Source organism: Haemaphysalis longicornis, unplaced genomic scaffold (assembly GCF_048455015.1).
Source record: "Haemaphysalis longicornis isolate Haplotype H1 unplaced genomic scaffold, Haemaphysalis longicornis Haplotype H1 scaffold_1, whole genome shotgun sequence".
Taxonomy (NCBI): Eukaryota; Metazoa; Arthropoda; class Arachnida; order Ixodida; family Ixodidae; genus Haemaphysalis; species Haemaphysalis longicornis.
The window spans coordinates 47,289,191-47,361,279 of NW_027526203.1; the positions used below are offsets into that span (position 1 = coordinate 47,289,191).

The 72,089-nt window shown below is 47.2% G+C and overlaps 1 pseudogene; it reads right to left on the reverse strand.

The window, feature by feature from the left end:
* Positions 1-25,739: 25,739 nt before the first annotated feature.
* On the reverse strand, positions 25,740-54,639 carry LOC144167569 (uncharacterized; annotated as a pseudogene).
* Positions 54,640-72,089: the final 17,450 nt, after the last annotated feature.

Below are 72,089 nucleotides of genomic sequence, written 5' to 3' on the forward strand. Positions count from 1 at the left end.
ACACTCGCGTGGCTTGATGAGATCGCCTTATTCGAAGTGCATGGGAGTACCCAGCACCTTCACTACAAACGTCACGAATAAAGGTAGAAAAGCAGTGTTTACTGGGCTTTGAATAGCTACAGACAGCGTCGAAGTTGACGCACAACCAGAGCTGCCGTGGTAGCACCATAGCGTTTTAAGTGCGAATGCACTTCTTAAGCGACCCTGAATCACGCGTCCACCGCCGTCCGTCCATCCGCACCACATACCCACTTAGGGCGATTGGCCAAGAAGAGTTTTTAAGTGCGAATGCACTTCTTAAACGACCCTGAATCACGCGTCCACCGCCGTCCGTCCGTCCGCACCACATACCCACTTAGGGCGATTGGCCAAGAAGAGTTCCTAATTTCTTTAGCACATACCCACTTAGGGCGATTGGCCAAGTAATCTGAATCACGCGTCCACCGCCGGCCGTCTGTCCGCACCACATACCCACTTAGGGCGATTGGCCAAGAAGAGTTCCTAATTTCTTTAGCACATACCCACTTAGGACGATTGGCCAAGAATCGGGCGTGAGAAGGGCTAATGCACCCGCTAAAAGGAGTACTGACACGAAATTTCAAAGCATAGATCCGCTCTAGCAATCAAGTACAACGACAACACAAATAGGTGTCTGTGAATAAATGCATCTTTCTTTCTTTGTAGTTGTGTGTGTGTGTGTGATCTCTCTTTCGCGAACATTACCGAACCGCGCAAATTCAACTCCTGCATTCGCACTTTCACATTCTTCCCCTCGGGGAAATGCGGGGAAATTTTTTCTTCATCCCACGCGAAAACGTTCCGAAAAAGGCACATACCCAAAGAGGGAGAATGTCCTAGGCGTGTGGCAATATTCCGCGGACGAGTTGTGCGGCAATATAAGCTGAAATATTTTATAAAGCGCTCCTTCTGCAATAAAAGCAGACGGCAGTACATGAATCAGCTGCCTGAGACGCCGACGAGTACGGAGCACTTAGTAGCGGAGAAGAAATAAAAAAAAACCGATTCATAGGTGCATTGGCGTATCTGCACGCTCCTTGGCGTCAGACCGGAGCGAAAAAATGCGGTGTATCCAATTAAACGGAACGAGTGCCTATTTTTGTAGCTCCTAAAATAGCCTCTGGTGTCAGTGTAACTGTGAACGCATCAGAAAACACATGGAGCATCCCACAGATATGCATTCCTGCATTGTAGGTAGTCATATCAATAAAATATAAAGAAAGATTTAAAGGAAAACATTAGGTACGTAAATGTTTACGCAACACAGCGATACAACCATAAACAGATGGACACACGGCAGCAAGAATTCGAAGGCTCGCATCTACAATTTTATTGAACTGACTCTCCGATATCGCAAACATATGTTTCCTGCACAACTTTTAGTTGGCGTTAATACCACAGTAGGTGAAAGGAAACGAGTTAAAGTGGAGTTTGTTGCGCAATATATTTTTTCTGACAAAGATAACATGCACGCACACAACTATTGACGCTGGCATGACTATTCACGCTAGCATGCCTGGGACAACTATTCACACGTACATACATCACGTACAACTCGATCAGCTTTGAAACAATTTCCATTATTCCATATTGTCTTTTTTTTCATCGGCACTCCGAATGCGAGAGGAGCATTTGTGCCAATTATAGCTCCTGTTGTGCGCTCTACCATAACTGTGCCCGTGTCTATGTCGAGCGATAAAGAACAAGGTAAATAAACATTTAGAGGCTTTCACGAAAGCTTCCTCACGCGCATCTACGTCCAAAAGTATTCGAATATTAAGTACCTGTTTATTAACGTATGAAAGCACTTAAAAAGCAGCGCGATATTTTTGTGAGCCCATCCAATTACCTCATCGTAGCTTCAGCAGTTTGAGGTAGAGTTTAGCCTGACAGTTGCATTTTAAAATACGCGCCTCTCGGAACCTGAATCTTCCGGCTCTTGAAACCGCATTTCCGCGGTGTCGCAATATACGCTCGAACCTTCAGTCGTGGTTTCACACACACAACAGACATCAAAAATCACTTCCTGACACGTACAAGGCACAGTGGAGTTTACACGGGAAAAATTCGCTTCTGCAAGCCCCGTGAAAGTCGCGTCGCCGGTCTTGTCTTCACTAAGCTGTCCACCAAATGGAGCCAGTTACGCCAGTTATGCCCTGACAACGACCTAACCAAGGTTTAAGTCCAACAAACCAAAGGCTAAAGGCTAACGCAAACAAACCAAATCGTTACCGGCGCCGCTGAAACATTGCGCCATAATTCAATACTCTTGTGGGGAAGAGGGGCTCCACAGAAAGGAGCATAAGAGTGCCTCCATTGGTGGAGCGATCGCGGCTTCTCTCTCACACACATTACCGCTTCCATGAGGCGATGTACAGACGCACCCACACTCGCACACCCCTGCAATAATCTTTCTTTTCGTAAGTTGGTTGGCGGGTTTTCGCCTTTTTATTTTTATATTTCATTTGGGCGACGCCAGTGGAGTTCAGTTGAAGCAGTTGTGAAATGACAGCGTGTTCACACGGCACGCAAACAGACCCGCGCTTGCAAACGACCATTTTTGTTTTGATGAATCGCTTTCCTGTCGCCCTTGCGAAACCTATTTTCTGTGTTAAAGTACCGTTTGGCTGTTTGTATCGCATTGCGAAAGAATAGCAGCCGTCTTTCTTGCGTGTGCTGATATTTGTACACTTCCGAACGAGACGCTACGGTACGTCGCCTCCTCGCGGAATTCAGAAGTTATGTCTCCGTTCTCTGCAAGGTGGCCTGGAACACAGCAAAGCAGTAACGCAACCATGCCAGCGCACGAGGCCTCCATTTTGACTACCGGTTCAGTGCACTTCAGGTGCTTCCAGGTAACTTGCACCCCGCTCTCATTGTAAATTCCTTGCAGCAGCTGTATAAAGTCCCGGCCTAATCGCTCACGCTCAAGAAGCCTCCATAGAAGTTCTCTATCTACATTGTCATAGGCTCCCTCTATATCCGGAAATGCTATCTACATTGGCCACTTTTGAGCCACTTACACAAGTATGCATTGCGCTAGGAAAACTAGGTTGTCCTCTAAGCGCCCGCCTTATCTAAGTCCATTTTTTAGTTGTGCCAGAATGCCATTCTCCTCTATCCACGCTTGAGGTTCCGCTTGTTTTACCCGCCTGCATGCGACTGAGGTAACTGTAATGGGTTTGTACGAGTTGGCATGAACCCTGTCTCCTTTATCTTATAGATCAGCTTCATCCTGCTCTTCCGCCAATAGTGCGGTACTTGCTTATTTTTATCACTTTTTGACGCGATTACCTCCAACAAGGAAACTACGATGCAGCAGCGAGAAGTGCGCCCGCTTGAAGTTCGAATCAGGCGCGGCGACAACTGAAGTGTGAAAAATAGGAGGCGTGTCGGCAACCTTGCCGTTATGACACCACGGCTGGGACTTAAGAAAGGATACGTGAACCGACTCACAACAAGCCTACCGGAATCACCAGTCGGGGTTGATGTCCTGAACTGTACTGGGTGTGTTAAAAAAACTCAACAGGTTCTATCGCTAGAAGAGTTTCATGGAGGTTCCATGGACATATTTTTGATAAGGAAGCTGAAACTAAACGTAAGAGCAGGAATTGATGACATGAAGCCATTCCAGGTAAACTCAATTGCACCGTTTATCTTCGAAATTCTGGCATACTTAATGAATCTTACCTTAAGCACTGGTGTCTTCCCAAAAAAGTTTAAGTTTGCAAAAGCCACTCCTATATTTAAAGGTGGTGATACAGAAAACCCATTAAATGACCGCCCAATCTCTGTGTTAACAACACTATCTAAAATTTTTGATGGTGTTATTTTAGACATACTTGTTCCTTTCTTTGATATACACCATGAATAACAGACAGCCAATACGGCTTTCCAAAAGGGCGTTCGACTGAGCAGACGTTGCTTCTTCTTAGGCGATTAATATTACCTAACAAGAAAATTTGAAAATACCCCTTTGGGCTGTTTTTAGACATTAAGAAAGCCTTTGACTCCATACAATATGACCTGCTGCCTAAGAAGTTGTCCAGTTATGGTGTACGTGAAATTGCCCTTGAACTTATTAAGTCCTATTTGCACCACCGTTACCAAGTGTGTCCCACAGGACTCAATTTTAGGACCTTTCCTCTTCCTTACATATACAAACGATATTGCTTTGATACCTCATTCTCCACAACTCATGAAGTATGCAGATGACACTAATATTTTTTTCACGTCCAATAATCTTACGTCACTTTAAGCATCGTTAACGATTACATGCGATGCCTGTCAAATTGGCTGAGACATAACAGGTTATAATTGAATGCCAAAAAACCACGTACATCATATTTCGCCCAGGAAATAAACAGACAAACTCCACTTTCACACTTACGTTTAATAACAAGCTTCGTAAAAGTGTTAGAGCGCAAACGTTCCTTCGGTGTAGTTTCAGGAGCAATTGTCATGGAATGCACATGTTGAACACTTATGGATAGAATGGGCTCGAACAGTTGGCACTATGTACAGGTTAACGACCTTAGTTCCGCTTTGGCTAAAAAAACTACTTTACCGGCCTTTGTTCTATTCGAAGCTATATTATATATTACTGGTCTTGGGAACGTCAGGCAATTTTAATAAAAAAAATTTTACCGCATTTCCCCGAGGGGAAGAATGTGAAAGTGCGAATGCAGGAGTTGAATTTGCGTGGTTCAGTAATGTTCGCGAAAGAGAGATCACACACACACACACAACTACAAAGAAAGAAAGATGCATTTATTCACAGACACCTATTTGTGTTGTCGTTGTACTTGATTGCTAGTGCGGATCTCAGCTTTGAAATTTCGTGTCAGTACTCCTTTAAGCGGGTGCATTAGCCCTTCTCACGCCCGATTCCTGGCCAATCCCCCACGTGGGTATGTGCCATGCACGGACACCTATTTGTGTTGTCGTTGTACTTGATTGCTAGAGCGGATCTCAGCTTTGAAATTTCGTGTCAGTACTCCTTTAAGCGGGTGCATTAGCCCTTCTCACGCCCGATTCTTGGCCAATCGCCCTAAGCGGGTATGTGCTAAAGAAATTAGGAACTCTTCTTGGCCAATCGCCCTAAGTGGGTATGTAGTGCGGACGGACGGACGGCGGTGGACGCGTGATTCAGATTACTTGGCCAATCGCCCTAAGTGGGTATGTGCTAAAGAAATTAGGAACTCTTCTTGGCCAATCGCCCTAAGTGGGTATGTGGTGCGGATGGACGGACGGCGGTGGACGCGTGATTCAGGGTCGCTTAAGAAGTGCATTCGCACTTAAAAACTCTTCTTGGCCAATCGCCCTAAGTGGGTATGTGGTGCGGATGGACGGACGGCGGTGGACGCGTGATTCAGGGTCGCTTAAGAAGTGCATTCGCACTTAATAATTGTGCTACAGAAGAAAGCACTCAGATTTTTTTTAAACTATCGCGGAAACTACCATAGTCTGCGAACATATCCTCTGTTTTTAAAAAACGACATCTTAAAATCAGACCAGCTTTACGATTTTGAACTGCTTCAGTACATACAAGAAAATAAGCTGCACATGCCGGGTGTAGATCAGGATTCTCGTTATTCAATACGACAAAAAAAGAGGGAAATGCGGAAAACCAGGAAGAATTATGGGATACACACAACTGCTACCAAACACTTTTTATACTTCATCAATAAATGTTACTACAGATTTCACGCGTTCGGTAAGCGCGTTTAAACAGCATATAAGAAATGTATTGTAGTCACTGGGTCTTCACAATACCAAATTTGTTACCATTTTTGTAATTACCATTTTTTGTTAAAGTTATCTGGCTGAGATCTATTTTTCTTAAATTTTCTGAATGACGCTACCGTGCTTGGCGAAACGTTGTACACAATGGTATAGTTATACACTGTATCCTGAGGAAATGCTTGTACTGTAGGAGCAAGTCTTTGATCATGTTGTAAGCGTTTTTTTTGTTGTTGTATCGGTTGTACCAGCTGCTTTATATTATGTTGCGAACTTGCTTGTATATATATTGTGAATGTAGCTTTTTCGTTGGTGTTCTAGAAAACAAGTTGCTCAATTTTTATGTTTTGTTCATGTTTGTGCAAACTTGCTCGGTAGCGGTACCCAAACTGTCAATATTTTTTGCGTAAAATGTACATGCCCACCTGTTGAACTGCAGAGGGGCCGAGTCAGCCGATTCAGTTTTTAGTCTCTGTCCCTGTAGCACACGGTGTGTTTTGGCCTCTTCAAATAAAGAGGGAATCAATGAATCAATGAATGAATGAATGAGTTCGTTGGAAGCCCGCTCACGCTTCCATGAGGAGAAACGTACACACCCACAAACGACACTGCGCTTTTACCCCCCAGGCTATGGAGCTGCACGAGGGCAGTCACCAGTCTGTCACGTTCAGAGACATAACCGAACATCATAGCCTTCAGAGGCAGACCCTTCCCCGGCACACCCCTACCCATAAAGGGAATATTCACCTACTCTGATCAGGCTCCTTTCCGTACCTACGCGTCTTCACTTAAAGGGGCCCTAAGTGGGCTACCGAAGGTCGCCATTTCAAACGCCCAATCGCTAGTGTACCTCTTCACGTCAACGTATACAAAATATTACACCTCCGCATAAAGCAGGGGCGCACAAGCACGCAAAACAGATATTTCTTTCTTTCCTTGTTTACTTACCGCGTTTCGTCGCCACACTGCCGCGCTCTGACGTGCGGCAGATTGCTCTCACACAGCCTGTATGACGCATGAAGGACTGAAAGGGATGGCGCTGCTATTGGTGGACCCTTTTAAATGCTGTAGCCAGTCAGCGTTCCGGGATCTGTGGGAAACGCGGGTGCGGTTCCGGTGAGTGGCGCTCCTGCACGGGCGTCACAGTGTATCTTGGGGGGTCGAATTAATGTCGATCGCGCCATCCGTCACACAAGCTTCGCTGAGTTTCTAGATACAGCGCATCGTTTACAAGGTATGAAGAACGCTGAAGAAAATATGCGGGCCAATACACCCTGTAGAGGTGGTCGGGAAGCGAAGCTTTATACACCATGTGCACCTACCACGTGGGACTACGGCCCGGTAGTGTTAACCACACGTTACACTGTACCTGTAGCACGTTCTTTAGTATTTCATTTCTGTACGTCATCAGAACGGCCTTAGGATCAGTGTGATACACACTCAGACTGCCCCAAGTAGCTCCAAAACATTAAAAGAACGTAATTTTTTTGTTTGGTGTTAACGTTAGAGCAATGTTCTTAATGTCATTTTTTTTAAATGTTGAACTAATGTTGTCAAAAACGTTACAATAATCTTTTGGAAAACATTATTTAAACGTGTACGAAACATTTTTACAGCATATTATTAATGTTAGCGTTACATTTCCCTAACGTTGCAGCGAACAATCTAATAACGTTCAAAAAACGTTTAAAAACAATGGAAAACTTTACATACATTTTTGCCAAACGTCATGCGAACAGTAAGACAGCATTTCTACAACAAATAAATACTTTTGGAGTTACGTTTACCTAACGTTGCAGAAACAAGCTAGAAAACATTTTAAGAACAACTAAAAACGTTACAGTAACGTTTCGTCAAAGATTATTGGAACTGTAAGGAAGCATTTCGACAACATATTAATTATGTTGGATTTACATTTACCTAACGTTGCAGAAAACACGCTTGAAACGATCTTTTAACATTTCAAAACCTTTTCAGAATGTGGACCAGGAACATTACAGTGACGTTTTGCAAACGTGTGGAATGTATATCGTTGAGCATTGTTTCTGTTATCCCCGTATACTGGATACGATGTATTTTAAAGAATTTTCAAAATAACAAGGAAAAGTGAAATTTCAAATAAAATTTTATTTCATTTTGCATGGTTACATATCTTTTTTTTATTTACATTCCATTGCTGCTGCTGTGCAGGAGAGGCTATGGATAGCACACTAAGGAAGAGGCTCCATCCAGGGGCTGGCTGCGTCTGTGTGGAAAAAGTAAACAATTTATACTGCAGTACGCTGCAGCAGTAGGCTGTTTTTGATCGAAAAAGCAGTTACCGCCTAAGGATTTGTTTAGTTAACAAGAGCGCACACACGCACACACTAAATGAAGAGTAAACGAACAAGCAGCTACGCAGCAACTCGTGCTAATCATATGACCAGAAGAAAGAAAGCGCACAAAAGTTTGGATCACCTGACTCCTAACTTGAATCCCCCGAGTTCACTGTTGCTTGCTTGCGGAGTTATATGTCTTCTGCATGGTCCATATATTTTTATTAGGCAGAGATTAGGATGAAAATCATTTAAATATAAATGCACTATTAAATTTTGAGAATATCAGTTTATTGCTTACCTTGTGGGTTCCTGTAAGCCCAATATTTGCAAAGCGGAGCCAGTCACCAAAAATGTGGCCCGTTATCGACTTTGGCCTGGGTCACACCCGCAGCAGCTGGACCCAGGGCGCGACTAGTTATGGGCTGCATAGCAATTCATAAATTGAACTACTAAACAAATCAAAATACCCTCTCAGAAATTTTATACACTCACCAAATATTATTTGGGGACGGACTCTAAGCCTCTTGGACCTTTTTCGTCATTTCTTCTTGTCCAACTGTATATAGATGACAGCTACCTGAATCGAAATAACAAATGTGAAAATTCACTTGGTTGTAGAAGTGACGTTTGCTCATCCAGTGCGGCACAGATATTTCACCTAAAAAAGAACACAAAGTGCCAAAAAGGTATTACAGATGGGTCACACAAAAGAGCACACACACCGATTAAACACGAATTTGTATAATGTTCCAAGTTTACTTACATAATAAAGGGAAGCAATTGGGAACTCATAAACGAACAACTTCAATCCTAGTCTTTCTCAGCACTGAAAAAAGTTGTTTAGCATGTTTTAATACATGCTTGGAGCAGGCTAGGGGAAGAAATGAGGAAGAATTTGAGCATTTTACAACAACCGGGGCATCCTTTTTTTTTGCACGAATGCAGGAAGGTTCAGTTTTTCAGTCAAAGCCATGCGCATCATTGCAGCCACTAAATTTGTTAGCGTTCACTTTAACCACGGTTTTTGTTTTTTCACGCTCGGCGTAGTTACTTTGTTATATGAAACGCACCCTGTTATTCATCACTGCTGAGCATTTACAGGATTTTTCAAAAGTAGGGAAGTGCGCCTGGAACCACGGGAGTAAAAGCCTTTGATTCAAGCTGTTCGAAACCGCACCACCGATGGACAGTACTACTAGAACTAGCCTTTTTGCCCGAAGCATGTCGGCTTCATTTCGGCGAACGACGGCTGCGCATGCTCAATGCGGCCGCAATGAAAGCGTGTTGGTTACAGAGTGACCTCTTTTGGGCGGAACGGCTCCCTTTAGAGGGAGTGGGTGATCGCTAGCATGATTTAGTACCTCCCACACCTCCTACCCGCATTTACCCCCTTCGGATCTTTATCGGCTTAGTTGAAAGTGGCACCTGCCCTGGTCTTTCCAGCTCCTGTTGTGCTGTGCGTTATCTATTTAATTCGCTTTTACATTTTGATTGGCTAACCCGCTAGCAATTTACACAATTCAGCAATATTTACTTACCGATTTCTATGGTTTCGGAATTGGCACTCATCGTCGATGAAATCCGCGGCTTTCCCGATTTGAGGGTATCTTGAAGACCATAGCCTGCCATGAAAGTGACTTGGACTCTTTACCAGCTGCTATTTACGAGCCTTTTGGGGTGCATTTCTCACAACTCAAGAACGCGCTATGCTGCTTAAAGCATTTAAAAAATGTAAGTCGCAAACGAACGCATGTGCTCAAACAGCGCACTTTTTGCCACCCTCTGTGACACCTTCAGCCCTCAAAGTGCCCCTTTCTGACAAAGTTGGCTGTATACTCACGCAGGTTGTCTGGTTGCTTATCGCCAGCGAAGAGAGCTACGACAAACGGCTCAGGTTTGCAGCTTTTAACAATAGCCCAGAAGTTTGACGAACTTTTTGCGATAGGTAAACCGTCATACCGTCTACGTTAACCAGCAGCAAAATAGGCTACCAAGGGGTGCATTCTGACCTGTTCATTTGCATTAGTGTCGACTATATTCTGAAGTATCTTGCACCCCCCCCCTTTTTTTTCACGTTAAAGAACCCCGGCGTTCCCAACATGATTATCGCATCGCCAGTCAATTAGGGGCAAACGTAATGCGTTTTTTTTTTCAAAATTTAGCACAGCGAACTAACGAGAGACGCACATTATTTTGTTTCGCGTGCCCATGCCGCTACCTCACCTGCCAGACTGAAGTGAAAATCATTCGAGTGTGCGCGAGGTTAGTTTTGCGAATTCACTTTGCACAAGGAGCGCAAAAATCGTTTCCGTGCAACGAACCCGTAACATCGATTCTTCCATCAATACTGCCTGGTATATCTCACCAAACATATTAGGCCCGTTCACACTTGCGACGCAGCGACGCGATTTCGGAAGCTTTTGCCGCCCGGCGGCAGTTTTGCCGTTTGGTCTCGGCCAATTTGTCGCCGCGAAAGCAATCGCGTTGCTTCGTCGCAAGTTTGCACGGGCCTTTAAGCAAGAAAATAATCACGAGCTGCTCCTGCACACCTTCCGCAATTATTGTTTTCCTGGTATGTCGCTCACATTGCACAAACGTCGCCTCTGGCGCTTCAATTTGAATATCCGGCGATTAAACGGGTCTCGGTTGGACAGTAACTCCGTCGAACAGACTACGACTGAACAAGCATGCGCCTGCCCATATACTTACGTCTACAACTGCAGTGTGCCAGGTAAACGATCCGGTGCAACGACTGGAGCTGGGTACGCACGGGGTCCTCTCGGCAGTGGCGAGAAAAGACCCCTTGGGCCAGCACTTGCTTGGGCCCTTGCCCTTTTTTCTTTCCCTCTCATATGGGGCGAGAAGGCAGTGGATCTCCAAGCAACTTTCCGCAGCCGCTGTCTGCGGCTCAAACCTGTCTGAATGAACAAAAAGCCGTGGGGGGATGCATCTACACAAAGAAACGTCGCACAATGCGACGGGACACTTATCCACCCGACCTTGGGGACAGCGCCGCGGTGTTCGCCTTTTACATTCTTAAGTGAAGACAGCCTTACCTGCTCGTCTCGACGGACAGAATGAGGAGGACTCGCGAGCAAGATTTAACATCATTTCATAAGGCATGACTTTGAACGAAACTGATCGATCGTGATGCACGAATCAAGGAACGCTTCATAACCAAACATGAAATACGAGTGGCTACACGTCCAGTTTTATAGTAGTCCGGGATGTAGGGAGAAAATTTGTCAAAAACACCAGTGACATTTTTTTTGTAAACTAGAACTTAAACGTTTTGATTCACTAGTCAGAAATATGATGCTTCGATGAAAAAAGAATTCTGGGCAACTTAACCAGTCCAGCTGGTGCGTACCGAATAACTACTGCTGTCACATAACTACAAAAAAAGGTTTTTTTTTTCGTACATGCAGGCTTTAAAAAAGCGAGTTACCCCTGCAGCCTTGAGCACTGCTAGCGAAAACGATTACGTAATTTCTCGCCTTATCGCCGATAAAGCATGCCTTCGGCAGGAACGCCTTCGCACATGGAGTCCCTCCCCCGTTAAACGGCTCCGAAAATTAGTCTCACGACTAGAAATAATAGGATATCATTTCACAGTAAATCACTGGATATTACGTAGCACGGCTAGAAACTGCTCTTTCTCTAATGTTTTCTAAAATGTTTTCTGAGTGAATCTAGAGCAATCTCTCCCCTGCCCAAACAACCACAACCTAATAGGAAATAAGCCACAACGAGTAAAATCAATCGGCTTTGTAATAGGTGCTGCTTGAAGTGTATTAAAGAAAAACATAACAATGGACACGCGTTGCGCTGCTGAGCACGAGGTCGCGGGTTCGATTCCCGGCCGTGGCGGCCGCTTTTCTGATGGAGGCGAAAAGCAAAAACGCCCGTGTGCGCGAGATTTCGGCGCACGTTAAAGAACCCCAGGTGGTCAAAATTAATCCGGAGCCCTCCACTACGGCGCGCCTCATCGCCTGCGTTGCGTCGGCGCGTTAAACCCTACAATCAATCAATCAGTCAATCAATCAATCAATCAATCAATCAATCAATCAATCAATCAATCAATCAATCAATCAATCAATCAATCAATAACAATGGACACAAATCGTAAGATAAACTTTTGAAACGCGTCATTAATAAAAAAATCAGTAAGTGCAGTAAATAGTCTACCAAAATCCAAATACACCAGTACGTCCAAAGCAAATAAGGCATACAAGACCCAGACAGAAGTCGGTAGCTGGTACCAACAAATATATTTTACATGACCTGCTCGAGACAGCGCACCGCTGGCGTTATCTTATTACCGCTGTTTCCAGAAAACTGCACGTGCACTGCTTGCGTACTCAAACGCTTCGTCGTCGTTTTCTACCGTCGTTGTCTTCTTCCACCGTGGCACGTTAGGAGCACACTACGAGTAACCGTATCTATTCTTTAAAATGTTTTTGCATCGAAATGCCTGTGAACCGAGAAGTCCGTGCATCGGAAAGCCCGTGCGCCGAAACGTGCTTCACCGAAATGTCCCAGACCCGTTCACAGCAGTAACAGGGAGACACTGTGATCGGATGATTCGTTTCATATTAGCTCGATGGCATAGGCGCCAACCAAGTGGGCGCTGAAAGGCTTGATCTTCCCGCCCTCTTGATAGCGAGAGCGGACGCGCTTCACATCGGCTCCGTTTCTAATGGCAAATTAGCAATGCCCATTAGTTCTAAGCCTTGATTCGTGTTCACCAATGTGTTCGTGAAAGCACACGGCATCGATTGATACCAACATCATCAAAGGCAAGTCGATTTATCAGACTATTCGACTTTTCACCGGCGTGAGGCCACTAAGCTTAGGCGTGGTCACCGAGGGTAGGCCCAGCGCTACATCAGCTGCGGCCACCTCGACCCCGCAAGATGGCAAGTTTAGACGCCGAGATGGAGTCGTCCACTCCGTCCATCAGGGATTTTGGAAAAATGAGTGGGCAAGTGGAGGGTGAGGACATTTCACCCGAAGAAATGCAAGAAGCAGGATGGAAAATGGCGAGTGTCCGTCTCGCTCGAAGTCGCCAACAAGAAACCCCGTCGCGGACGAGCAAAGACGCAGCCGCAGCTAAGCAGGCAGCGGCTAGCGCCCGGAAAACAAGATCTTCGGCGATCAAGGCTGCGAGAATGCCAGCGCTGCCCAGGGATACCATCAAGATCGTCTTGAGACCTCGAGGAGGTATCAACTTGGCCAAGCTAGGCATAGTGGAATTGACTGCGGCCGTACATGCAGCGGCCGGTACCACCAAGGAAGCTGAGTACGAGGACATCCTCTGTGTAAATGCTCAGCAAAACATTGTTGTGATCTGCACCTCAGAGGAGGAACGAGCCACCCGGTACAGCCAGATCAAAGAAATCGCCATACGGGAAAAGAAGCATGAAGTGTGGGCCTACAGAACTGCGCCGCACGATACGGTCAAGGGAGTCATCAGAGGAATCCCGATAAGCGAGACCTCCGACAACATTGACGAGCGCGTGGTCAACAAGCGTAATCCGCTAGCCCTAGGAGCCAAGAGAATCGGCGAAACGACAACGGTCATCGTCGTTTTCAAGGGCGCGAAGGTTCCGAATTACGTGAGGTACGGGTCGGCGTTGCTAAGATGCTCTCTCTATCGCAAGCAGGTGGATGTCTGTCACCAGTGCGGGCGCGTTGGTCATCGAAAAGACGTGTGTCCCACCCCGAATGAAAGAAGATGCCGGGGGTGTGGCAAACTCAACCCGGAGGAACAGCATCCATGCTCACCAAGATGCAAGCTATGCGGTGGGGGCCACGTTACGGGTGATAAGGCCTGCAAGGCACGCTACAAGACGCCATATGTCGTCAGGAAAAGACAATGGGAGCGGCGTTACGCTTCGGTAGAAGACAGCCAGCTGCCATCGGAAAGAGACTTCCCAGTACTGGGCTCCACCCGCAAACCAAGATCCCATTCGAGGAACCGTTCGAATTCTAAGGGCCGGTCGCCATCCAACGGCGGCATTTTGCGCCGTCAGAGTCGGAGTCCCAGCACCTCCCGGAAAGGAAGATCCCCGTCAAAGGACCGCGTAAGCTGGGCGGATGCGGCCAAGAGCACCAGAAAGGCCAGCGGCAATGCAACCAAGAAACAGCACACGCAAAGCAAGGAGCACGAAATGATAGAGGCTCTTCGCGAGGAAAACAAGGAATTGAGAAGAAGGATAGATGAATTGAAGAAGAGCCTACAATGTCTGGCGGAGGCTAGGGGCAATGACACCGCCCCGGGCCCTTCGACCAACACGTCTGAGTCTCTGCCTAAGGGGCAGCCAATGGAAACTGTCGATGATGCCCAGGAACTCAAAGAACCGGCACTCAAGAAGAGGATCACGAAAAAACGTGGCACCAAAGAAATTAGCAGCAACGAAGCTCGACTAGAGGACAGGTTGAGCAAGCTAGAAAAGAGGATGGAAAAAATGATCGGCTCGCTCAAGTTGGCCATCGCCGAAAAAAGCAGGATAGACCACGAACGGTTCTTGCAGATCGAGGGAGCCACCCAACACACTCTAAGCTATGAGGCCTTATCCCAACACCAGGACCCACGCACGACGGCGCAGGGCGGCATTACCGGTACAGACGAGTCATGGCCCCAGAAACAACAATAGTCGTTTGGCAGAGGAATTGCCGCGGCCTGCACAGGAAGTGGGCAGTTCTATTGCAACACATCGAGAGCAGCGACCGGAAACCAGACATAATCCTACTCCAAGAAACTTTAACAGTGCGTCACCCCCTACATGGCTACAGAGCGCTATGGTCTACCGACGACAATAGCCAGGGACTATGGGTCATGGCCAGGAAGGAGCACACAATGCTAGAACTTAATCTCACGAACGTTACAATTGATCACGTCTTTGCGGAATTGGTGGTAGGCAGGAAAAGAAAGGAAAGTATTTATATCCTCAACGTTTACAGCAACCCCAGTAAACGCAGGCAGCGCTTTAGGGCGCTTCTACACAAGGCCAGTGCACAGGCAGGCTGCTCCAAGCTACTGGTATGCGGCGATTTCAACGCCATGGACCAGTCCTGGGGTTACGTCAAGAGCAACGCCAAAGGCAGAAACCTGGCGCAGGATGCGCTCGACAATGGGTACGTCCTCGTCACGGATCCTGCCAACCCGACGAGAACGGGCAACTCGGTGTCCAGAGACACCACCCCTGACCTCACCTTTGTCAAGAACATCGTGGCGGAGGACGTAGAGTGGAAGAACACCGGACTGGACCTTGGAAGTGATCACATGATTGTGGAAACTACAGTGCGACTGAGTGGAGCCAGCGCACCTCAGGCACGAAAGCACAAATGGGTCGACTGGGAAGCCTTCAGAAGGCAAAGAAACGAAGCCGCAGACGAAAACGAACACATCCAAGACATCGCCGCCTGGATGAAAAACGTTACCAGGGACGTGAAGTTGGCCACGAGAGAAATCGAGACGGATGTTCAAGTCGACAGCATGGACAGCAGGCTAGTCCATCTAATCCAGGCGAAGCGATCTCTACAAGAGCGATGGAAGAAGCAAAGGCTCAACAGAGGGCTGAGGAAGAAGATCGCCGGTCTGAATCGCAAGGTTGAGGAGCACTGCCACGCGCTCAACAACCAGAAATGGAACGAACTCTGCAACGCTGCTGATGGCCAACTCCACAACGGCAGAACCTGGAACCTGTTCCGGCACCTACTGGATAAGACGAAGACCAAGTCTTATCAGAGGGATAGGCTTGCAAAGATCCTACACGCGGAAATCAAGGAAAGAGGCGAGGATGCGGTGAAGAAGAAACTTCTGGAGAAATACATCCCATCCACGCCGAAAGTCACCCACAGAGATTACTTTGGAAGACCAAACGACAGGTTGGACAGAGACATCGACGTCGAGGAAGTGCGGACGGCTCTGCAAGAGCTTAACAGCAGATCGGCTCCGGGTCCCGACCACGTGCCGAACGGAGCACTCAAGAACCTCGATGACCGCTCGATTGTAGCCCTCACGAAATACTTCAACGAGTGCTGGAGGTCGGGAGTCGTACCGAAGGAGTGGAAACATTCTAAGATGATCCTGATACCCAAGCCTGGAAAGCCGCCGAGCACGGACAACCTCCGTCCAATATCGCTCACATCCTGCGTGGGCAAGGTACTGGAGCGCGTCCTACTAGCGCGCTGGCAAGAATATCTCGAAAACAACGACCTTTACCCCGACAGTATGATCGGATTCCGGCAGCACTTGTGCACGCAGGACGCCATGATACAACTGAAGCACCTCATTGTCGACAGGGACACCCGAGACTCAATGGCCGTCATGGGCCTGGATCTACAGGGGGCCTTCGACAATGTCAACCACTCGGCGATCCTGAGCCAAGTCTCTAAGTTGAACATGGGCAAGCGGACCCACGAGTACATAGGTAGCTTTCTCACGGGCCGAACGGCAGAAATCGTTGCGGGGGATCTCGCAATGGACGCCAAAGAGAACGGCAGCCGAGGCACCCCTCAAGGGTCGGTGATCTCGCCGCTCCTATTCAACCTAGTCATGATCGAGGTCGCCAGTAGACTCGCAGAGGTGGAGCACGTCGGGCACACCATATATGCCGACGACATCACGCTGTGGGTCGAAGGTGGCAGCGACGCTCGAGTAGAAGAGGCGCTTCAGCGGGCGGTACGGACGGTCGAGGAAAGCCTCGAGGGCACCGGCCTCAGATGCTCACCGAGTAAGTCCGAGGTGCTGCTATACAGGCCCAGGGAAGGTCCCCGCACTGAAAAGAGAAGCGACCGCGAGGAAATCTCCGTCTACACCAAAGACGGTACCGTCATACCCAGAGTCACAGATATCCGTATTCTGGGAATGCTTATTAACGAGCACGGAGGCAACGGGAAAACAGTGACACGGGTCGTCGGCAAGGCGGCCAACGCCATCAGACTAATGAAAAGAGTGTCGAACAGACGGAGGGGACTTCGCGAGGAGAACCTCACGAGGCTCGTGCACTCTTTCGTCCTCAGCCACATCACATACGTGGCCGCCTTCCACAAATGGAAGAGGGACGAAACGAACAAGCTCAACGTAGTCATCCGAAGGGCATACAAGACGGCCATCGGAGTTCCCGAATGCACCAGCACGGAGAGGTTGTACACTCTGGGCATCCACAACACCCTCGACGAAATTGCCGAGGCTCAGAGGATTGCCCAGCTGGAGAGGCTTTCCATGACCAAGCCCGGTAGGAGAATCCTGGAGAAGCTTGGAATACGATATCACGAACAACAAGGAGCCAAGATGCCCGTCCCGGACGAGATCAGGAGCAAAATTCGCGTGGACACTATCCCGCGCAACGTGCACCCCGAATACAATGAAGGCAGACGCAAGGCGAGGGCCAAGGCACTGGCGGACCTGCACGCCGGCGACACAAGCGCCCGTTACGTGGATGCTGCCGAATATGCGAGCAGAAGAGGATTCGCCGTGGTTGTCGTCGATGCTGGGGGCAGCATCAGAGCGGCGGCCAGCACAGCGAGCGGTACATCCGAAGAGGCTGAAGAGGTGGCCATCGCACTGGCCATCAAAGACCCGGGCTGCCGCACTGTCCTCAGCGATTCGCGGCAGGCAATCAGGAACTTCGCCCGAGGCAGGGTCTCTGCTGCTGCGACGAAAATTTTAAATGAGATACCGAGACACCGGGAAAGGGCAAGAATAAAGTGGTTTCCAGCACACGCAGGGGAAGTGTCGCACGCCAACGCCAACCATAACGAAACCGCACACGCCCGCGCGCGCGAACTAACAGACCGCGCCGGGTCAAGTGGTGATCACTTGTGGTTCAGTACAAGAGACCGAATGACCAGCTTCAACGAAATAACCAAGGCCTATCGGCTCGCCAGACGCACGCTCCCGCCGCCCTGTAAAGGGCTGAGCAGGGAGCAGGCAGACATATATAGGCAGCTTCAAACACGAACGGTCATGAGCCCGGCTTTCATGCACAAGATTTTCCCGGAGGCACACCCCGACGGTACGTGCAGGGTGTGTCGCAACGCCCCCGCGACTCTTGAGCACATCGTCTGGGACTGTCTGAACTTCCCAGAAGATTCTACATCAGGAAGGCTTCCACCCGCCTTTGAAGAGGCTAAGCGATCTGGCAACCAAGACCTCCAACTCGAGGCCGTCCAGCGGGTCATCGTGGCGTTGGCCAGGCAGGAGACTTCACAGCCCGGTAACGGGCGGGGGGCCTCTAACCCTGGTGGCGACAGCGAGGACGACACTGGCCAAGTCTGAAGTCCAAACTTGGACTTCAACCGCAGGCACAATAAATGTTTTTCCAATCCAATCCAATCCCGCCCTCTTCCCTCCACCCTCCCCATTTTCCGAGGGCTTCGTGTCTTTGGGCCGCACATGAGGATGGGAAAAATATGGGTATGCAACTTTTCAACAACAAACGCAGCTGAAGGTCTTAAACGAAGTTCACGTAATTCGAGGCTATATATTGCCCTTCGGCTGATTATCAGGAACGAATACTTCCTTATCGTCTTGCCCTGGCCTGTGTGAAGAATTCTGGCTTTGAGTTAGCACAATGTCTGCAAGGCACAAAATGGGAAAAAAGGAGTCATTTCAATTACATTTGAACCAGGATGTAACGAACTTCCATGTGACTAATTCCTGGATTTAACAACGTTTTTCAAATCCCCATTTAAAACGGTGCGTTTTCGACCTGATCTTTATATAACGAAGGCATGGCAACAGTTACACCTTGATGTAACGAATTTTCTACGCTGACGAGCCATTGTGTTTTGCACTTTTTCTGAAAAATTGGCTGGAAATATGCACTAATTTAGAGAACATTGCCCGCACTGCAAACTACCGTGCGTTTCCAATGTGAGTGTGGTGTCAGTTAGGTGCTAGGCCCAGCTGTCGGTTTGTATAGTCGCGCGTCTCCACTGCTTTCTGAGGTGTAGGTTCGTTGGTGATGAGTTCTGCTACTAGAAAACCAGAAGCTTTGTCTTTTCAAGACAAGCTCGCAATTTCAGGTGCCGTCTCCGCCGGCAAGTAGGATCAATGTTGTCGTCCGGTACAGTAGCCCAGCTAGCACCTTCTCAAAAAGTTTGAGTGCAGCAATTAAATAGCATCAAGTTCGCGAAAAGGCGCTTTTTCAGCATACGTTTGCTCCTTGAAACTGGTTAAGACAGCGAAGAATGTCAAAAGGAAAAATTGATACTTAAGTTACGCTTGCGAATACAGGGGTAAATGACCTTGATTCTTTGGACTGCCGTGTACTGAAAAACTTCGTGGGAAAGCAGAAGCCGCAAATAGCGCGTTTTTTCACTGTGAAACAAATTCCTGAAGGGAGAGTTCACGATCCCTGATGTCAAGTATTTTTATTTATTTCTGCTTCATTTACGCACGCCTTAAATCGAAACTTGCATATAATGAAGACCTGCATGTAACGAAAAATTGAATTGTTATCATCTTCGTTACATCCAGGTTTAACTTTACGGATAGAGTTGTATTTCAACGTGGTGCGCGCTTTTACATGGCGGATAAACCTAGACTTGCATCAAAATTGACGAATTGATTACGTCTGCCGCAAAGGAAAGTTTTCAAAGTTTCAATTTCGTCTCCTAAATATTCTTATGACGTTTCATCAAAGGTAATGCAGTAGTCAAACATTATAGCTTTTGCAGTAAATTAACAAGACCGCAGCAGCAGTCATCAAAATATTTAGGCAGCAATTGTGACCGCCAGCGCAGCGATATGGGGAGGAACTGGAGCGACAGCGGAGTGCAGTTTATATACGTAGACGTTAAAAGTTGAAATCCACTTTAGAAATACAGTTATGCGGCTACAAAGGAAGGCTGTACAGCTTGGTTAGATACTTCATAAGGGAATAAAAATACTTCGCAAGGGTTCCGGCGCTTGACTTCACCTTGGGTCCCGCGCCCATCGACATCCTGCAGTCTATTTCCCGACTAAACTTATAACCAGGAGGCTAACCGTTTGTAGCGCGAGCGTGAGCGTAGGATATCATCATTTGTGAGCACTTACGCGCTCCTATAGGCTCGAGGCAGGAGCACGGATGTATGGTTAGCAACCGCCACCAACATGTTACGGAGAGGAAGACGTGAAACGAAGATATATTTACAAGGCGTATTCACACCCGCTGTGGTGGCTCAGTGGCTAAGGCGTTGTGCTGCTGGGCACGAGGATACTGGTTCAATTCCCGGCCGCTGCGGCCGCTTTTCTGACGGAGGCGAAAAGCAAAAACGCCCGTCCGTACGAGATTTTGCCGCACGTTAATTAAAGATCCCGAGGTGGTCAAAATTAATCCGGAGCCCTCCACTACGGCGCGGCTCATCGCCTGCGTTGCATCGCCGCGTTAAACCTTACAATCCATCAACCAACAAGGCCTATTTACAGAACAGAAGGCCCCGCGCAGACCAAGAGCTTCGTCTACTTCCTTTTCTATACATGTATTGAATTGAATTGCTTTATTTCCATAAAATATATGGTGGATTTGTTGGGAAAAAAGCCGCTCTAGGCAGCTTGACAAGCCCAAAAATCCATTGACAAAGGCAGCAGCAGGGGCGGAGTGAGAAAGAAAAGAAAAACAAAGAAACAAACCTTCTCGAAAAGAAAGAAAAAAAAACAAAAAAAAAATAACGGAGAAAGAGAAGAGGGACTCCTCCCCTCAAAAAGAAGAAACATCATCAACAGCAACTAGTAGTACTACTACAATAACAACAAATACAGAAAAAAGAAGAAAAGAACAAGAAACCGGCGCTAGAGATGTACAAGTGAAGGAATAGGGTAGTTCAATTCGATGTCACAAGTATAACGGCTCAAGCGGGACAGTGTTCAAGCTAGTGACAAGTAGAACGCTTGGGGCAATGCAGAATGAAGGCGACAACCACTGGTAGAGGACCAAGAAGAGTGCAGCCTACAGGCATCAAACATCAATGATACACAATGCGCATTACTAGAGAATTCAAAGACAAATGTGGTTTTGGCGTGGCGGGCGAACAAGATGTCAAATGATACGAGCGCCAAAGAAGAAAATTGGTTCCCGCGCTAAAGAAACGCATTCCGAACCTTTTGCCCGTTAAAAATAAGGATTGGGCATCACGCAAAGGATGAGAGTCGAAGTCATTTCATAGAACACGTGTTTGAATTGCAGACTAAAGTCCACCTATTTTCTTTATGTCAGCCATTTAAACCCCATATTTTGGTAACACCACTACCGGACACCATATTTCCACATGATGGGCATGTAATACTTTAACATCAAACAACGTGATACTGACCTCGTCCATTCAAAGCATAACGAGCAAATAGCAGGGATCATGGCATCCTTTGCCAATTTTATTAAAACAAGCCAGGAAATAAGTGAAACTGAAATACAACCAACACAGGCCAAAATGTCAGTCATTTTTGGCAATAACCAAAAGCTTCACAAGTTATAAGAATTAGATGTTTATAGAATACAATATTCCAACCCATATGTTCACTGTTTTACTACGTTTTGACTACTCTGGTGCAGCACTACAACTGCTACACAATATACAAGGTTTCATAGACACAATTCCAACATCACACTGCACAACAAAAACAAAAAAGGCAAACATAAATTGTTGTCCAGAGCAATGCTATTTCAAATATTTATAGAAAGTTCTAGTTTGCGAATATTCATACAGAAATTAAAAAATCCATACACCAGACAGATAAGAAGTGTCAAAAAGGAACATAGGCATTAAACACTGTGTATATATATCTTGACCTCACCATGTCTCTTTGAAAGATCTTGGTGTATGATTTCTTAAGAGAGAGCAACGGGAGACATATCAGTGCATCAATGATAGGATAGCAGTAGTTGTAGCTGATCTAAAAAAAGTTATGTTAAAACTAGCACAATTAGAAACTCCAACATCCAGGCATGATGATGATGAATTTGTTTTCTCGTAATGCGCAATATGGATTGGAAGGATGAAAATAATTGTGAATATATGCAATGGGAAAGCTGACAATTTACAACCACAAAGGCAGAGCATACACAATAGCTATGTTCATGTACCCAAGTCCCGGAGTGTAACTACATCTGCAAAGGAATGTATAAGATATTGAAGAGACCAAATGGCTCAAGTGCAATATATCTAGAGCAAGAAAATTGTAGCATTGTGCTAGATGTAGACACATATGGCAAGATTATTATGACTGACCACAGGATTGAGGAGCAGAACAAGGCTTGGTTTAGATAAAGAGCAAAAGTGCCCAAGAAAAGGACAGAACCCCGTCTGAGACGTGATCACCAAGACTTACATTCGGAGTGATGCCACAAAACAGATTTTGGGGGTCGAAGAGAAAGAAAACATACATGATGATCAATATGTTCACAGAGCTTTTTCACTGTTAATAATCAACAGAGACTGCCAACCGAGCACCTTAATATGACAAACTGACAATAACAATTTTAGGCAGTGCAAGGTATTAGGAAACCTGAAATGAAAAAGAAAATGAACACAGAAAACTTACTTTATCAAAAACAACTTAAACTTTTTGACACCACAACAGCAGTATTGCTTGAATCACACTGGCAAAGATAATTGAGAGATGGTACCTATCAACCCAGATCATAGGACATCTTACTACATAGGTACATGACTTAAGCCAAAGTGAAAAAATATGTAACAAAAAAGAAAAAAAATATTCCCGTGCACTCTGTACATATGCTTATAAGGTGAAGAAAGGTGACAAAAAAGAATGTGCCCATGCACTTTCTACAAGTGGTTAACCAGCTGTACCAGGCAGACAGCTAGTGTTTAACACACTTAAACTTAAAGGAGTACTGACACGAAATTTCTCGCTTTCAGTTTTTATGCTGTAAAGAATACCTATTGGCCCAGTAATTACGAAAATCGAACCGAAAGCCGTCAGCCGCCAACACAGAATTAATTATAGCACGTTTATTGCAACCAATTTCAAATTTGGTCGCCGCGCGGGAAAATGGCCGTTCGAAGGCCAGCCTGCAAGCGGGCCAGCCTTACGTCACGGTCTCAACCGTGACGTCTGGGACGTTTTTCTTTCCTCAATGCGTTCGCCGCATCGTCTGCTACGATTGCACTTGGTTCGCCCTCGCCCGCGCAGTCTACATGTCTAAATCGTCAGACTCGGATGAGTCGCTGCCACCCGACAGGTTGTTATCAGCGCTGAATTTAAAAGTGGCGTTCAGATATTTGCCGCGATGGTAAGCTACGCTGACCGGCAGCGAAGGTTCGGCGCTCCGACCTGGCACTGCCGGCACAGCGGTGCGGCGAGCGGCCGAAAGATGGCGCCACCTGCGCGTTAGAATCAAAACAGGCCGCGACAGATGTCTTGGTCACCGATCGCCGAAACGGAGATTATTGCCAAAATAAAGCTCCATATGCGAAAAAGAGGATGATAGTGTGGTGAAAAGTTGTGTAAGGGATTGTCATTCGCAGTTGTACAGATACCAGCAATCAAATAGTCGCCATGATACCAACGACACCAAGCCTAAAGTTCCCAACACCCAAGGTGACCCATGCAACCCCGAGGCCGCTGGCTTCGGCGACAGTTCTAGCGGCCGCCGCGGCGCACGAACGCAGTCCACGTTTAGCGCTGAATGTCTCGCGTGGAAAATAATGCATCTTGGCGTCGTCGTCGATTTGCTCGGACAGGCTTCCCCGAGGAGTACTTCGCATACCGCGAGCTTGCCATACCACAACCAGGGCGAGCTGGGCGTAGAGTGCCTCGCTGGGCGACGCGCGCACCGCCGCGTCGCCGCAGTGCCCGTCGACATCGCGCAGTTTTCGGCACCAGTGCAAGGGAATACCATGCGCCGGCCACGAACTGAAGAGCAAAGACGTCGAACACGCAACGTTTACTAGCATTGCTCACACAGCTACGCCCGCGTCTCCTGCCCAAACGAATACCACCGACAACAGCAGCGTAGGATATCGTTTCCGGTTCCGAAAACGACTATATGACGTCACCCTGAACCGGCCAGACACGCAGGCCAATGTTTCGTCACGCCGAAAGCGATTTCGCTAGTGCTGCCGATTTTTGAAAGCTCGCGGCCTGGGCAATCAAAATCGATTTTAGATGTGATTCCGGCATCAGATCGCTGCAAAAATTTTTGTGAGGCATCTGTACAAACTACTGAAGCCAATGATATCATTTTTAGGCGTCAAAATTTGGTTTCAGTACTCCTTTAAACTTAATTTAACTTAAACTTAACCTAACTAAACTTAAACACTTTTAAACTTAACACATAATGAGTCCAGGCGGGAGCAGCAGGGACTGTGCTGTTTGTAGTGATAGAAAAACAAAAGGAGGCAGGAGGGAAACTTTTCTGCAAAAGCTGCAGTAAAACACCTGGCCGGCACCCAGGAGATGTTTCGATCAGTTTCACACACTGCCCAAATATAGGTAAAGAAGTTGCAAGCACAGAATGCAAGAGAAAAATAAATATCCTGAGTTTTTCTTGCGCAGTTTGTGTTTTTCTTTGTGGCGCCGGAAACTTGCAAAGCAGTTTCAGACTGGAGCGGCGGGAAAGTGGGTAAAAGTTTTGGACCGGAAAGGGTTAGTCCCGCCACCTGCTGCAATGGCTCAGTGGCTAACGTGTTGTGCTGCTGAGCCCAAGGATGCGGGTTCAATTTCCAGCAGTGGTGGCCCCTTTCGGATGGAAGCGAAAAGCAAAGATGCCTGTGTGTTGATATTTCAGCGCACGTTCAAGATCCCCAGGTGGTCAAAGTTAATCCGAAGCCCTCCACTATGCGTGCCTTGTAGCCCAGGTGTAACTTCGGCTCGTTAAACTCCCCAGTCACAACTACCCAATCCTAATCCCGCTCAACTTGATTGGGCAGGGCAACAATTAGAAAACTTTCAGGAGTACACTCCATGGCAACACATTTTTTCTTCAAGGCACTGGGACTACATGCCACTATGACGGCTGTTCGTCTCCTTTCTCGCACAGCTAAAAAAGAAATTCCCAGTTGCAGGTCTCTGAATGGAACCGTGCGCACCAGCTCCAGCTTCTCTACTAGCACCAAGAGCTGTGGTGTGCTCCGAAAGGAAGCCAGAGCTTGTATAACTCCAACTGTGTCATCCTCGAGCTCAGCAACACAATTGACCCTCTTGGGCATGTTGTATGTTTCCGAGTGCCACAAGATGCCATTGCACTGGAATCTACTGTAGTACGTTATATGTGTTGGTAGGAGCCCCAGGTGGTTCTCCAGAGCAACTTCAAGCCTAATATCTGGGCTAGAACAACTCTGACGCTGGTAGCCAACTACGTCCCCAGGGAGCGCAACACCAGTCCTGCCAATCGTTTGCCGGCCAACCATCCTCTCAAAGAAGGACCTTTCTTCTTCCTCCTCGATTTTGTCGGCCCAGAGACACAGGTGCTGCCACCTAACGAAAGTGCGAGCAATCTGCTCTCCAACTTGCTGCGTTCCCGAAAAATAGCCCAGCAGGACTGCATTTCGTCCCTCAAAGGGAAAGCATGAGGTAGCCCACAACGGGCCCCAGGTTTGCACTGAGTCTGCCAGGTGGAGCAGCTGGTGTACATTATATGACACATTTCTGGCTGTGTACAGTACGTCCATTTGCACCACAAACTTCTCCAATAGGGCCCGTGCTTCTCATATGTTCTGCTGGGTGATCTCTGCTTTCAGGAGCAGGTACACACCATAAGAGAAAAGAGTAAAATGTTTGAAGTATACGAGCGGCAAGACTGGCTTCAAAACAACATATCCATAAAACAGCAACAGGGCCCGCATCTCCGACGCCTTCCAATACAACATGTCCTCAAACTTTCTTGGGGTGCGGGTAATTTCCGTTGGAGGAGTTATTGCAAGCAGCAAGCTATTAAGCTCTTCCGTACGTGTGCCAATATACCAGTCAAACTTATGGTGTTTAGTCTTAAGCCACAGCTTGAGCAGTTGCCGCATCATTCCTAGGCAGGCACAATGCTGGTAGTCGGGAATAAACCCATCAACCACGTCAAAACGGGGAAGGGTCATGGCAAGGCAGGGACCAGTCACTCCTTTACAAGGTACAGTAAGTGTGCCCTTAATGGCATCTGCTACATGTTTGCGAGCCGTTCGACGCTCTGGGGCAGTGTCCAAGAACTCGTACGACTTTCCCCCCGATGGTAACACCAACTACACCCCTGAAAACCATTAAACTTTTTACAGTTTCGGACTGCAGAACGAGCTGCTGCATCCACTGAGCATGCGGCAGCAAAAACTCTCACGTTAACCTCCTTTCCATCTTTCATACAGGAGAAACCAGTGGAAAGCTGCTGAAGTTCTTCTGTGAAAGGCGTTAGGAGTGTAGTCATGTTTGGTTTGGAAAAACCAAACCACAGGGCAGGCATCAGCATGTTCTGCTTACGTGCAGCAGGTTCCAGTTGAACTATCTCACACTGAACCGGCCAAATCTCAAATGTCGATTTTTTAAAAGAGTCGTATCCCATCTGTGTTCCAAATGAGAGATATGTCGTCATCTGAAAAATCTGCACACAATCTCGCATGCTCAATGCCATCAAACACATCCTGGATTGTGTCTCCTCGAGCTCTTTGTGGAAGCCACTTCAGGTTTTTCTGAGCAAGAATCCTTTGTACCTGCTCTTTGAGAGGCATCACTAAAAAAACGAACAGAAGGCAAGATCTACATCCCGATTGCAGTTTTCACAGACAACCTGCTTCGTGCAAGTTTCTTGCCCCAGGTACCCCTTACAATACAAGCAGTAAAAATGCTTTTCGGGTTCTTGCACATCAGCACCCAAAGCCTTCTTCTGCAGGTACTTAGATCGTGGTGCTATGCCTGGGTCAATTGCATTCAGCATGTTGAGCAAGTCTGTGGTGCCCTCGTCGCTAATTCTGTGACGCATCACATAGGATATGAGCACAGCTGACACCTGCAGTGCTTTTTGGGGAAACGGAGCATTTATTGCACCTTCATTAGAACCTTGGTCCTAAAAGAAGAATAAGGCAAGTCACATAAACTGCACACAAAAATTCTGCCCATGGCAAAAAACATCCAGCCAGCTCTTCATAATACTTACTTGGTCACCTCCTGTCTCTTCAAAAGCTCCGGTGTCCACACCAAGTGCTGCAGATGAGACCCTTAGGAGTTCTCCCTAGTATGATAAAAGTAAAACCTGTTAGTTTAGTGACTCTTCACTCGTTTTAAAGAAGCCATGAAAATAAAGCACGTTTGTTTTATCTGAAAGATCTGGAGTTTCATAATGCCCTCAATACTTGCCCGGCAACAATGCTTTCTTCACTACGACATTAGACATTTTAGGCAGAAATTTCTATTCTCCCGTTAAATTGTGTCTTTCGTGGCATTATCTATGACTTATTCAGAGAATGTGCTTTATGCAAACATTAGTATGTTGACTACGGCCACCGAGAATGGTAAAGCATGTAAATGGTTGCCTTCTTTCCTGTCTGCCTTCATAGATGGTGTGACAATACCACTCATGAACCGCTGTCCTTATGGTTGATAGTAATCACTCATGAAAATTTGGGCATGATCGACAAACAGGGCCACGTAAGTGGTGACATCGCTTATGCCAGTTGGCCAGTGTCCGGTGAGACAAGCCAAATGCACCTGATGGTTGTGCAGCTTCAATTAGCATAGTGCACACAGTCTGCACTGGCGTTTCTATGTTTACTGTTATTAATTTTCATTATTTACCTCACCATTCTTACTGCTATAAAAAAATTGGCACCAAATGTAAGCCCAAATAGCTTGTTCTGCAAGCTTATAATGCCTGTTTAATCTACATTGGATTTTCCCGGCCTCAGACAATTGCAATGAGCTGTCCGTAATACATCATAAGTGCAGTTTAAAAACGTAGATAGGGTGTCGCAATGTTTATTCTGTATTTTCCTCATTGTTAAGCTTATTATAGCAAAGTTCGCGTTAAAAGTGGGCCAGAGTTGTTTTAGTGAGGCACTCTTTTGAACGACCAAAGATTCACTTTGTTTTCACAGCCCCTTTCAAAAATAAAATGAATAAATTTGCCTTCGATAACCTAGTATAAAAGTCTGCTTAAACAACCTATATAGATCTGAAATTTTTGAAATATTTAAGTCAAGCGTAGCTCCTATGATTTAGAAGACTCTTTTAAAATGCACGCCTTTTATATGACACTGTCGGCTGATGGTACTAACAGTCGTTCCTTTTTTTTTCCTTGGCACTCTTTGGCCAAGTAGCCCTTGTGCTACGATACAACACAAATCGGCAAATCACTGGCACTACTGGACCCAAAGTCAGGAACTTCCAACAGTTCAATGCACATTGAATTTTTTGTTTAAATATATAATAAAGCAGAGCATTAATAATTGATTGCCTAAGTTTCCAACCACATGACTAGTGACATCACAGATCCAGTTGCCTGGTAGGCATGGCCATACAATTTCCAAGCTTTAGCGTGTAAATCTACCTTTTGTTGTTTGCATTCTTTGACTCATTTGCTTTTAATTAGTTTTTTTGTCACACCAGGTGAAAAACAGCTTAGAAGGAAAAATACCTAATTAGGAATTGAAATCATTTGCAACCACAGGGACGGCAAAATGAAAAGGGAAAATTTTTGCAATTTACCAAGGGGAATAGTGTTAAATGCCTGAGAACAAGGTATAAATACTCTCAGTCAAGGTCAGTACTGAGGTTCCTTATTTTTATTACTCCCAGAACTTTAATTAGGAGACATGGAGGCATAGTGACTGAAAGCGCAGGAAAACCCAGGACAAAGGGAGGAACTACAGAGGACCAGCGCTTGTTTAATAATGCTTGTGCAGTAACGACTAGCAAGCATATTCAACTACCACTCAGTGCAGGGAAACAATTGAATTGCGGTTTAATTGTCTCCAACTTTGAAAAACTGGTTTCACACTGAGTGCACTAAAAATATTATCCATAAAATTAGATAAATATGCAGAAACAAAAATGTTAGGAAGCCCAGAAGTGAATGAGGCCTTCAGCCTAAGTAATAAAATGCAGATCGATGAATGTACCTATTCTGGCCGAGTTCTCAGCTTTGGTCCTTACTACGAGAAAAAAATAAGGTGCAGAACTAGTATAGGGTGGGTTGCATTCGGTAAATGCTCTCAAGTTATCAATAGTAGATTACTTTTTTTTACTACAAAGAATGGTGTACTCCAGCGCTAAATGACGCTGCTGAAGCTTGACATCTTACTTAGCACCTCGAAAAAAAGCTTAGGTTAACTGCGTAAGCTATGAAAAGAAGGATGATAAGAGTAATGTTTTTGAGATAGGAAACAAACGCCATAGGTTAGAGAGCAAACTTCGGTAAGACATTCTAGTGCAAATAAGGAGCTAAAATTATTTTCAGGGCACTTTTTGCTTACTCCCTTTAAGGTGGAAGCTTTATTTGTTCCCATTTCGTGCTATCGTGCTTGCGACTCTACCTTAATTCCTTTGTCTTTGGCACTAATTACTTCGATAGGCAGACTGGCGACACTGCACGTTAGATTCCCCAAAATCTGAGTTCTTTTGGCTCAGTTGCTTGTACTCACGTGCTGTCACGTTCACCTGTCACGTGGCACGCACTATGCTAACTCTTATAGCATCCTCGATTAACCGCACCGGTGCACACCGGGGCACACCGGTGCGCCTTTTCATCCTCGATAAACCGCACCGGTGTGCACCGTCTGTTCTCGATAAACCGGGGCGCACCGTCGCGGGGCAATTTTTGGTTGCACCGCCGCGCACCAAGAGAGTCGACGGTGCGCCGGGGCGCAATCCCGAGATGCATCGCGGACGACGCCGGCGAAGGGGCTTCCTCCGCCGTCTGCTGCAGCGACGGCGCATCGCCGCACTCGTGTCAAGGCGGAAGGAGCTGTGTATTGTTGCTGACAAGGATGGCGTGCTTGTGAATTCATCGGGCAACGATGCGACAGGCTCCTATCGGGCGGTAACAGCGGCCAGAGATTGTAAATGAGGACGCGAACTTCGTGCACTTCAAAGACGGCTGCATGCATTGCCAGACAGTTGGGGATTGACATTCGTTTCGTTAGATCGAATTATCATGAACTGTCACCGGAGTGCCTAGGCGATGAAGACCTACTTGTTTTGCTGTAACGGAAGGGCGGAACAAAACAGGCACTCGCATTATGGCTCAAACGAAGATGAGAAGCAGCTTGTATGTAGCTGTTTAGTGGAAGCGGTGGCGGTACGTTGTTCCGCATGTGTGACGGATTTAAGTTGTGCGTACATATAATCATTGCCTTCAATAAATACCACTTTCTAATAGCGCTGTGTCTCATTACAGTGCTGTATTGCTACTTGTGAACGTTTTTATGAGTTGATTTCTTAGATTAAGAGATGGCGCCTGGGTAGAACCACCCCGTTTGTCCTCGATCAACGCTCCGTGCCGGTCGCACCATCGTGGGGCACTGTGCACCGCGCCGGTTTTGGGGGCAACACCGGTGCGTGTTTATCGAGGACGCTATCAATCTCCCGATGACAACGTGCGAAGGTAGCATAGTGCTAACCCAAATGTCTCTTACTTTAGAGCAGGGGTCTCAAACTCACAACAGTGAGCGGGCCGCAGTCACGAATTTTAGTCCCGCAGGGGCCTGGACAGCGATGAAATTTGAAACAAAGGGGGGGGGGAGGGAGATGGTTAACAAAATGTCAGATAACGCTGCCATTCCTGAATGGAACTGGGCGTCAGGGTTCCAGACACACATCGATACCAATCTCCAGAATGACTAAAATGTGGACGCCGATTATGACATATCAAATATTTGCTCCACGATTATGTGTCAACATATGGTCACCGATTTGGGTGCCACATAAAAAAAAGGCTTCAAGGCTGCTGCGTCTGTGTATCTTACTATAATAAAGTGTTATTGATAGTAATAGACGAGAAAATATTGACAGTGTCATTTATGAAAGTCACAAAACTTTATTTCTTTAGACACTCAAACTAGCTGATATTGTTCTAAACCTGCTTGCTTGATGCCTGGCAATGCTTCGCAGTGACTAGAGAAGAAATATCCGCATGAACTTCTTGCGCGGAAACGATCTTCATGGTTGACCGCAAGTGATCAACAGTCATCATCGACCGGAGAGCTGACTTGTTCACCTTCAGCAACGAAAACAGGTGTTCGCACAAGTAGGTGCTTCCGAACATGTCAATGATCCTTGCAGCCTGTTGACGTTGCGCCGGGAAACTTGCATCGTCAGCAAACTTGTAGAAGACTGGTACAGCCACGTCCTGAAATGTCTGCTTCAACGGAGTGTGAGCCTGCAGCTCAAAAAGTTCCTGTAATTCGGGCGCTGCGTCATCAACCGGCACCGAAAACGGCAACGAAAAAATCCGGAATTCATCGGCGAGGTTGGCGATGTCTTGGAAGCGTCTCGAATTCTCTTTGGAGATCATCGAGAAGGTCAGCGAAGTTTTACAGGATTGTTTATCCACGTTCTCCAGCAACTTCAGGGTTAGAAAATAATCAAACTTCTGAATTCTCATCTTTCTCTACCAAAGCTGCCATTGGGATCGAAAGGCCTGAATGTCGCCAGGCATTTTCGTGATCAGTTTGTTTTTTCCCTTAAGTTTAACGTTGAGGCAGCTCAAATGATCAGTGATATCACCGAGGAACGCAAGGGAGTGAAGCCACTTTTCGCCTTACAGCTCTTCGTGGAGGCGTCAATTTCCTCTCGGAGATCAAAAAATCGTTTCAGTACTCTTCCACGACTCTGCCATCGCACCTCTGTATGGTACAAAATTTCACCATATTCGCTGCCAACCGCTTCTAAAAGAGATACAACTTGGCCGTGGTTAAGAGCTCTTGAAAAGTTGAAGTTCACTGCGCTGAGCACGATTTTCATGACGCTCTTGATTTGCAGAGACTTGCCGCACAGTGCTTCTTGGTGCAAAATGCAGTGAACCGTGGCAAATTGATAGGTGATTCCGAGTGCAGCGCCTTTCGTCCTCAATCGACCAACAAGCCCGCTCTTGCATCCTACCATTGATGGCGCACCGTCTGTAGCCAAACAAACCAACTTTTTCTACGGTATTCCAGCGTGTTCGACCACTCTTTCGAGAACAGAAAGAATATCCGCCCCTGTGGTCGTGCTTTTCGTTGGGATTAAGTCCAGGAGTTCCTTAGTGACGTTCAGGTTTTTGTGTACACCTCTCACAATAACATTATGCGAGGTCTTTAATGTCAGTGCTTTCGACAACTGCAATAGAGAATGCTTCAAACCCGTGGCATCGGTTGATTAATTCTTTTTCGATGTCTCCACTGATCTCGTTAATTATCTGGGCGACTGTGTTTGGAGAGAGGCTTATTTTCTCGAATGTCTTTTTCATGCTAGGACTGGTAGCATCAGCGACTCCGAGCAGGCACTGCTTAACGAACAGGCCTTCAATGAAAGGCTTGGGTGATTTGGGAATAAGCTCAGAAATTACGAAGCTTGCCCTTACCGTTTCGTCGCTTGCTTTGGCTGCCTTTCTGAACATGTTTTGATACTTTCCCAACGCCGCCTTCAGTTGAGTCACGGTGTGCTCGCGAACGTTGCCAGTAAAAGCACCATACTTCTTGTGATGACAAGCCATGAAGTGGCGTCGAACATTGTACTCCTTCGGTGCATCCACACTCTGGTGGCAGACTAAGCACAACACCTTGTCTCTTGATTCCGTGAAGAAATAAGAAAGTTCCCATCGCTCCTAAAAGCACCTCTTCTCGTTTTCCTCTTTGCGCTTTGTACCCTGCTTGGACAACGGCAATGTGGCTCACTAGACTTCCACAGCAGAAAGCTTCGCTGTTTCCAGATTGTCCAAAAAAAGGTCAAAGAGACACCTGTCACATTTACGGAGGCGACAGGCACGTAGGAGCACAATTATGTAGTGCGCTCTATCATGATTGATTTAGGGCACCGCTACCTTCCACAGTGCTGTCAACAGCTTGCGAGTCAGAGGATAGGCGGTAAGTTTGGCGTCTCAACTTAGCGCACGCGCACAGATATGGGGAGTTTGATGTCTGGAAGTGCACAGTTTCGAAATGCAATGCGCAGTCTTTTCTTCAGGAGCGCGACGTCGTCTCTCCGAGGCCATAAATAACGCTGCGACACGCCCCTAAACGCACGTGGGTGCATTTCGGAGCCCGAACCGTAGAGTCTGGCGTGTGGCTGCGCCATTTTCGCCACAGATCCACCACAGTAAAAGTGTTTAACACAAAGACGAACAGGAAAGACGAACACAATGCCCGGAAACCTTCGCACTTTCGCTGAAGCCTGGACAACTCGGGTCAAGGCGCCGTCTTCTCATTAGTGACGTGCAGCCGCATTCGCAGGGTCATAAAACGCCGCGGGGAGTCTCTCCGCGGCCTGTGCTCGCCAAGTGCTGTGCGCACTGTATAGTGCTCGATTCACAAGTCGCAGTTGCTTGCGACCATTGTGCACCCGACTTAACGGCGGCTGAATTGAGGGGCCTCCGGAAAAGAGGGGTGTCCACTCTTCTGGTAACGCGAAGCCATGAAAGGCGATAACCACGCGTTTTCGAGCAGTCTCTGTCCATTTGCGTCCTTGGCTACACAAGCAGGGCGCGCACTCACGCATTTGAATAACAAACAAAAATAAATGAACCAAGATACTCATGAGAGGTTAGCCGCGGGCCGCGTGTTTGAGACCCCTGCTTTAGAGAGCAGTGTCCCATTTGAACTCAAGTGTATTTTAAAGCAAAGCTTCACTACTTTCGTCCAGTGGTATTGCGGAGTTAACCTTTTGACCGGAGACACACCCCCGGCGACACACCCCTCGAAGCGCATCACGCGATTTGCCAGGCCCACTGTCGGCGCTGTGCACAAGGCCCTATTTTAAGTCGTTCTGCTCACATCTCGGCCACTGCTATCACGGCGGCGACGCAGCGGACAGCCGAAGAAACCCGCAGCCTCCAACACATGCTCCCCTGGGGCGTCTCGGAAGATGTGACTCATCTTGTGCCGCGTTCGCCGTGAAAGAGAAACGCCGCGTTCGCCGAGAATAAAAGTGAGGCCAGGCCTCCTTCTGTGAGCGTTCCACATGGCCGAAAGTCTTTGGACCGTGGTCGGCAATACAGCTATATCAACCGCTAACCAAGCGAAATAAAGTCTCAACCAGACTAAGCCGCAACCATTTTTTATTTACTATTGGCAGTGATGCTTATTTTGTGCACCAAACAACAATGATTTTTCGCAGGCTAAGCACCTTAAGAACGAGGTGGGCCAATCCTTGAACCCTTGATATAGCGAACAGAAAGGACCCCTAGAGTGCCCTAACAATTGAAAAATTTGAGAAGACTTTACAAAACCTCCAGGGAAAAGCACGTATTCAAATCACAGAATAGGACCAGCTAGAGGTATGGCACACACTTTAATTCTGCAGTGGGCATCAATACTCTGACGATGTGATAATTACGACATGTAAAATATGGTTTTATTCCTATTTTTGATACAGCAGGTTTCTGCAGTAAATGTGTTCATTCATTAAGATCTTACTTTAGGCTCCTAGGTTATGTCCCAAAAATTGCATGTCAGTGTAAAATACATCGCCAAGCTTCATTTACAAAGCTTGCCGATTTATTTAGAAATGGCATAAAGCAATCGAATCAATTTGAAGCAACCACAGTTACAGTACACATGGTTATAGCTGCCTGTACAAAGCTGCCCATGTACAGGGGGGATGAAAACAAATACGAACACCAGAGCGCACAGCCTCCGACACATGCCGCACCGTCTGGCTGCAGTCAGTAAACTGCGCGCATGCGTGGTTCTTTCAGAGCGTTTGAGAGTGTGGCCTACTCTTAGGGGAAATGCTTGATACAAAAGCGACGGCGCCCATTTATTTGGAGGTGTATTTTCTTGCTCTGTCGCCACTGAGCATACTGTTATCTACTACATTCGGGAGACAAGCGTGCAGCAGGCTCATTGCAACTAGTATGATGCCCTTCAAAGATCATCCTGCTCAGCGGCGACGCAGCGTGAAAAGGCGCCTCAAAATAAACGAGCGGCGTAGCTTCTTGATCAAGCATTTCCCATAAATGAAGGCCACACTCTCAAACACTCTCAAAGAAGTACGCATGCGCGCAGTTTACTGACTTTGCAGCCAGATGGTGCAACATGCGTTGGAGGCTGTGCGTTTAGTTCGCATTTCTTTTAATACCCCCTGTACAGTAGACACTGCACTAACAGGTGATGCAAACATTGTAATGTAGACACTGAGTGTGGCCATGTTAATCAGACGTACCAGATGTCAGACCCATTCAAGCAGTATGCAGCATGTCCTTATGGTGCTAAGACTGACTCAGTACCTGACTCGGTACCAGACAGTTTGTAAGTCTGTCCTTTACTGGCCACAGCAGCCTACAAAAATGTACTTTTGCACCAAAAGTTGCCCAGATTCACAACACCAGTGATAGCATGACACAATCAAGACTACACTAATAAAATAACAAATGGAGCAAGATGTTCCGAGGGCTTTAATAAGGCCGCTCTTATAATAACTAACCGTTCAGGGCAAACTATTGTCAGTCCTGATAAAAGCGGGAGACATTGAAACATAACAAAAGTACCATTAAAACCTTTGGTAGAAGAATTTTCTTTCCTTAGTTTTCATTCAAACTCATGACGAAATTTGCTAAATTTATGTCAGTATTACAAGCCTCAAAGGCTGAAACCTCACCTGGGGATTTCTTAGCTCTTCCACGAAAGGCGGGTCCTCATCTGTACTCAGTTCCGAGCTCGAGGAGTCGTCCAGTTCCACCTATTTTGACAAACAGAGCTTATCAGCTTGTTACCTTCTTTTTGAAGGTAACATAACCATGCAATGACTTTCATTCCGCTATCCCTGCCCAAAGTACACAGTTTCATTAGCCACATCACTGATTGATTGATTGATTGATTGATTGATTGATTGATTGATTGATTGATTGATTGATTGATTGATTGATTGATTGATTGATTGATTGATTGATTGATTGATTGATTGATTGATTGATTGATTGATTGATTGATTGTAGGGTTTAACGCGCCGATGCAACGCAAGCGATGAGGGGCACCGTAGTGGAGGGCTCGGGAAATCTTGCTTTTCGCCTCCTTTAGAAAAGCGGCCGCCGCGGCCGGGAATCGAACCCGCATCCTCATGCTCAGCAGCACAACGCCATAGCCACTGAGCTACCACAGCGGGTAGCCACACTGCTGCCAATGTGCGAAGTTTATTTAAAGTGAATGCTGGCAGAATCAATTACTCAGCTACTGACCGAAGCGCAGTGTTTGTGTGCTTCCTAAATGCAGTGAACTTTTTATGATTTGTAAACCTTTATTACAGCATAGCAAGGAGTAAAATGAGTTAATAACTGGGAGACAGCGGTAGATGAAGGGTCTCTATTCCGTTGTCAAAAAAAATGCAATGCAAACCAACTTTTGTTCTTTTCTGTGTCGTTGGCTCCAGCAGTGAAAGCTTACTCAATCTACACACGCCTACCAAAACCGTTGACTCGTATTATCTCAAATCGAAAATTTCAAAGCATATGAACATGGGGGAGGGGTATTTGTTTGTCTTAACTAATTCACATGCAAATTATTAAATCCACAAACATATTTTTCATTTTATCCCAAAAGTGAAAACCCAGTTTATCTACACATTATAACAACATTTATATGTACTGTATTTGAAAAATGGCAAATTAATAGCCCGAAACACATTTATCTCTACCGGTTGGTTGAAAGAGCACAGGGGATGGCCAAAGGGGGCGGATAAACTTGAGCCCCATAAAATGCCTCAGTTGCCTCAGAGGTCATAATCTTACCTCTGCATGTGTTGACCCTTCCTCCTCTTCCCTGATGTGCCTGATATCAGGTGTACTCAGTACCAAGGGGCAGTTTGGTTGAACCTAGTGTGATAGAATGAGAGTTCATCAGCTCGACATTCCCTTCATTGCAAAATGTGATGTATGCCCAGTCCAGCAAGAAATTTGTCTACATAAGTGCATACACCCCAAAGTTCCCCAAACACAACTTTATCTGAGCCCTCTACCCTCTGTATGCAGGGATGCTGCGGTCGAGGTTTACAAGCTGCCGCCTACGCTTGAAAAATCATGCACTCCTCCATTTAACGACGATGATGGTCTATCGCAATGCTTTCTCGTGTGGGTTTCCTTGATTGCCTTTCGGATTTAAACTTTGACTACTTAAGCTTTGAATTTTACCAGCCCGCAGTTTGGCCTTTTCTCCACAGCGTCTTTAATTTGACCCTTCCCCATCCTATTTCGCATGAAGAAAGCTTTGTGTTCAACCATCGTCGTCATTAGACGGAGGACTGGATTATTTTGCTATTTAATTTTGCCCTTCCATGCACCCCTCCCCAAACCCTAACTGCTTCCAGCGTGTCGGAGATGCGTCTGCGCTGGAGGACTCGGGCTGATGCACCCCTATTTGAGGCAACCAGTCGCGCGTTTTTGGTTTCTTCACAGGGCATTACACAATTTTTTAGGTGCTCGGAAAAGAATACTTCATCATTAAAAACCACAGGCTGGCGTTAACGCTGCCCCAATTTTTAACTGTCGGTGTCAGCCTTTATTCCACGCAGGTCGTAAAATGGGAAGGGGAGGGGGGATTGTTTGTAGCTTGGGCTGTTGGGTGGTTGAATAACTTTGGCTCTTTATAAAATAACCAGTACAAACGTGGGAGTTCCGCTTCGGCTCTCAGGCTCCCATGCTGTCGCAGTGTCACTCACCAAAACCTAAGGCACAAAGCTCACGGTTACAGAAAGAAAGTGTGACCTGCCGCGACGTTTCCACGGCTACACAATAATCAATCTCGTGCATAAGGGCCTTTCTCTTGAAAGCACACGTATTAAGATATCCTAGCGTTAAGGCTGGCATGAAAACTGTAGTCATTGAAACCAGTGAAATAATTTAATGTGGTAGAAATGAACATTAATAGTTTTATTCCTAAAGCCAAGCGCAGAGCGCTGCAATACGCGCTGACGTCAACATAGCCAATTGCCAACCTTAGAAGCGTACAATACGTTTGCTTAGCCATTAGTGCATTTAAGAAGAAATGAATATATAGTTTTATTCATACCCAGATCGGGTAGAGCCAAGAGTATAACGCTGCAAAAAGCACTCGTCGTTGTAGCCCATGCCAACTTTGGAAGCGTCCGACAAGTTTATGTAGCCGTTACTGCATCTAAGAACCCAATACACCTGTCTAGACTTTGTTTTACCGCAGATATCCGCTCACAATACCACCGAAACATTCAAAGCACCGAAGCAAACACGGCAAAAACCACGGGAGGCTGTGTAGTCCAATGCACCAACTCATTCCACTAATGAAGAGAGTGCCGAGTGGTGGTGCCACCCGTCCAGCCACCCGGCCCCTATACACACAACATACATCTTGACATCATCATGAGTGCCTCATTAACTGAGGAATGACCAGCACCTTACTGAAGTGAAGCTGTGGAATGATGAATTTTAGTAATATTACACCATGAGACCATTACACCATGTGTCCCGTAGCCATTGGCAATGGGGCTCATGTGCACAGTGAACAAGGGTTGACTGATTGATTGATATGGGGATTTTTAATGCGCCGACGCAACGCAAGCGATGAGGCGCGCCGTTGAGGAAAGGTCCGGATTAATTTTCACCACCTGGGAATATATAACGTGCGCCGAAATCTCGTACACACGGGCGTTTTTGTTTTCCGCCTCCATCAGTGGAAGCGGCCCGCGCGGCCGGGAATCGAACCCGCGGCCCCGTGCTCGGCAGCGCAACTCCTCAGCCAGTGAGCCACCGCGGCGGGTAGAGCACTAGGGTTATAAAGCACAAAAACCCCAGTGAGGAATTTTACCTCACCAATTTTCACATATTTGGGAAGCGGTTAAAGTCGCGGCGAAGTAACTGGGGCTCTTCGATCTACACTCTCCGACTCACTGCGGATAGTCCGCGGGAGTTCGAGGAGTCCCCGAAGGATACATAAGAAAATCGAATGCCGGACTGCTTCTCTGGGAGTCTGCGGCGAGTCCGAAAATCGAAGAGCCCTATTATGTCGCTGAATTAGGAGTGTCACCACAACTGCACATTTGCCTGAATGTCCACTGCCTTTTCCTGTTACTTTTTTTTTTCGCTCACTCCTTTTCCTTTCCTTTCTTTTCTTTCCTTTTTTCTTTCTTTTCTCCTTTTTTTCTTTTTTCGTTTCCATCGCTTCTTCGCTTGTGATTATCTTACTCTGCATGTGATGCGCGCGAGCTCAGGATTTTTTTTTCAAAATTGGCCTTAAAGGGACCCAGAAAAGCCTTCTGTAAAAGTTACAAAAGGCCTGAATTGTCACGTAGCACCAATATAGCGACGCAATGCCGTTGGAATTATTGATCTACATTCAGTATTAGCTGCGCCAGAAGCAATTAAATGCACCTCTCCCAACTTGCTGATCGACTCCTCCTTCCTCTCTGCTTCCTTCAAAGCAGCTGGAAACACTGGGAATAGCCATGTGACATCTCGACGCTCGACTTCCGTTTTGCGCTAGCTACACTCCTGCGCCTAGGCACGCGTCAATCGCTGCGGACCCGCCTTTGTCGCCTTTGCCTCGGGATCGCGCAGGAAGGAGGAAGAGCAGCCAGAAGCCAATGGCAGTGACGCCGCCGGCGGCCGACCTCGCCGGCGATTGGGCGAATCAGGGGGCGCCTTTGCCGTTGCGTCAGCCGTGATCACCGTTGCGTCAGCCGCGGTCGGCTTGCTGCGGCGTCGCGCTCATCGGCTGAGAAAGACGATCTTCAAAAATTGTTTACAAGTTATCTCGTACTACGTATGGGGCTCACACTTTGCTCAAAAATCCCCCGTTATGTGCTCTACCACCTGAATGCATTTGATTGCCACCTTCACAAAGCTTTTCGGGGTCCCTTCAAATGAACATTACTGACACTTGCACGTAATAGTAGTAGTATAGTAGTAATAATAGTAATAATAATAATAATGAAATTTACCTGTTGAGAGCAAATTTCTTGCACGCCGTTTTCTCCAGAAACGTCACCGCGCTGCCGGCTGCAGCTGTTGTCATCAGTGGCCCAGCTTGTCGAGGCCCCATCAGCACACCTTTCTATTCTTCGTCGCCTATTTGCAGTTCTTTCGTGCACAGGCACATCCTCCTCGAGGTAGCGCTTATACTTCGAAAGCATGGCGGCAAGTACTTGCCCTCCGCCGCTGGGCAACAGGTATTGGAAGGCTACTACAAGTAAAGTTATCAATTAAGTAACGCTCACTCGCAAATAAAGCCTGCTCGCGACGGAGTAAGTTCGCGCAGTGACAAATTGGAATCAAGTAGGCATTCGATTTAAGTTTGACCGACCTCGACGACGTGCGCCGAGCAGTCACAGAACAGGGAGGATGGAGGAGGGAGGAGGAGAGAGGAGGAGAACAGGGAGTCTACCACAGTCTACCGAGTCGAGATTTTATCATTTCTTGGTAGTGCTAGTTATGTAGCCAATGGACGAACGCACAAAACAACGCCAACGAATTCGAAAGGTAGCTCGCGCTACTAAATACGCGCGGTTTTAGTTTCGTTGTTGATTTGTTTTGAGTCATATCTCTAGTATTTATATAAACAAACTGCCTGTTTGTGAGAAGGATGGGCAAGGGCTCAACAGGCTCAACGCGGGGAGGCGTGCTGGCGTTAAAAATCGGTTCGCGCTTTTGTAATTGGAAAGGTATTCGTACGTTACGTCATGTGCGGGTAGCCGGGGTCAGGTCGTTTTTGCACCAACCCTCTGTTCTAGGCGCTGGCTCATGTGCTGCGCCCTCGCCCCCTATAGAGAGGTAGCAGACGACACCTAGCTGTGCAAGAGCGCATATCCATATCGAAACTGGGCATTTGTGCTCTCAGCGCTGGGATGATGATCGTTCTCAACAACTCCAGTTCTCGGCGGAATAGGGTCCTACAACGTTACTAAATTGTTTCAAAACAAATATCGTCGTCTAACAAAATCGCCACCGGGAAAGTAGTGCGATTTCAAGCGATCGATGGAGGCGCACAAAACACGTGACTCACGGCTGTGAGTGGATAATCACCGATAATTTGTGGGCCTAGTTTCATGAAAATATAGGAAATGTTAAGGAAGAAAAAGCTAGCATAGCATTCTGTAATGGAGAAAAAAACTCTTACTTTAGCCCTTCCAGTTTTAATAGTGTTCAAAATCAAGAGAAGTTTGGCGCACAGCTACAGCACGCAAAACTGTCCTGTAGAATTCCTTTCATCTAAAAAGAAGGTTGTGTCAGACGAGCCGGTAATCCCTTTGGTAGTGTCGACGGAAATGGTACGATGCTTGCACCCCGCATGCTTTTTTTTTTTTTTTTGCTAAAAAAGGACTGATGACAGCTAAATATGCTGTGTGGTTAGTACGGCGGATTTCATTACTGAGCTTTCTTACTGCAATTTTTGTGGATCAAGGAATGTGTGATGCTAAGGAAAATCAGATTTCATAGGACAAGCAGCTTCTAAGATATCGCACTTAATTGTTACATCACTCCTGTAAATGCTGAATATATCTATCGAGCACTCCTCGTATTTTGCTATTCTCTGAACTATTTTACTTAAACAATCTGTCTTCCAACATTCAACGTAGGTGCTAGAACAATACGCTACAAGCAGGACGCCGGTTGTACAAATTCAAGGCACACTCTTTTGTGAAATACAAACAGCTGCGGACACAGCGACTGCCTCTTTGTGGAAGTCTGAAGGCACAGAATTTTTTTTTTGTCTTGTGTCACGTAAACCCCGAAACGTATGAATATGAACGTAACATATTCCTTGAGAGTTGTACAAATGTAGCGCTGCTGTTATTAAAGCGAAAATAAATTTCGGCAAATAAATTTTAGGTAGAGGGATGCTCAGGTAAAAATTTATTGTTTATGTGGATCAGCTAATAATGAAGTCACGCGCGCCTCATGGCAATAAAAAAATGCCCAAGCGAGGCCGTCCCGTGTTAGTATGTCCCAAACATTGCTGCATGCGTTTGGGAACATGGAAGTTGCGAAACAGCTCATGTTAGTTTGATAGATTAATGAAGAATTTAGAAAAGTAGGCTGCACGATAGTTTCGTCAACTTGCTCATTTCTGGAGGACAAAAACCTCGAACCGTCAGGGGCCGCCATACGCATTACCTGCGTACAGCTGCGCAGTTTCCACGAGAAACATGCATGTATTTTTACAATATTCTGCTCTAAGGCTGCGTCACGTGCAGTGATGGTGCGTAAACATTTTATTTGAGCCGATATATAAAAAAGAAGAAAAGTGTGGGGGACATCTTATTCTACTGCCCATATGTGCATGCGTGAAGCTCTTGATGCAACTAGTTTTTTTTTTCTGGTTGAAAGCAACAGAGCTGTGGCCTAGCCAATATCTTCTTGTGTATGAGGTTACAACAGTTTATCATTTCTGGAAATAAAACTTTTATACGGGGCGAAATACCAACGCGCATTCCCTTCCGACGTATGGCATCCAAACGCACAGCAGCAAAGGAATAATGCGACGATGAAAGCCATTAGAGAGTTCTGGCAGTCCGTCTACCGGGTTGACGGGGACCCGTCTGGGCCTGTGCGCGCGAAAGAGCGCGGAGGAAGGGCGAGGAGGCGCGGACATGGCGAAGGCAGGCCAGGGGATTAGTTCCGCTGGCCTGCCTTCGCCATGTCCGCGCCTCCTCGCCCATCCTCCGCGCACTTTCGCGCCCTTTGGCAATGCATCTTCCGCCGGCCAGGCCAACGGGGCAGGCAGCATACGTACGCGGAGCTCCCTTGGGCCGTGATGTCGCAGCGAGGAACGAAAATGGAGAGCGAGGGTCAGCGACCACTCGCCCCCCGCGTGTCAAAATTTCCCAGGAACAACAAAACAGATCAAGCAGCTAAGCGAGCAGCCGCACGTGCGTCTGCGCGGACATTAGGTAGCCAAGGGATCGAGGACACGATTGAGGCGTTGAGGATGACGGAAAGCCGTCGAACGCAGGATTGACGCTTCTCGGTTGGTTACAGGCGCTGGCCCGTAAGGCAACCACTTCCGATTAATGTTAACTTGTAGATATCTCATTTAATTGTAGAATAAAGCAGAGGCCACGTTGGGCTCAACACATGTGATAGCCTTTCAAAGCCACGCCAAACATTCTTTTAATGTGCACACATGCCACATGCAATTTTCCCCGTATTTAGCACCGCCTAGTCCCCGACGTACATCACATTCAGCCGTTTGTACGGCCACTTGCCCCTGGTGACGGTAAAGTTAAAGCCAGGATTCCTTGATTAGTTGCGAGTGGGAAAATCGATGGTGCTTTATGTTGTGAATGAGTTCAATCAGTGCAAAAGCGCCTCGTGTTCACACCTCACCGTTTTCAAGATCAAAACATACCCATTTACAAACATGCATGTACAGGAATTAAGACGCATGGTGAAACATATGTGTGTTTTACTTCAGTCAAAAGTCGTTTGGCACGCACAATGAGCGAGCCGCGGTGTTGTATTAAAAAAAAATGCGTGAGCACCGTGTCGCAAAGCCCGATTTCTAATCAGTTTGTGAATAATTTTTTGTGACTTCCTGTAAGTTGAGGAGGGCAGCAGTAAAAAAAGCCGGGATAATCTGTCTCTGGACGATACATAGCGCCTGTACCGACCCCCTTCCTGTGTCCCCGTCTTCAGTGCTGTTCAAAATGCGGTCAAATGTAAATAATTTCCCAGAGTCCGCCTGCAAGTCATTTCCGAACGATCATCTCACATCATTTTTTAGCTTAAGTCTTTTATCTATTCTTTATTGAATAAAACATGCATATATTATATATTATCAGCAATGCACGTTGAACTCACGCAACCCGGCACTTTTTTGTAAATCAGGGCTTAGTAGGATATACTGAATACGGTAGTACTAATAATAAAAAATGTCGGGACACGTGGGCTGGCATTGCAATATATATCGAGATCTATGTTAGACATGACGGGATAGCAGAGCCTCGCTCAGTGCACACGAAAAATTTGGGCAAAGCGGTGCCGGAACGATATTTGTGAATTCCGCATTGAAAGGCGAAAATGTCACCTTGATTAACAAGGACACGTATATTCCCCATACATGCATGCACGCACAGTATAGCGATAAAAGTACAATAGCTTCACTGGAGAAGCACCACCTACGAAAAGAGGCCGGGTTATTTCTCGGCTCCACTAGCAAGTCGCGTAGTTTTTCTTCTACGTGTGTATTTTCCCGCCTGTAACTTTATGTAAGCAAGAGGTCGCATGGTAACGACGTTGCGGCCCGTTATCATTTAATTTACAAAGCGTTCACTTCAAGATCAAAAAGCCTCACAGCAGCGCCAAGGTTGTAAGAATTAGACATACCCGAAGGTACAACCCGTTCCCATACTCTAGAAAGAGAGAAAAAGTGGTTCGTGTGAATGCCGTGGAATAAAATAAAAAATGTAGTTGTGTTTTTCAATGATAAGAATGTTGTGTGTTCGAGCGTATACGCATACATACTGGTTCAGCGACGGCATTGTACCACGTCGTTTTGTGCTCTTGCGTATAGGGTGTATTCACAGGGCTTTGGGCGGCGCGGCGGCGCTACCTGCGCGGCGGCGACGACGCCATATTTGAGGTTGCACTCCGCCGCGCGGGCAGCGCGTTTCCCGACGCAAAACGTGTGCTGCTGGCAAGAACGTTCCTGTAGACGGTGTTTTTTCTGCGTGATTCGTGGGTTTGCGAATGCCTCGTCCTACCGAGTAGCTAGCATTGTGCTCACTTCGAAAATCCGGACTGCGCTGGTCTCCTACAACCACTGACCCGAAGCAGGCCACACGACAAAATATAAAAAGCGCGCAGTGTATTTTTTTTTCCTTTCGCTGTTTTGAAGCGACGCCTAGGGCAGTGCTTGAAGGCTGTCTGTCTTCATTCGACAAATTCCCAAAGAAGTTATCGATAATATGGCTAATCATTATCGAATCTGTTGGAACCCGTTTCATCCAGGTGGCCCCGGGACGATGGGGGCCGGAGCTTTCACCTGGCACCTCGTCACATGTTTGAAACATGCGCATGCTTAAAATGTTCACAAATTAAGGTATCCGGCGTACTTTATGGATGAGACGAACCATACTGGCCTCCCAGCCTCAACATGGGCTATACTTCGAGTGTTGAGGTGAACGCACGCGTACATGCAATATCGTTTCCCAGGTAATTGCGGGCATCCAAATTGATCCAATTCTTCTTCGTCGCCTTCGACTGTTCTCGATTGACCAAGCGTACGTGTTACGTGACCAGACACTAAAGCTTGACGCTGGGTATACAGTTTGACCACTTCAAAAAAAGCGCAGAGACTAAAACGTTAAAGTATGCAGGGACAAACTAGAGCAGCCTTTGTCACTTGTCTCTGCGCTGCTTTCGAAGTAGCCAAAGTGTACGTGTTCCATAATCTTGTTCTGCTTATAATTTCCGCTTCGTCTTTACCGAAAGAAAGGATCTTTGTCGTCGCCACCATACCTAAATTTGTCACGTACTTACCTCGTGATGGTTTCCACCCAGACCCTGTGCGCAATTGTTCCGCTTCATTAGGAGCTCAAATGCACGACCTTCGTGTGTTCAACGCACAGAACACTGTCGCCAGAGCACCTCACCGTCTCTCATACTCCTCAAGAAGTGCGCAACATGCCTGGGTGGCACGGTAAAACCAGCTCCTCTCCCACACGCCACCACCACATCAAATATCCTCGCAGCCTTGGGTGAAGAAATTTTCTCAATTCGCGCCACGGTCGCTTTAAGCAACGGAGGAAATAATGAAATCGGCGCACGGGGATGACACCGAGATATCGCGAAATCGCCAAAACGCACCGGGTTATGCACGCCGCTGGCCGCGCCTGTCAAACCATCGGACAGTTGCCTTCGTCGCGCGAAATCATGCACTGCCCTGGCCTTCGCTTCGAAACAACAACAACAACAAAAAAAAAACGGCGCGCTTGCTTTCGTCGTTCGGCCTGCTTCGGGTCTGCGGTTGTAGACGTGAACAGCGCACCCGGAATTTCGCAGCGAAAGTAATGCTGGCTACTTGTTACGACCAGGCATTCTGAAACATCTTGGGGAACAGCGCGAAATAACAGGGACACTTAACAGGGCAATTCTTTCTTTTTGTGTCCCTGTTATTTCGCGCTGTTCCCCAATATGCAAGTACACCAACTCGCCCAACTCGCCACCCTGCTACAGTTTATTCTGAAACACACGAATCACGCAGAGAAAAACACCGTCCACACGAACGTTCTTGCCACACCACGCCGCAAACAACGTTTTGCGTCGCGAAACGCGCTGCCCGCGAGGCGGAGTGCAACCTCAAATATGGCGGCGCCGCCGCCGCGCAGGTAGCGCCGCCGCGCGGTCCAAGGCTCTGTGAATACACCCTATATAGTTTTAGGCATTAAAGGCCAACTGCACTCAAATTTTCGACAACGTAAAAATAATGTCACCTAACAGTTCATATAAAAGGGTGCGAAATGCAAAATACTGCGCTTCTAACATCAACGCGCGCGACGCAAACGGCTCGCGACATTCGCGTTTTCGGAACCGAAACTGAATAGAAAAGGCGGCCATAGCGGCGGCCGGACGTGACGTATGTGAGGGAACGGAAGCGACCGCGCCAGAGCCGGCGGCCGCTCAGAGCCGCCTTCAAATGCGCGTGGTAGCGCCGCGTTTCGCTTTTTTATTTCCACAGAAGAACTTCCACTAACGTTTGCCCATGATAATGGAGTTCGGCGCAATTCCGGCATCCCGTTGCTATCCATCGAGATGAAGTAGACCGCCCGACAGTAATTTTTTCCATCATAATAACTGCCGGAATAGCAATTTTCGGCATTGCAAGTAAAAAACGGACCCTGATTTACAAAGCTATTTGCTGGTATACGATATCGAAAAGCCGCTTTTAATATAGCCGACCCCTCGGCTATCACGTCGCCCTCTCTGACGGGAACAAATCGCACGCGGGCGGAGATAAACCACTATTTCTACTATACATTACATGCAAACAGCTTCGAATATATCGGCCCAGTATTTTTTTTTCCTGTGTGCACATCGAGAATCGAATTATAAAAGGGATCTGAAACTATAAGCCCGCCTCCAGAGCTAAAATACGCACTAAAACACGAAAACACTTCCTATTTACCGCTGTTTTCTGCTTTAACCAGAGACAGGTACTGTTGAAAAAGTTTTACTTTCAAATAAACTAAATTTAACGCTCAGAGTAAATACTTCACTTGGGAATCGAACAAAAATATAATCTATTGTTTAGGAGAGGAGCAGTTTAGTTTTCGCACTTCCCAAATACGACAGCCAATATTTGTGCGGGTGTATTTGTTACTACGAGCAAGGCTGATTTTGGTTCACTTAGCTAGGGAGACAACATTCGCACAAATGTTTATAGCCGCGTGTACAAGAACTCTATTTGGGTCGTAAAACCTTTGGAAATGTCTAAAGGATAGAGGTGGCGTTGGGCTAGCCCAAATGAGGCCAATATTGGACGCGGAAGTGCAAGTGGTAAGTAATTTATAATATATCTTTTTTTTTCTGTGGTAAATGCAATAGGAGTGACAAATGTAAGGCAAGTGCTCCTTTCGCGCTATTTTTTTCCTTGAGTAAAAATATTATTTTCAAGTAAAAAGAGTTTTGCTAACTTCAACACGTTCGCAAGTGCCTGAATACGTTTAGGCTTCTAATCATTTTTTTTTTGCATTGAGAAAAATGGGGGATATTGCTGCCTATGCGGTTAGTTTAAAGGAGCCATGAAGAGAAAACACAAGTTTGGTTCATTCAAAAGATTGTCTCGTTAGAATCATACTTACATGACTTTTAACGTGAACTTCGCTCAAATAAGCTACATAATTAGGAAAAACGGGAATGGTCATGCGACCCACCAGCTCATTTCCCGCAACAGAACCTATGATGTCACATGAGCTAAGCTCTGCGATTGGCGGAGGCTGGCAGAAGCAGACGCAAATTAGGTAGAGCTTACAAACTAGACGAACGAGCGATTTGCGCTTAAATTTAGGGCACATTCTTTACAAAGCGATAAGAATGATGGGACAAACAGCGGAAGTTACGAAAGCACATGTAAACATAGAAGTACTGATGCGTTCTGCTGTTCGTACTGCGCACAGCATGCTTGGTTTAGCTGCACAGCACTACGGGGCTTGGGGTTGTCTCAGACGACAGTGGCCGATTGACGCACGCAACGGTGTCTTACGTGACCCCATTTGTCGAGCGAGCACTGTTTCAGGGAACGAATATTTTCTCGCAGAACAAAAACAAGCGAGGTTTAAATGCGGGCAAAAACAAACCAAACGCTTGCCACGGTATGGTGGCGCCATCTAGGTTACGGAACGAAAAGAAACGCGGGAACAAACCAACACCGCTGTACAGGGTGGAGACAAACTTTGAACGTCCCGTGCCGCCGCAATTGGGCCAACGGGCTCAACGCGTTATTCTTTTCGTTTCCCACGAGACCTAGCAACGCGAAACAGACAATATGATTCAAACTTCTTCAGTAAACCGCGTTGCGGCGATAATTTTAGCGCTGTTTTGACACAATGACTTGCTTCGGCGGCGAGCGAGCAACCGAAAATGGCGGCGCCAGCGTATACGTGTCTCTACCCTGTACGGCGGATGCGTGAATGCAGGTATTCTAGGCTGCAGAGCGGTCGGTTCCTGTGATGTCATTTGGGACCACGAAAACGCACGATTGAGCGGGAAAATCAGAATTTTAACCTAAATTGTTTAATTTCTCAGTGAATAAAGCACCGTTTGTATCCGCACAAGCGCTGGGGGCACTATAAAACACGAAATCTTTCGAATAAAACCAACTTGCATTTTCTCTTCATGGCTCCTTTAAACATTTGATGGCGACGCCGGTACAGCGCGCTGGTATAGCAGAGAAACCCCGGGCGAACGTATCCCTGCGCCCGGCGGAGCGCCCTGCATGTCGCCGGAGAAGCGCGAGCTTCACGGGACAGGTTCCCCAACCTCCGTCACAGGCCGCTCGGAACTTGTTACGGCGACTCTCCGCCAGGTGCAAACGTCGTCTGCTCGGAGGTACTTTGAACGGCGGTACCTAGCGCTCTGTGTGATTACGAAGCTAAGGATTTCGCCATGGTGATTTTAAGAGCATATACTACTTATTTGGACATTGATTGATTGATTCAAGCCTTTATTGGAGGAAAGGGGAGGCCCGGAGGCCGTGCATGGGGGAATGGGAAGTGAAGGGAAGGGGGTAGCAAAAGGTCTTCGCCGCAAAATTGAACGTCCCTTCTTTGAGCACTCATTTTGCGTCCATGATATTAAGGCTCTTCGCAGGATGGGTAGTCACCCCCAGGCTACACTAATCTCGCAAGGCCACTCTGTATGCCATAATTGCCTAGTGCTTGCAGAAAACCGATTTCGTGATTTGGAGGGTGCAGAGTGTTCGTGTCTGGAGGGACGTGACGGAGCAAGTCCTGTCTTTGGAGCGCGAAATGGCTGCACACCCACGTGAGGTGGTGAAGGTCAGATGATACGTTCTCTTGGCAATAAGGGCAATACGGGGGTGGTTGCCCATTCGGATGGTACCATTTCCTCGTAACAGAGGGCGTGTAGGCACTGTTGGCGATGCTTTTATTGATGAATATTTCGGCAACCCTGGGTATTTGAAGGCTCTGTGGCAGATATCCTTTAGGAGTTTGACGTAATAGGGTAATCTTGCGTTGAACACGCCTAGCATCCAGTTCCAGGCGCGGGTTCATGCAAGGCACGACGGCAGAAGGGGACGGAGGTAATGAAGCGCTCTCCCTGGCAGCATCGTGTGCTGCTCGGTTCCCCGACTGGAAATCCGTGTGACCTGGTGCCCATGCCACGCGTATTGTAACACCATTTCGCGAAAGATGTTGAAGGGATAGCGTAATGATGTTGGCTATAGGGTGGTCTGAATATGGTTTCCGGAGTTCTTGCATGACGTCATGGGAATCGGTCAATATGCGTGCCATTTGAGGTGTATTCGCAGAGTACGTTAGATGGTCCAGTACGGCCAGTACGCCCCGTAGCTCCGCTTCCAGGGGTGAACAGGTGTTCAGCTCGAGCCCTGCCGCGCCATCCAGGTGTGGTGCCTCTGGAGATCTCCATGCTACACCGAATGCGTCCGTCGCGAATACTGGCGTCAGTGTAGATGTCAATTTCCCCAGGCCGTTTGCTCATCTGGAGTCGTCGTTGAGCCTGTTGTCGGGCTTGGGGGTGCCTTCTGGGTATGTTGGTGTTCTGATGCATTACGACCTGAGTCGTGTGTTCCCAGGGCGGTGGTGGTGCAGCGGGCAACGTGGCAGGATCGAGTTGTCTTCTGTTGTCCCAGGCCACAAGAGCCAGGCCTTGGCTTGTCAGTTCACGTCTCGCAGTGTTCTGGGCGATGGTTGCTTCTATTAGTGCGGGCAGCGGTGGCAGAGCGACAGAATCTTCAAGCGCCGCTATACGGGTGTGTCGAGGCAGGCCAGTTATTGTGCGGCGAACAGCTCGATATAGAATGTCGAGATGTTTCATTTGGGTGGCGGTGAGGTCGTACACCGGAGCCCCATAACATATTCGGCCCAGTGACACTGCCCTTGCCAGCGTATGGGTTGCCGTTTGAGATGCACCACCATACTTATTCGACATACGCGACACTAAGTGTAGCATCGGTTTCCAGCTTGACTTTAGTTGACTTATCCATTGTTTGGCGCTGTTGCTGCTGGCTAGCGGCAATCCCAGAAGCCTGATCCTACCGGTTTGCAATAGGAATGTTCGATAGGTATACCACCTGATGCCACTGTGGAGGTAAACTCTTGCTCCCATGGACAGCAAGAAATTCTGTTTTGTCTGGCGCTAAGGCGAGCCCTAGAGAGGGCAAAGTGTCCGTAAGGCTGTGGACAGCTGCTTGGAGTTCTGTGATCATAGATTCGACGCAGCCAAACTAGCGCGCCTCGGTGCAAATAGTTATATCGTCGGCATAGATTGCAAACCTAGCCACCGTGTCCTTCTCTAGCGATCGCGCTACTCTCGCCATGGCCAAATTGAACAACATCGGTCCGAGGATAGACCCCTGGGGCACGCCCCTATCCAAGAAATAGGTCCTGGGGGTCCATCCCGGAGCCGATGCTGCGAGTTGTACTGGTCGTTGGCTTAGGAAGCTCCGAATCCAATTTTGAGCACGCTGGCTGGGGTAAGCCTGGGCCAACTCTTCTAGTATCGCTTGATGCTTAACGTTATCGAAGGGTTTTCGCATATCAACCGCAAGTACGTAATCGAGGAGGGCCCCGGCGCCTTTACGGTTGATAACACGTCTGAGTAGCCACAAGGCATCATGCGTTCCAAGATGGGGCCTAAAGCCGGTTTGTGAGGGATGGAACCATGGTTGGATATATTCTAAGTGATGCTGCATTCGATTACAAATCATGCGCTCTATAAGCTTGCATAGCGTTGGCGTCAATGAAATAGGCCTTAGGTTGGCGAGCTTGGATGAGTCCTTATTGGGCTTTGGTATCGGCGTTACTAGCGTGAGTTTGAGATCCGAAGGAACCTCTCCCCGTTCCCATTGTGCATTTGCTAGTTCTAAAAGACGTTCCTGTGCCACTTCGTCTAAGTTGCGCAGATGCTGCCACGTGATGCCATCGTGTCCTGGAGCCGACTTAGACCGGCCCTGACAAAGGGCAGCCTGCAATTCTCCCAATGTAAACGGGGCGTCCAGCTCCGGCCGCGTACTGGGCAGTAAGATGGATGGCAGTGGGGGTGGGGGCGTAAGTGATGAAAAAGGGAAGAACGTCTTTATGATGTCTTCCTCTACCCGATCCGGTGGGGCTTTGAGAATAAGGGTATCGAAGAGCCGGTTCTTGCATTTGCGTTTGCCTGCCAATTTGCGGTAAATTCCCCATAGTTTGGCTAGGCCGCGCTCCTGGCTAAGCTGAGAGCACAAGCTGTGCCACTGCTCATTAGAAAGTGTCTGTTCATAGGCCCGTATGATTTTGTAGTGTTGTCTCACTTTAACAAGATCTATCTGCCTTTTTCCGTTTCGAATGTAGTGTTTTGTAAGAGTGGCCGCCTTGCGCCATAGGTTGGCTGAATGTTTGTCCGGGGCAGGTGAGCTGTCATCACATTCGACTTCTTCCCTGGCCTGCAGCGCTGCCTCTTGCAACGCAGAAACGAACTCCTTCATTGTAGTGGTGCTGCGGACTTGTACGCTCTGCCGGAAACACTGCCAATCTATAATTTTGTGTGTTCGTTTGTTTCGAAATCGCTTTCCTGTCAGTTGTATTTGAATTGGAAAATGGTCGCTGCCCCAAGTAGTATCGTACACGCTCCAAGAGCGGACAACCCCACATGAAGCATAAGTGAGGTCCGGGGTGGAGTCATTTTGGGAGCTATGTAAGCCCAGACGCGTGCGAACTGCAATATCATTGACCAAGTGAAGGCCGGAGTCCTCGGCTGCAGCCTCCAGAGCTATACCGCGCTTATTTGACCGGGAGTAGCCCCAGACTGTGCTTTGCGCATTAAAATCACCTCCAATCAGAATCGGTATGTTGGGGTACTTTTGAACGAGATGCCGCATCCACATAAAATTAACCCTGCCCTGTGCGCTTGATACAGGGCGATAGTACACAGATGCAACCAGAAGTTTCTTTCCGTTGGGTAGCTGTACCATAACTATCACTCCCTCGTGATCTGGTGAAGTGTGCCCAGTAATCGCCAAGTGAGCGCAGGTTAGGTCCGATCTCACCAGAACGGCTGCCTGCCCGGCCGCTGTAGGACTCCTAGGGTTGCCTTTGGTGCCTTTCCACATTATTGCGGGATTGGCGAAAGTGGTATAACCACTTTTGGTTGGGGAGCACTTCGTTTCTTGTAACAGAAGAATGATAGGACGGCTTGTGTGGATTTTACTTTTCAATATTGTGGCGGTCGTTTGAAACCCTCGGCAGTTCCACTGTAGCACTTTAGGGGAATCCATGCTACTGTCCTAGCGTGCTCCGCGCGGTGACCTTTCGTGGAGGGGGATCCTCCTGTGACGTTGGAAGGCTTTGAATGCATGTCATCATAGATGACGCCTGCTGCGAAAAACTGTCGATGGTAGACTTCAATTTTTCAATATCTGTAAGTCGAGCGCGGCGTTCCTGTTGAACATCAGCCCGGACATACTTGAGCGCCTGTAAAATCTCATTCATGACACTCGAAGCAGGCTGTGACGTTGCCGTTTGTTTTGCAGTGGTGCTGCGGCTCCGCCGAGGCACGGAGGGAGTTCTGCCTCTGGGAGGCTGCAGATGGGAACGCTCAGGTTGTCCTGACTTGGGAGCAGATTGGGTTGCTGGTGTACGTTCTTTGCTTCGTTTAAGTTCCGGAATCTCCGATTGCAGCTGTGCATTCTCCTCTCTGAGGGCGGGAAGCTCCGAACGCATCTCCGCCAGCTGAGTCAACAGTGCCCCGTTCCCGTGTATGGCGCTTGCTAATGGTTGTGACATGGTGACATGAGTGCCCCGTTCTATCTGTGACTCCTTGGCGCCCGTAGCAGGTCGACCATTCTGTGTCACCATGTCAGCCCAGGAGACGCCATTTTGGATTTTCTCTTGCTTTTGAATACTGGGAACGGGCACTCTAGCTGAACAGCGCGGGTCCACGGCAAGGTGACCCTCTTTTTTGCACGCAGCGCAAAAGAGAGTCCGGCCACACGGGATTCCTCCTTCGTGTGCCCGTCCACAGTCTCTACAGACCTGCGGGTTCGGGCAGTGCCTCGCCATATGGCCAATTTGGTGGCATGAGAAGCACACCATTCGCTTTGGCTGATATGGCGAGACTTTGACTATCGCCATGTAATATTTAACAACTTTGGGGACTTCTGGGGCATCAAAAGTTAGGATGGCTTTGTTTGTTTTCCCGATTCTTTGGGCTGAGAGCACTTCTGCCCGCTCGCATCGGACCCAGTTGAGAATTTCTTCATTAGATTCACCTGCTTCTACAGTTATAACCCCTCTTGAAGAGTTGCTGCGGTTGGGGATGTGCCGAATTTCAATCGGCAGCGTGACAGTCTGGCCATCGTGCTGGAAAATCAAGCTGGTAGCCCCCAAGATGCGGTTGGCGTGCTCTTCATCGTAGACAGTGATCTGTACTCAGTTTCCAGATTTATCGTACCGGTACGCTGCCAATTGTGCCATTTCTGCGCTCAGCGCTAGTGTCCCTATCAAATTTGCCAATGTGTTCTTGGGTATGGCATGTATGCTGAATTTCTTCAGTGGCCTTAACGAGAGAAGTGCCCGAGGGCGACTTACCCTGTCAATCCGGTTGACGTCCGTCTTCCAGTTGGTCCTCTTTCTTGTCGAAATGTTCCACTTGCCCTCTGCAGAGTCGTTCTCGCCATCTTGGTCCATGTCAGTGTGTTGTCCATCCATAGGAGTCGCCACGGGTTCGCCGTTGTCGCGCAATAGTGTCGGTCTGAGACGCAGCTCCGCCGATGCCCCTAGAGACGCTGGGCCCGACATCGCGGAGCTGCTGCCGCTGCGCCGGGGCACGCGCCTAGGGCACGCGCCTACTGCTGCTCATAGCTCGTGGCTCGTGCCGGTGCTGCTGCCGTGCGCTCGTTGTCGGTGGGCTCGCAGGGAGCTGCCACGATGAGGTGTGTAGGCGCCAAGCCTAACCCGGGTGCGCACCGAAAGAACGTCCACTAGTGTCTAGGAAGAGAATTTCACCTGTCCGAGTCCGGTATCTTCGTGATTCTGGTCACTCGAAGTTCACTCTGGTAGCAAAGGCAGGCCGAAAACAGAAAAATAGCCGCACTTATTGCCGTAAAAAACAGGAGCCACGCTAGGCACGTCCGCCATTTGAGAACGCAGGTCTTATTTGGACAAAAAAAAATTTTGAGTGCAGTTGGCCTTAAAGAGTACATTTGCACACGTGTCAAAATTGTGTGTAGTTATTTTCGCGTGGGAGGGTATTTCAAACAAAAGCCTCTGATTTTGTCGAGAAGGCCGTGTCAGTTATGTGGATTGGTATCTCCTGCGTAGCCACATACATAAAGGGAAACGAGCCTTAGCGCACTCACAAGAGCATAGCAATCACTGAAGTGGAAGCATACATGATCATAGCGACCATAGCTAGAAATGAAGAGCCACTAAGAAAAATAAAAAAAGGAGGGGGAGGGAGGGTGTTATGCATATGTTTGGGTGTAAATACGAGTGCTTCAGCTGTAACTAGGAGCCCGAGCACTGTTTTCTACCGCTAAAATTGCCTAGAATGCAAGTGAGGACCCGTTGCTTGAGTTTCAAAACTAAATGCTGCCTTAAGAAGTTTCGTAGAAAAGCCGCGGCTTCGCCTTCCCCTACAGCAGCTCTTCCATAACTTCCCCGCCTCAAAACACGGGATAATTATACAAACGTAATTTTACGAAGAACAAATTATTAGAAGCAGAAATTTAACCGAGCGCTTAGGCAGCCATTCACTGATGTGTCCGCAGAAACTCCACAGAAACTTCTTGTCTTGCACTGTGTGGACAGGACTTACTCAAACAAGTTTCTTTATATATATAGTCCCGAAGAAATGTTTTTAATCTACATTATAGGCTTATAGGCTCGAAGCTGACTGTTTTAGCCAGGGAGAGGAACAAGTCGGCGATTTTGCAGCCGTAAGCAGCGGCTTGCGAGCCCGTGCAAAACTTCTAGTACACTCTACCCGTGCACGGCGTTGCAGCGTGCGCAGCAGTCAACGCAATCCAATCCAACCCCAGCCACGACAATAAACCAGCCGAACAGCCGGTACAAATCCTCTGTGGTACCTGTTCTGTGGTGGTACTGACTCCATTTTCCGTCAAAATGGACAAATACGGGCTCTTCAGATTCCCCGATGAAAGCTTTGCCGTGGAGTCGGTTACACTTATAAAAGATTTTGACCCTATTAGGAAGCACAACTCGAAGACCTGGCCTGAATTCACGGGGCCAACCCAGAAGCGCAACTGGGAAAATTGAATTGGCCCGATGAGGATAAAAATAAAAGAGCCACCGGAACGACAAGCCTCCTACCAGCCCAGCTTGTGAAGTTAAGTCGTTACTACTATTTTATGCCAGTCCTGTTAGCTGACAGTGGCAAAACTTGTATATGCGGTCCCTACTGCTTTGTACAAGCGTCTAGATCGTTGTTTATTCAACCGTACAACTCGAACGAGGACAAACGTCCGCAAGCGACACAAACGCACGTGTTCGTTTCTTCGGTATCGTCACGTGCACTGGCTGTTGAATAAAAATAAATGAGTGCGTCCAGGATGGTCATTCATTCCTTTGCATGATGATCGACCAGATGCGAAATTTAAGGACAATATCTCAGTTCTAGCCGCATAAACGCGTTTGTAGGCCATGTGACACCTTAGTGATGCAATCATTTTTCTTTAATTCATAGGTACTGACTGATAGGTTTGTGTCGCTTTATAATCTGCACTACAGTGACGGGGCCCCCTCAAGACTGAACGCTAAACCCACCGCGGTGGCTCAGTGGCTGAGGCGTTGCGCTGCTGAGCATGAGGTCGCGGGTTCGATTCCCGGCCGCGGTGGCCGCCTTTCTGATGGAGGCGAAAACAAAAACGCCCGTGTGTACGAGATTTCGGCGCACGATAAAGACCCACAGGTGGTCAAAATTAATCCGGAGCCCCCCGGAGCCTGCGTTGCGTCGGCGCGATAAACCCCACAATCATACAACTGAACGCGAAGTCAAGACAAGCCGATTAGCTGGCTTATCTCGTTCCGGGATTTGGCGTAGTGGTTCTGGCGCTGACTACGGACGTTGAAGTCCCTGGTTCGATTCTCGAACTTTTTTTTTTGTGTGTGTCCGTAGTTAGCGTTTTGTAATATCAAAACCTCACGCCCGCTTTAAAATTCACGCGATGAGAGCAGTCGGTCTTGGTTTTTTACTCAAGCGGCCGAACTGCTCCCGCTCGCTGGAGCCACGGCCGACGTAGCGATCCCCAGTTACGCCCGATCTCCTCTAATTATTACCAGTGATTAATAATTAACCGTGACTCTGGCTAGTCAGTGAGCGGAAGCGGTTCGGCTGGTTAGGTAAAAATCAAGGCCGACTGCTCTGGCTGAAATATTGTGAAGCGGGCGTCGGAGATCCGTCCGGATTGAGCTAGAGTTAGTCCCCATCACTGTAGTGCAGATTTTAAAGCGACGGGCCCCGTCGCTGTAGTCAGTACCTAATTCATAACACCGCGTTCTTGCATTTTTGTGATGCTGTTTTTCCTGTTTGTTACGATTTTTTTATCAACAACACATGCGATTTATTGGCGGTTTTGTTGCATGTGGCTTATTAATGACGAAAAAAAAACTGCTCGAAAGCGAGGCACAGGGAACACGCAAACAGGACAACGCTACTTGCAGCTGTGAAGTTTATTTCAGAGACTATTATAGGAACGTAAGAACAGCCAACAGCACGCCCTGCTCTACAAACTGATGTCTCGAGAAAACGCGATAAGCGACGAAGCGGTGGTGGTTGCCTAGATAATCGTACTGCTAAGCTTGTACCTTGCTCTGCTGTCGTTAGGTGCTTGGTACCGAAAAGGTGCGGTTCTGTTTATATGGGACGAAGGGCATGCAGTATGTATCCATACTTTTGCGCTAATTCCGGAATACCTTGTAGGCAGTCTTGTTGCGACAGACATTGTCGAGGCTCAGATGTCGTGTACTTTGCAAGTAGGCTGTACCCTGTACATTCACCATTAATTTTAAGAAAGTAGTCAAGACATGCATAAACATAAATTTTCGCAGTGTATTCACTAATATGTGTCATGCGTTCTTGTTAGCGGTTCGGAGCGAACTTGAAAAGCTCCTGGAAAGGATTCTTCAAGAAACACGGGACGATTCGAGGACGACGAAGACTGCCAGGGAAAGTACCTACCTTGCTGTTCTTAACGTACGGTGCACGAGGGCTGCATAGAATTTTTTCTTTTTCATTTACTGTTTTTTATTCCGTTTTTGAGTTAAGTGTAACTCTGCATGGACAATGAATTTTTTTTCTCAAGGCCTCGACCGTCTGTACATGAAGACATGCAAAGAAAAGCCTGAAAGCTAACGATAGCTTGCATGGGGGTAGAACTTTGAAGATTCCTTATGTCACGGATTTAGCGGAAACTTGTTAGCCATGGTGCTTTCGGCAGATAGAATGAGCAGTCTTTGTAGAGAGGACAATGCTGGTTCTGTGGCAAAAAAATTGCTGCCGGCACTTCATTCTGCCTCTGATGGCAGCTGTCATCCTCACTTTCCAGTCCCCATGAGGGAATATGTGGGAATCGTAGATGGGTATCTTAATGTCGCAGCAACTTTGAACCGTGCAAATTCGCCGTGAACGTCCTTGGCCTTTGAGTGGCTGGGTGTATGGGTATGCATGGAACTCCATGGTTAAGGGCTATGAATCGGCATTTGGTAGCCTTATGGAGCCAGCATGACCCACATGTGATGTAGCACTTAGGTATCATTAGGGGAAACCATATTGCCTGGCGTTCAAAGCATGCGAGCAGGTACCTCAGGTGTGTTTCATGTTCTGGTGTAGGTGGAGTGCTTAAAGGGCTGGTGAAGAGCTTTTCAAAAAAATTTGTTGGGGGCATTGCATTATGGTTTTCCTGATGCTGAAGTCGAAAAACATGTTTATTTTATGTGTAAATACACCCAAACCATCTTTTTTCGTCAAAACAAACGACCCCTGCTCGAGGGCACGGTGAGAGCCCTGGCTGCCTTTCGCGATTGGCTGGCGGCAGATGACGTCATATTCGGAAGTGCCGGCGCTGCGGGGACCGCATGGCCTGAAGATATCATTCTGTCCCCGTTCAGATACGGGCTAGAAGGTCCCCTGGTGAATGGAGGGCTCACACAATCTTTCCTTAGAATAGGAGAGCCTGAGGGAAGTATAAACAAAGCAGGTTCGCTTGCGGCGAGCTTTAGAAAGGGGTTCTCCCCCAACGACTCATAGCCGACTTGTTTCTCGGGTGCAGGGAAGTCGCGCAGATATTGGTTCGCCGCTTTCACTACCAGCACTAGCCACAATTCCTAGCACAATTTTTCAACCCACCATCATCCCCATTCTCGAATGTGGAAATTCGTTTCTACATTTGGACAGGCGGCAACAAGCTCTGTGCAGCGGCCTGCGATGCGCACAGGCAGCGCGGCTGCCGCCGGTCGCCGCGTCGCGCAGAGGTGCTGGTGCCGGGTCGCTGCTCGGCCGGTCAGCGGAACGTGGCATTGCTGCACATACGCATGTTTTAGAATAGGGGAGTTGAACGTTGGTTGCCCCGCAAAAGGTAGAGGAACCCAAGCGCAGCACGCTGGCCCCTGACGAGCTTTAGAACGCCTTCCCCAACAGCTCCAGCCGGCTCAGGTTGCACGGATCGCCGGTGTTGTTGGGAACTTTAGCTTTAGCACCAAGGGAGATAGTTGGTCGCCGCTATCTCTACAATTTCGAATGACTATCCTTAACACAGTTTTTCACCACATTATCATCCCCTTTCTCGCATGCGGAACGTTATTGCTACGTTGATAGTCATTCTAGCGATCGGTGCTGTGCTCATTCTTGTGCGCAGGTAACGCCATCCATCGGCCTCTCGCCGCATCTCTTGCTCGGGCAGGCCCGTCGACGAGCCTCCGCGACCGGTCGGCGCTCCGCATCGCGATACGAATTCGATCACCTCTTTCGAAATCACCTTGGACGACAATCCCTAGCACAATTTTTCACCAGACTATCATCCTCTCTTGCACGTTTACCTTGCTTTTCGCGACGGCCTTGATTCTGGACGGCAGCGAAGAGCGGTCGCTGCCGCGGCATGTGTGGTGAGAGCCGTTTCGTGCGCCGTACGGGCATGCACGACCGGCGAGTTTGCGGAGCGCTTCTGCGTGCAGAAAACGCTTCATGCTTTCAGCTCGCTTGATTTCTTCTTAAAATGTAGCTATTCAGCTAAGCTGTCGTCACAGCCAACAACGTTGATCGGGAAAACGAGCAAGAAGTTCGGGAAGCCCAGAGCGCTGTGGTCCCACAAATTTTCTAATTCCCTTATAATAATGGATCAGAAACTTGGGGTACCTCCGTATTTGTTTGAGCCCGTCGCTTGGCGTATGAAGCACAGAGCAGCCGACGACACGGCCGGCCCCGCGACTACTCGTGAAGGCAATGTAGTAGCCACGGGCGCTCGGGTAGGAAATCTCTGGTATCTTCAGCGCCAGTACAACGAAGTTTCTCAGCACAAGGACTCTCCATACCACCGAAGAAATTATAACCACACAGCGTCACAACCAACTAATACGGCTAAACAGCACTCACTCGGGACGAGCTATACTCACAGAACTCGGATACCAACCAAGCCCCACCCAGGTCGCTACAACCCCCATCAAGCAAGACATCCTCAAGCACATACAGGTGGGACCCATCCCACGGCACATTGACAAAGAAGGAATCCATCTCGACGACAAATTAGAGCGGCATTTTATTCAAAGAAGGTTGTCAGAGATCCCCACCAAAAACACATATTCACGGATGCAGCCAAGAGAGGACCTATGTGTGGAATAGCCTATACGAACCTCAAAGAAGACGAATTCTCGATGCACACCAGCTGTACCACTCCGGAAGAAGCTGAAATGCTGGCCATAGCACTCGCAATTGGCCAAACGACGACCCCCACCACACTTACAAATATTTACACGAACTCCAAGAAGGCATGTCACCTACTTGCAAGCGGAATCACCTTTCCATCTGCACTGCAACTTTTAGCCACAGGAAGAGGACAGGCCAGAATTCACTGGGTACCTGGGCACATGGGATTAGCTGGGAACGAACGAGCCAATCAACTCGCCCGTGAAACGCTTATCCGGGCTCCCGCTGACCATGTATGTACCCTGAAATCTCACCCCCAACGTTGTATCAAAATGAGACAGTACCTCCACGACAGGATGGAGTATCCACCCCCCCCCATCCTTTGTTGGACAGAGAAGAACAAACACTACTCAGACAAGCACAAACAAACACACTACAAACTCCAGCATGGTTACAACGCCTACGGCATGGCACCACCAGCCCACCCCCCAGTGCAGCCACTGCAACGACACACTTAACCAAGAACATATATTGTGGGAATGCACTAACACCTCAGCACTCAGAACACATCACACTAAGGAGTGGCTGGCTACCGCCTGCAATCACCAAGATCAACGGGACCTGGTGGCCTTCATCCGAAGTGCTACCAGCAGCTGCCTGGACGGAAGCGGCTGACGGATGCCACCCCAACCACTGCGATAATAGACAAAAATAAAGTTTCTCTCTCTCTGGTATCTAGGAGTCGCTTTAGGGAATCACACAGTCGACGCGAAAGCAGTCGACGCCAAAAAATCGACGCGAAAGCAACTTAAGACAATCATGATTAATAGAGTGCAGATTACCCGCCTACTTAATTCAGAACTTTGCCCAGAAAACTGGGACACAGCGAAGCGGCGGCGCACGTCACTGGCCGTCTTCCGAATATGACGCTACTTCCGGTCGCTGCCTCTCAGTTTCTCGCTCTTCCGGGGCGATGCGGCAGGAAGCAGTGGGCGAGGCGTAGGGTCAACTTTAACGACAAATACCGCTGTCCCCAAGATAAAAATGACCAAAAAAACTTTACAGGCGCAAACTGACCAATGTAATAATTGTAAAAAGTAGAGTTTTGCCCGGTTTTAAAAGTGCTTCAGTAGCCCTTTAAATCACTTGACTCTCAGCGCATGTACCTGGGTTTGAATGTTATGTACCTCGGTTTGAATGTGGCCCTTTATCTTTTTTAGTTGCAGTAGTTTTTTGGGATTCTCTGTTGCCAACAATGGCAGGATTTTTGCATCTTGGTACACCTAATTATTTATAAAAAATTGCACCTTTTTACTGCCCTCTTCTTTTGGCAACTTAGCTCTTGCTGAATTCTTGGTCACAGCAGGTGTTTTTGCGACACAATAAAAAAAAATTTTGAACCCTTCTCTACATAGTGCACCTCATATCCCAGGTGTATGTTCAGTACAGAAATTTTGAATTAGTGCTTCTGCTCTCAGCAGTTTTGCTTATCCATCACACCCTTTCATTTTTAATGTCAAAACAACCTGTGTGGAGTTTTCTAGGGTTGGCACTTTTCAGCACGATGGCCTCATATATTCAATGCTAGAAGTTGTATTGCCAGTCTCCTCTATAGATTGCAAGAAAGTTTTCTAGCATTAAAGTTTCTTTGTTACTTTGGTAAACTAGGGAATTCAATAGTTGTGTTTCACAAAGTAAGTTTTCACTGTGTTTCTTTTTGCATCACTAAAGGCCCGGAAACGAAAGGCAGTGGCATTGGAGGACCGGGTTCTGCAGCGACTCAGGCAGGAGGCCAACGAAAAGGTACTGATGCGCATTTATAAGGATGCTATGCTGCTTTGCTGAAGGTACTTCAGCGCACTAAGTGTTTGATGTTGCATATGGTTTAATTGCTAAAGTTCTGAATATTGCAAAACACTGTTTTTGCCCACAAATAAATGGGGGAGGGTTATTCCCTTTTGCAAAATATTGAAGTGAAATACCCTTGCATTCTCTTCAAGTGACATTGCTGATATCTTAGAGTGGTCATGAAGACAAAATGCCAGTTTGGTTCAAAAGGAAGACTGCTTTGCCGGTGTGACAATAAGACGAATTTTAGAGCAAACTTCAAACAAATAATGGGGATATTAAAGCAAACATGTGTATCCGTAGAAATTTTCTAGCAGCTTTCAGGCAACTTTTCTATGATGCCACAAAATGTTGTTTGTGCTGATAGTGCCCGCTCGACTAACCCGTCGCTAATGCACATGACCGGGCAATTGTAGTGAGGCCTCTAGTTTCGTTTTTCGTTCTAGTTAAAACTTTTCGGGGCTGGAATGGAGCTGGCTGAGGTACTGAAGCCTAGCTCTTTTATATTAAACAGTTTTATTTTTCTTCAAGACCCCTTTAAATGGTTTTTTGTGACAGAGACAAAGGGATTTGTTTGCCAGCACAAACAAAGCCTCATACATAAAACAAAGTTCCTGCTTTGTCTCATCAGTTTTTACCAAAGTCATTGCTAGTTCAGCATTGCTGCCATGGAGGCCAGTGAATGGGAAAGCTGACTGGTCGATACATGATTTTGAAACGTAAGAATAGCGCATGGATGAGACAAGTGCATACCTGCCAACTCTCCCGAATTATCCGGAAGAAGCACAAGCTCTGTACACAAGGGGACTTACACCATTTCAATTCAGGTTAGAGCAACTGCTTGAAGCAAGGCGTTGCCTGACAAAAAAACTGGGAAAAATAGAAGCGTTAACGCAGGTTAGTTCATTTTCTCACCCCTGCACTTTTGAATCAACACATGCTTACCTCAGAAAAAAAAAACATGCTCAGGCTTTAAGGAAATTGTCCTAACAAATTCATGGTTTGATATCAACAACGTCCTCATTGAACAAGGTGTTTACAATGCACGGAAGTAACCTTGAAAAAGGTGGCTGCTGTATTCTTCCTGCTACATTGCCGCGCCCCCTTGGCACTGAAAATAAAACCAACACTTCTTTACCAGTGTTCCTGCATTTGTTCAGTTGTGCGCACAAAAGCTGTGCTTGCTGTTCTGCCTAGTGCATTTCCCTTGGGCGAAACAAAAACGATAAAGAGACACCAGAACAGGTGGCAACCTCTGTGATTGAACGCTATTTTCATAGTTTACATGAATGACTTCCAGTGGTGAATTCGTTGAGCTAAGCTCTCGATATTGCTCCTCAACAGTTGTTATCATTGTATTGGTTTTGGTAGCTTCTGTGAGCAGTAAAAAAAAGCAAAATCCACAAAACTAATAAAACTACCCCCAGAACCTTCTCAGCACTGATCCAGTGCAGTTATAACGCGAACAAAAAAGAAAACGGGTGAGGTAGCAGTATGTAATACTCAGCAAACTAAGCACACATCAACAGGTAAATTTTGATCATAATGTCGCTATCAGCAGGAAGTTACAGAAAGTTGCGATAGCTCAAAAAATAAAATATCCGCAGTGCACAAGAATCAAAAAGGAGGCGACATTAATGGGCATGGTTGTCAGCGAAATTCTCTCTTACTTCCCCTGCTTGAAATGTCTAACAAGATTTCAGGACACGAAAAGAGTTGTCTGATAAATAGCCTCATTGTGATCAAACCTGTTCTGGAGGGAAAATTCGAGGTATGGCTGTCTATCAGTAGTTTTGTGGAAAGCACCTTTTAAAATCGGGACTTCCGTGTTTTGAAGAAGGCATGATAGGGCTGGCTATGTCTTGGCCATTCAAAGCCTTTGCTTGCTTCCAGAGTACCCGGGAGCAGGAAAATGACCCTGAGACTGCAGCAACCACGGCTGAGGCACGAGCTGTGGTAGGCAAAGCCTACAGCACCGCAGCCAAGACCACAACACAAGCCGACGCCAGGGTTGCGGAGGCTGCGGCCAGGGCCGCTGAGGCTCAGGCCAGGGCCGCTGAGGCGGAGGCCAGGGCCGCTGAGGCGGAGGCCAGGGCCGCTGACGCCGAGGCCAGGGCCGCTGACGCCGAGGCCAGGGCCGCTGAAGCCGAGGCCAGGGCCATTGATTCCGAAGCCAAGGCTGTTGGCATAGAAGACTTGCGCATGGAGATTTTGGAAGCACGGGTTGAGGCCGCTGAGAGCAGGGCTTTCGAAGCAGAATCGAAAGCCCTGTTTGCAGTGGATTCTCTGTACCCACTTCTACAAGGTATGAAGCAAAAATTGTCACCTCTAGCAACACCTTCTGTTGAGCATTTCCTGTCGTGTTAGCTGATAATGGCTTCTGACGGCCATTTTCCAGTTGCTCTCTCTTTCCCTGCCTCACCTGCTAGCCTCCCCGCATGCTCTCAGCCTAAATAGTGTCCACCTGCCAAGCAGGCCGCTTCACAGAAATTATGTAACAATTTACAGCGCTTGTCTACCATTTGCCTTTCACCACCATGTTTGGAGCCTCTAGGATACCTACTTTGGTCTCTCACCCATAGTGTGGCATGTGCCTTCAGGCATGTCTCAGGTGTCCCTAGTGCTCACATTCGAAAAGGAGCAGTAGGGCTTTACAGCCTAGTTCAGTTCTGCTATCTATTGGCTTCTGTTAGCAGTTTTGTTTGGTTCAGACGGCTCACATGCCTTGTGTGCATGTGCCATACGGTGTTGTAAACCCGTTTTGTTGCGAGATAACCGTTGCTGCCTTAATTGTTTATTTAAACAGTGGCCTAGGTGTCAGGTGAATGTAAACCTCGCAACGGCAGCATGGTCACCTGTAGTTACAGAACTTGTAGATGAAGAATGCTCACTTCAAACTAGCCGGTGTCTTGTTTTTCCTTTCAGCATACAGTCAAGCAAACTTGTGATAGGAGGAAATAGCTAACTTTCTGTGCCTGTTGACTGCATTCTTCTGATTGCGCACTATTTTTTACACATAAAGGACAAATACTGGGTTTTGCACTTAGGGCAGCTGTCTTATGGCCCACGGAGCACTTCACCTTTCAAAAAGTCTCCACCAGCACTGACAAAACCTTTGAAGGAAAACTAGTCGTTTAGACCCTAGCATGTAGCTCTAGGCCCTGTTTTTTGTCAAAAGATAGCTGCGGTTTGACATCAATGCGAGCTGTCTTTTGAAAACAATCAGGCTATGTGGCTGAGTTATACCCGTGCCACACGTACATGAAAATGATATTCAGTGTTTAAGGCCTTAAAGTACTGAATGACATTATTTGGGCAGATCGTGCTGCATGCAAAAATGCAAAGTATTCGGCATGATAATGGTAATGATCAAGAAATAAATGCACCAATATTTTAGAAGCTTTTAAAGTAGAGAAAAACATTTACAAGGGTTAAAAATGTTTTTTGTAATAAAAATGTTATGAGAAATAGTGTTTTCTAAAAAATTGTGTGAGCCGTTTCTAAAAGTCGCTTCAGCAACTGTGGTTGCCTGCCAACGGTAGCCAAATCCTAAAACTTCAAAACGACGACTAACACGATGTTTTGCCTTTTGCTGCTATTTTAGTGAACTTTATCCTTATGAGAACTTCGCCACCAAAAGTGCACAAAAAAACGCCTTATTTCGAAGTTAAACCCTTTGAGGGTTGAATTTTTTTGCCAAATGCGACTCCCCCTGGGTCGATTTTTTTACTGCTGATTTATATTCTTCGGGTGAACCCATTTCGAGAAAAAATTATCGTAATTTTTTTAGGGTGACCATAGTGAAGTGACCAAAAAATCGTTTGTGTCGTTACATATATGTGGTTTATTCACGAGTAACACAAGAAACATTCTAAATAAAAACGAGAGAGCAACAAGCTGGCACCGTTTGAGTGAATCAAAATCAGATGGCCATCCGTTTAGCGGGCGCAAAAAGCGGGAAGCACCCAGAGGACGATACCAAAACCAGCCGCTGCGCGTGGGGCCGGATGCTGGAGCAATAGACGGCGCACCGCCCCTAAAATAAAAATAAAAAGTAGAAGAGAGCCTAATCAGTTTCGCAGGTGACCTTGGTCTGTGGTAGGCGCAAGAAGCGAGAGGTGCCCGGTGGGCGACAGCCAGCGCGCCCCCTTGTTAGCGGATGCGCAAACAATAGCCGGCGCGCCACTGAGGTAAATCATAAAAAATAAAAAGAAGAGCCAATCGGTGCAAGAAAAAAATTTGACGTATTTCCGAAGTGTGGCAGCACATGCCAAGCAAGAGAAGTTGGCGACAAAGACATGCTTTTTAAAGATACAAGCAATGCCGTATATGTACGTCATTGACCGTTTTGAAAGGGTTTGCCGATGCCGTACATGTACGCCCGTGACCCTCAAAGGGTTAACTACATTTCTGCGACAACTCTCTGGTGCTGAGAGTTTTGTTGGTTTCATTTGATGCCCATCGTGTTCGAGAGTAGGCAGATTTAAGGCATTCATGAAGGCTAATGAGTTGTGCGGAACTCCTTAAACCGAAAATGGCATTAAATTTTTGCGTGTAGCAGTGAGTTAATGGCATTAAAACTTAAAGAGACCCTGCAACACTCTGAGCAGTGCAAGTAAACCTGCGCAACGTTTAGATTACACTGCCAGGAATACCTAAGCCGAATATACACGTCCACGTGAAGCAGTGAGTGCGCAAATCGCTGGGAAAGACGTGGAAAAACCAACCGCACTGTCTTCAGTGCTTGCACTCTTCAGGCCATGCCCCCCTGGCATGGCCTAAGCGACGTCATTGAGGCCATGGCTGCCCGATCGGCTGTCACTGGTCAACTTCGCGGCTAATTTCTCCCATTTCCGCCGTCGTCATTGCTGTGTACGAACCTCTTCTATGCCTGAACCTGTAGGCACAGTTTTGCCGTTTCTCTTGTGTTTTCAGTGTGCGTGGAGTTTGAGTGACGAGCTGAATACTTCCCTTTCAACGGGACCACTCGACTACAAACGTTTATTGCTTCAAAAACGCCCTACCAGCCCGAGCGCGCGCTTGCGAGCAGGCACCCATGCCTGCTTTTTTGTGGCACCAGGCCGGAAATAGGCGCCTCCACGTTGCGGAGAAAAGGAGAAAACTCCCCGGCCTGTGATATATCGAAGGCTGCGAAGAGAATGCCGCGAGCCGCCCCCCTCTCCGGGAGAGAGCGCGCAAGCTTTTGTCGTTTTGTCCCTGGTCTAGTTGGGAGGGAACGACTATGCGCGATTTCTCATTGCGCGTAGTTTCGGTGATAGTGAACGGATTTTCATAATTGATTGTAGTGTTTAACGCGCCGACTCTTGCGGGAGGAGATTGCTGGGACAATAGACTTTACCCCAAAATACATTGCTAGCAGTCGATTGTAACTGTTGTAGGGCCCCTTTAAGGCATTAAGCACTTAATGTCATTTTTCGTGTACGTATGGCATGGGTATTACCTTAAACATGCAGTGTGTGCTGCAGAGTTCTTGCACTAGCCACCTGTCAGAAATATTTACCTGTGCACTGCAGCTATGCACCTGTTATATACACACATCTGTATGTACTTGTTCTCTCTCTCTGCTTTTTAGGGATGCCCGCACTCTTTGCGGACATAAAATCGTGCATGGTGAATCGGCCTCTGGGAGAGAATGTCGCAGCTGGGAGTGGTGGCGCATGTGTAAGTCTGGACACCAAATCTGTGGTACTAGCCCAGGCATATTTTCTCTTAACAGAAAGAAATTTACAGTGTGTGGGATAGTTTAAAGAAAATGTCGTGGGATGCTTAATTATAACCAAGTTCGACAGCTAAAGCAAGTTGGAAGAGACTGATGTTTATGCATAAATGTCTGAAAGGGCCAGGAACAGAAAATTTATTTGCTTTAGCTTAATTTTATCTGCTTGAACAACATTTCAGGAACATAAATGTGAAATATTTTATCAACTCATTGCTTTAAATTTTAATCCGTGTCTTTCAAATACTCATTTTGAGGTGCATCTCAACAGACCTTGGACGCTATCAGTTGGCAGCAAAACATTCGAGAGTTACACGCCCTTTGTGTAGGTGTGCTTTGTACAGCTGTTAACCATGTAATTCAAAAATAACGTCCTTTATCAGTTGCCATTGACAGTTTTCTGTCCATGTGCCCGGCAGTGCGACTGCTTTGATTATTTTGGCAACAATTGTAACAGAATTCTGACCTTGCACATAGTTTTCTTGCTGGATCTTGCATTCTTTTGCTGAATTTTTTCAGAATTTTACCCCTGTTGTGTAAGATGGCATCAAGCCACTCGAAAAAGAAAAAAAAACTTTTTTTTGTGTGTGATTATAACTTCTGGGAGCCACAGAAGTGCACAGGAGTAAAAAATAGAGTGCATGTGAAAAAAATTGGCTCCAATCTATGCTGTGAAGGTGGTTGGAAAGCAAAGCTTTAAACGACACCCACAGCAATTGCCCATGTGACGTCACTTGAATTCACACATGTGGCTCTACAAAGAGTGAAACCAGAGATTCTGCCAGCCGTTACCTGGAATTCGAGGGTGCACCATCCGAGCACAGCAGCAGCGTCGGCCACGGCCGGGCTGGAGCGGTGAACGCTGCCGCTGCTGTAGCCCAGCCGTGAGTCGGCAGAATGAAAATGGAGGAGCGTGTTTCGAACGTTGAGACAGCAGAACCTAGCCATCCTGATGTGCTAGCTCGGGGCAACACCACCGCGTGACACAAGCGCGAACACCAAAACGATACGACATGTGAGCTTAGGGATTCCCATTTATACCGATTTAAACTAGTTACTTCAGTAAGTTTGAAAATGGCGAGAAAGCTCAGGTAACTTTTATAATCACTATTTATCAGAACCAGTTGCTACTTTCGCCTTTTGTAATACCTCTAAAAAACACAACCGAATTGGTGTTCACCTTTTTAAAAAACGGATTGCCATTCGTGCAAGCAGTGCGCAAAAGGTAGTTGTTTAGCGGCCAGATGTCTGTATGTGGTCTCCACATCTCCTTTTCACGCCCTGCAAACCAATCCTTAACGTATCCTTGCCATGTGAGCACTTAATTCTATCGGGTCCGGGTTACCCAGGAGGTGCTGTCGAACAAGTTAATCAAGCTGTGCAAAGGAAGCGCGCAATTGACGCGAAGCACACCAGAACAGGCCAAAAACAACCGTCACTAAAGCAGCCGATGAAACCGTCCCTGCAATGCGCCCACCGGTGCAAGCGGGCAGCTGTGTGCGGGGAACGGTGGGTGATGAGGCCCTATTGCTGCGCCATCGCGGAGTGAAAACTGCCCTCCCATCCTAATCCGCGTTATGAGTTTGTTGTCCCGCACGCCACGAAGGAATCGTTGGCTAATAGAGGTAGAAAGCTTTGCTTTAAAATGCAGCTTAAAAACTGGTTTGTATGTGCAGTCCAGAATTCTGGACTACCTTTCAAAAATTTCAATTCACCTAGTGCTTTAACTGCCAACTTAATGTTGAATGCAAGCCATAGGTGAGGATATTGAAGTGACGAAACCGCTAAAAGAATTATTCATTGCAAGTAAGCAATCGAATTACATAAAAGTGGTTTTAGGATGCGCAGTGTCACTGTTCCTCGCTTGATATTATTGTGCTTGGTGAACGAAAAATGAGTTGACCATAACTTCCGAACATTAGAAGTTCCTTCAATAATTGTGTTTATATAATAAACAACCCTTTTAATGTTTGAACGGGGAAGCAAACAACTAAACTCGCGCACACAAAAGCTAGCTGGAAACGTAGACTGCCGCATGTTTTGCTTCCAATGTACCAGTTAAAGACAAAGGAAACAGGTTTTATTGTTGGCCGATACTGCCTTGTTTAGACTTGTGGCTGGACCCGCTGTGGTGGCTCCGTGGCTAAGGCGTGCTGCTGAGCACGAGGACGCAGGTTCGATTCGCGGCCGCGGCGGCCGCTTTTCTGATGGAGGTGAAAAGCAAGAACGCCCATGGGTACGAGATTTCGGCGCATGTTAAAGATTCCCTGCAGGTGGTCAAACTTAATCCGAAGACCTCCACTACGACGCGGCTCATTGCCTTGCGTTGCATCGGCGCGTTAAACCCCACAATCATTCTTCAATCAATTAAAAACGCATGTAAAATATTTCACTATGTTACTTGTGACCCCCCCCCTCCCCATCAGATCTCCCTAATGATATCCCGGCGAACCTGGCAGGTATGCATGTGCCAAATAGTCAATGAGTAAAGAAATTACCACTCAAGCAGTAGGCACGTTGCTATTAGAAAGGTGTGCCCCTACTCTCCATCCTGTATGCGTAGTCTGAAGCCTATCAAGGGGCATGCCCTCAAAGTAGCACGCCCAAAATAAAGTATTGGAGAACACTTCATAAGCAGGAATGTATGCTTTCTTAACACAATATTTACTGGTTTGTGCAAGAAAAGTGCCGGTCATTTGCACCGAATTTGCCAAAAATGCATGGTATAGCAGTCTGCAGTGCCTGCTGGAAGGTTGTTCATGTTTCGCTAACTCAGTATATGTTCACGTTTCACATGAAGGAAGGGAGCCCTGTGTATGAGCTTCTGTGCAAGGTACCAAACGTAATAGAACTAGTTTAAGAACACACCGAAATCCAGCTTATTGGTGGCTGTTAATCGATACTTTGAAACAAAGGTGCTGTATCTAGGTCATCAAAGTATAACTTGGTGAACTGGCTTGTCTGCTTTCTTCCTGTCACAGGTCCAGTTTGGCACTACCCGGATCCCGACAACATGCTTGCCCAGGCTGAGTAACACGCCGTCGCTCTACACCCAAGAGCTGGCCCAGATGGTTTTCGGAAACGAAACCCTGGGCAGGTGCTGCCTGAACTAGTGACTGAGCGGCGGCGGCAAAACCGCTTTAGATAAGCAAACAGTGGACGATATTATTGGTGAGGCTGTTTGCACACTGAAAGTGGTCACTTCACTGAATAATCTTGCATGTAGCACTGTTGCCAAATAACACGATTGTTGCAGCTCACTTGCTTTGGGTACTTATTTCTACCCACTGGGTGGCATGCTGAGCATGACATTGTGGCACTTTTAGCAAAAAAACTAGATTGTGGGGGGCTGAATCTGAGAGCTTGTTAAAGATCTAGGGATGCATTAAAGTAAATTATAGCCCACTGCTATGGTGTGCCTTTTAGCCTAAGAAAAATTATAACGTCTAGAACCACAATAAAAAAATCATATTAAAACAAGTTTGGGTGTAAGAAATCAGCATTTTATGACTCATTCACAAGCGATTTACCTAGATAACCACATCTAAATCTGTGGCAAGCAAGAAAATATTTCAGGGCATGCTAGCACAAGTGGTGCCCACTGTATATGTAGCTATGCCTTAAAAAATACATTTAGCAAAATTTTAAGCGCTATTTTTTGGGCAAGTATTTAGCACTAAGGAACTGTGTTGTATGTATACATCATAATTTAAGTTTCTAAGTCGTGAAATGACTCGGCATGTATCTGTCCAGCAGCTTACTTTAAAAGGGCAATAAATGGGTTTT